Here is a 71,611-nt window from a genome sequence, read left to right as displayed (position 1 = left end):
TTGCCATGTCTGTGTGTCCCCCCTCTCGCTGTGTGTGCGTGCCCCTCTCAATTTCTGTGCACATGCCCTCCCCCTCGACATGTGTGTGCTTGTTCCTCCTTCGCGGTGTGTGCGTGTCCCTCCCTCGCTGTGTGTCCGTGTACATTCCTCTCACCATAAGTGTGTGTTTGTCCCTTCCTCACTGTGTGTGCCCGTCTCTCCCTTGTTGTGTGTGCATGTGTGTGTGTGCGTGTGTGTGTGTGTGTCCCTCCTTCGCTTTTCGTGTGTGTGTCTCCATCCCTCGCAGCATGTGTGTGTGTCCCTCCCTCACTTTGCGTGTGTGTGCCCCCTCTCAATTTCTGAGCACATGCTCTCCCCCTCGCGGTGTGTGTGCATGTCCCTCCCTTGCTGTGTGTGTGTGTGTGTCCCTCCCTCGCTGTGTGTGTGCGTGTCCCTCCCTCGCTGTGTGTGTGCGTGTCCCTCCCTCGCTGTGTGTGTGCGTGTCCCTCCCTCGCTGTGTGTGTGCGTGTCCCTCCCTCGCTGTGTGTGTGCGTGTCCCTCCCTCGCTGTGTGTGTGCGTGTCCCTCCCTCGCTGTGTGTGTGCGTGTCCCTCCCTCGCTGTGTGTGTGCGTGTCCCTCCCTCGCTGTGTGTGTGCGTGTCCCTCCCTCGCTGTGTGTGTGCGTGTCCCTCCCTCGCTGTGTGTGTGCGTGTCCCTCCCTCGCTGTGTGTGTGCGTGTCCCGCCCTCGCTGTGTGTGTGTGCGTGTCCCTCCCTCGCTGTGTGTGTGCGTGTCCCTCCCTCGCTGTGTGTGTGCGTGTCCCCCTCGCTGTATGTGTGTGTACCTCCCTCGCTGTGTGTGTGCGTGTCCCCCTCGCTGTGTGTGTGTGTCCCTCCCTCGCTGTATGTGTGTCCCTCTCTCGCTGTGTGCGTGTCCTTCCCTCGCTGTGTGTGCGTGTCCTTCCCTCGCTGTGTGTGTGTGTCCCTCTCTCGCTGTGAGCGTGTCCTTCCCTCGCTGTGTGTGTGTCCCTCTCTCGCTGTGAGCGTGTCCTTCCCTCGCTGTGTGTGTGTGTGTGTCCCTCTCTCGCTGTGAGCGTGTCCTTCCCTCGGTGTGTGTGTGTGTGTGTGTCACTCTCTCGCTGTGTGTGTGTGTGTGTCCCTCTCTCGCTGTGAGCGTGTCCTTCCCTCGCTGTGTGTGTGTGTGTGTGTGTGTGTGTGTGTCACTCTCTCGCTGTGTGTGTGTGTGTGTCCCTCTCTCGCTGTGAGCATGTCCTTCCCTCGCTGTGTGTGTGTGTGTCCCTCTCTCGCTGTGTGTGTGTGTCCCTCTCTCGCTGTGTGCGTGTCCTTCCCTCGCTGTGAGTGTGCATGTCCTCCCCTCACTGTGTGCGTGTCCTTCCCTCGCTGTGTCTGTGTGTGTGTGCAGATGTATGTCCCCCCCTTCGCTGTGTGAGTGTGTGTCCCTCCCTCGCTGCGTGTGTGCGTGTCCCTCCCTCGCTGCGTGTGTGCGTGTCCCTCCCTCGCTGTGTGTGTGCGTGTCCCTCCCTCGCTGTGTGTGTGCGTGTCCCTCCCTCGCTGCGTGTGTGTATCGCTTCCTCGCTGTGTGTGTCCCTCCCTCGATTTGTGTGTGTTTCCTTCCCTCGCTGTGTGTCTGCGGGTATCTCCATCACTGTGTGTGTGTTTGCGTGTCGCTCCCTCGCTGTGTGTTTGCCTGTATCCCCCTCACTGTGTGTGTATGTCCTTCCCTCGCTGTGTGTCTGCGGGTATCTCCATCACTGTGTGTGTGTTTGCGTGTCGCTCCCTCGCTGTGTGTTTGCCTGTATCCCCCTCACTGTGTGTGTGTGCATGTCCTTCTCTCGCTGTGTGTCTGCGGGTATCTCCCTCACTGTGTGTGTTTGCGTGTCGCTCCATTGCTGTGTGTGTATCTGTCCAATATTTGCACCATCAGTGAATTTGCCATCATAAATTGACTGTGGTATTCAGGAATGTGTGGTTTAAGTAAGTTCACCACGAGAAATGCAGGGTTTAATGTACAGGTAGAGGGGTGGGTCTGGGTCAGATGCTCTTCAGAGGTTTGGAATGGACTGGTTGGGCCGAATGGCCTGGTTCCACACTATGGCGATTCTATTCAGGTCATTGTCCAGCCCTGTCAACCATCCCCGTCTCCTACACCTGGCCTGATCCCCAATATTCTCCTTAACACTGTAATCCCCTCCAGACTCTAAAACACTCCTTGCCTATGTAAGAGTCTCCAGTCCTTACAAAGATCGATATGTCTGTCACCTCTTCCTGCTTTTAGAACCCTCCCTATAACTATTACCATTTGGTACAGCACTCCCAATCATTGTTCCCTCTTGAAACTCCCATAAACATTTGTATCTCTGAAAACTCATCTGGACTGTCTCAATTTCCCTTTGACAGTTACGTGCTGAGACCTGCTCTATATCAGTGAAGTAATTAAGTCTTGGCAACACTCACTGTTATAACCTCCCTCCAGCCTTACAGCACTGAGGATCTGTAGAAGCTCTTTTCAACCCGACAGCCATCTCTGTGTCTGTAATCTCCTCCACTCCCCATAATACATTCTCTCTGAGATCCTCTGTAGTCCAGTAAACACACCCTAACACTGTCTGTATCAGTGTAACCTTCTCCAAAAACACAACCTTCTCTATCTGTGTAAATCCCTACACCAGTCCCTATCCCTCTCAGCTCCGTCTAACAATACAACCCTCCATGTCTGTGTATTCACCTTCAGTCCCTACTCACCTCCCTATCTGTGTAACCTTCTCCATGCATTTTTGCTTCAATCTCTTCAACTGTCCCTGTCAGTGTAACCTCTTCCAGATGCGAAAACTCTCCTCTTTTTGACTTACTCAGACCACACAACCCTCACTATCTATAACCTATTCCTGTCTGAGAAACCTACCTCTGCAAATTGCTCCAACTCTTCCACTCTCCATAAGCTCTTACATCCCTCCCTATCTACCAAGTCTCTTCTATTCCCTAAACACCAACAGTCTGTGGAGACCCGACCACCATCCCTATCAGTGTAATCCTCTCAGGTCTCTGCAGTCATCCTGATCTGTCGAACTCACTCCATGCCTGTGCCTCTCCCAATCCAGTCTCTACAAAACCTACCATCTATTTAACACCCTCCTGTCACTATCACCCCCATGTCAATGTAAGCTCCTCCTGTGTCTCCACCATCTACCCATCTCCATAACCTTGTCCAGCTCTTACACCACTATCTATTTAAACATCACCCTCCCCTATAACTTCCTCCTGATTGTGCTATGCTCCCTTATCTGTGAAACTGTTTCTGACCAAAATTGTTATCTCAGTCTCTGAAAAGAAATCCAGATTCCACAGCCTCCATAATCCCCAGAATCCCCAGTTACTGCAGGTCTGCCTACCTCCCCAGACAACCTGTTCCATCCCCTACATCTCCCTCAATCACTGTTGCACCCTCTGCTCTGTCTAATCCTCCTCTTTCCCACTGTCCTCAGGCACAGCGGCGATCCTGTAAGAGAGCAGTGCAGAATGGGATGTTATAAATCTTAGCTGAGGCTTGAGGCCTACCATTACCTGGGAGTCACAAGGGGAGAGACCCTGAGAGAGAGCAGCACCAGAGCGGGAGAATATTAATCAGCAGTGAGGGTCAAGGCCGACTGGGACTTGGATTTGGATAAAAAGCAGAGCAGGAGGCTCGAAATCAGCACCGAGTCACAGAGGGAGTGACCGTGTGAGGGAGCAACTTGGAGCAGGAGCTTGAGGCTGACTCACACCTGGGAGAATATAAATCAGCACTGAGGATCGTGGCCTAGTTGTACCTGGGAGTCACAGAGACGGTGACCCTGTGAGGGAGCAGACTGGAGTGAGAGCTGTAAGATTACACGTCCGAGGAGACACATCACTGTGTGTGCACGTGTCCCTCCATTGTTCTGTGTTTGTGTGTGTGTGTGTGTGTCCCCTTCCTTGGCTGTGTGTGAGCATGTCCCTCCCTCACTGTGTGTGTGTGTGTTTGTGTGTGTGTATGTCTGCGTGTCACCCTCCCTCACTTTGTGTGTGTGTGTGTGTCCTCTCGCTTTCTGAGCACATGTCCCACCCTCGCTGTGTCTGCGTGTCACACCCTCGCTGTGTGTGTGTGTGTGTGTGTGTGCGCCCCTCTTGCTGTGTGTGTGTGTGGCCCTCTTGCAGTGTCTGATGGTGTTGTCTCCTCGTTCTGTATGTGTGTGTATGCGTATCACTCACTCACTGTCTGTCTGTGTGTCCCTCCCGCCTTCGCTGTGTGTGTGTGCGTGTCCCTCTCTCACTGTGTGCGTGTCGCCCTTGCTGTGTGAGTGTATGTGTGCGCATGTCCCTCCCTCGTGTTTGTGCATGTCCCTCCCTCGCTGTGAGTGTGTGTGTCCCTCCCTCGCTGTGTGCGTGTCCCTCCCTCGCTGTGTTTGTGCGTGTCCCTCCCTCACTGTGTTTGTGCGTGTCCCTCCCTCGCTGCGTGTCTCAGCAAGCCTCTTGCTCGCTGTATGTCCCTCGCTCGCTGTGTGTGCGTGTAAGCACGCGTGTCCCTTCCTCGTTGTGTGTGTGTGTGTCCCTCGCTCGCTCTGTGTGTGTCCCTCTTGCTGTGAGTATGTATGTCCCTCTTGCTGTGTATGTGAGTGTCCCTCCCTCGCTCTGTGTGTGTGTGTGTGTGTTACTCCCTCACTGTGGGTCTGTGTGTCCCTCTCACGCTGTGTGTGTGTGTGTGTGTGTGTGTGTCCCTCCCTCGCTGTGTGTCTGCATGTAGCCCCTTAACTGTGTGTAAGTGTGCGTGTCCATCCCTTGCTTTGTGTGTGTGACCAGGAGAAAGTGAGGTCTACAGACGCTGGAGATCAAAGCTGAAACTTTATTGCTGGAACAGCACAGCAGGTCAGGCAGCATCTAGGGAACAGAAGATTCGACGTTTCGGGCACATAAAGAAGGGCATGTGCCCGAAACGTCGAATCTTCTGTTCCCTAGATGCTGCCTGACCTGCTGTGCTGTTCCAGCAATAAAGTTTCAGCTTGTGTGTGTGACCCTCTTGCTGTTCGTGCGCGTCACTCCCTCGCTGTGTGTGTGTGTCCCTCCCTTGCTTTTTGTGTATATCCCACTCACTGTGTGTGCGCATCTCCCCTTGCTGTGAGTGCATGACCCCTTGCTGTGTGTGTCCCTACCTCGCCGTGTCTGTGTGTGTCCCCTTTCGCTGTGTGTGCGTGCCCCCTCTCAATTTCTGTGCACATGCCCTCCCCTTTGCCATGTGTGTGCTTGTCCCTCCTTCCCTGTGTCTGTGTGTGTGTGTGCGCCCTTCCCTCACTGTGTGTGTGTGTCCCTCCCTCCCTCACTGTGTGTGTGTACATTTCACTCCCTCGCTGTCTGTGTGTCTCTCGCTCACTGTGTGTGTGTGTGTCCCACCCTCGCTGTGTGTGTGTCCCTCGCTTGCTCTGTGTGTGTGTGTGCGCCGCTTGATCTGTGTGTATCCCTTCCTCGTTGTGTATGTGTCGTACCCTCACAGTATGTGTTTGTGTGTGTCCCCCTTTGCTGCGTGTCCCTCACTCGCTGGTTGCGTGTGTGTCTCTCCCTCACGTTGTGTGTATGCGCGTCTTCCTCCCTCGCTGTGAGTGTGCGTATCCCCCCTCACTGTGTATGTGTGTGCGTGTGTGTGTCTCCATCCCTCCCTCTCTCTCTCTGTGTATATGTGTGCGTGTTTTTCCCTTGCTGTGTATATGTGTGTGTCCCTCCCTCGCTGTGTGCGTGTGTGTGCATGTCCTTCACTCGCTGTGTGTGCATGTCCTTCACTCGCTGTGTGTGCATGTCCCTCTCTCGCTGTGTGTGCACGTGTCACTCCCTTGCTGTGTGTGTGTGTGTGTGTGTGTGTGTGCGCATGTCTCTCCTTCGCTGTGTATGTGCATGTCCTTCCCTCGCTGTGTGTGCATGTCCCTCTCTCACTGTGTCTGCACGTGTCACTCCCTTGCTGTGTGTGTGTCCCTCCCTTGTGTGTGTCCGTCCCTTGCTCTTTGTGTATATCCCCCTCACTGTGTGTGCGCATATCCCCTCGCTGTGTGAGTGCATGACCCCCCTTGCTGTGTGTGTGCGTATCCCTCCCTCGCTGTGTGTGTGTCCCTCCCACGCTGTGTGTGTGTGCGTGTCACATCCTCACTGTATGTGTTTGTGTCCCCCCTTCACTGCGTGTCCCTCACTCGCTGTTTGAGTGTGTGACACTCCATCGCGTTGTGTGTATGTTTTTCTCTCTCACTGTGTGTGCGTATCCCTCCCTCGCTCTGTGTGTGTGTTTGCGTGCGTGTCATTGTGTGTGTGTGTGTAAGTGTGTCTCCCTCCCACACTGAGAGTGTGTGGGCCCTCCCTCGCTGTGTGTGTGTGCGCGCGCGCCTGTCCCCCTCACTGTATCTGTGTGTGTGTGTCCATCCCTCCCTTGCTGTGGTGGGTGTGTGTGTGTGTGTCCCTCCTTTGCTGTGTGTGTGGTCCCACCCTCGCTGTCTGTCTGTGTGTGTGTGTGTGTGTGTGTGTGTGTGTGTCCCTCCCTCGCTGTGTATGTGTGATTTTCCCCTACTTGCTCTGTGTGTGTGTATCCCTCTCTTGCTCTGTGTATGTGTGTGTGTGATTCTCTCTTGCTGTGTGTGCATGTCCCTCCCTCGCTGTGTGTGTGTGTCTCAACCTCGCTGTGTGTGTGTGCGTGTCCCACCCTCGCTGTGTGTCTGTGTGTGAGTGTGTATGCCCCTCTTGCAGTGTGTGAGGGTGTCCTCCCCTCGCTCTGTATGTGTGCGTATGCTTATCACTCACTCACTGTCTGTCTGTGTGTCCCTCCCTCCCTCGCTGTGTGTGTGTGTGAGTGTGTGTGTGTGCGTGTCCCTCTCTCACTGTGTGCGTGTCGCTCTTACTGTGTGAGTGTGTGTGCGTGCATGTCCCTCCCTCGTGTTTGTTCTTGTCCCTCCCTCGCTGTGTGAGTGTGTCCCTCCCTCGCTGTGAGTGTCTGTGTTCCTCCTTCACTGTGTGCCTGTCCCTCCCTCGCTGTGTGTGTGTGTGTGTGTGTGTGTGTGTGTGCGCGTCTGTCCCCCTCACTGTACCCCTCGCTGTATCTGTGTGTGTGTCCATCCCTCCCTCGCTGTGCGTGCATGTGTGTGTGTGTCCCTCCTTTGCTGTGTGTGTGTGTGTGTGTGTGTGTGTGTGTGTGTGTGTGTGTGTGTGTGTGTGTGTGTGTGGTCCCTCCCTCGCTGTGTATGTGTGAGTTTCCCCTACTTGCTGTTTGTGTGTGTATCCTTCTCTTGCTCTGTGTATGTGTGTATGTGACTCTCTCTCGCTGTGTGTGCATGTCCCTCCCTGGCTGTGTGTGCGCGTGTCCCTCTCTTGGTGTGTGTGTGTGTGTGTGTGTGTGTGTGTGTGTGTGTGTGTGTCCCCTCTCGCTTTCTGAGCACATGTCCCACCCTCGCTGTGTCTGCGTATCTCAACCTTGCTGTGTGTGTGCGTGTCCCACCCTCGCTGTGTGTCTGTGTGTGAGTGTGTGTGCCCCTCTTGCAGTGTGTGAGGGTGTCCTCCCCTCGCTCTGTATGTGTGTGTATGGGGATCACTCACTCACTGTCTGTCTGTGTGTCCCTCCCTCCCGTGCTGTGTGAGTGTGTGTGTGTGTGCGTGTCCCTCTCTCACTGTGTGCGTGTCGCTCTTACTGTGTGTGTGCGTGCATATCCCTCCCTCGCTGTGAGTGTCTGTGTTCCTCCTTCGCTGTGTGCGTGTCCCTCCCTCGCTGTGTCTGTGTGTGTGTCCCTCCCTCGCTATGTCTGTGTGTGTGTCCCTCCCTCGCTGTGTCTGTGTGTGTGTCCCTCCCTCGCTGTGTCTGTGTGCGTGTCCCTCCCTCGCTGTGTCTGTGTGCGTGTCCCTCCCTCGCTGTGTGTGTGCGTCCCTCCCTCGCTGTGTGTGTGTGTGTGTGTCCCTCCCTCGATGTGTGTGTTTGTGTGCGTCCCTCCCTTGCTGTGTGAGCGTGTCCCTCCCTCGCTGTGTGTGTTTGTGTGTGTGTCCCTCCCTCGCTGTGTGAGCGTGTCCCTCCCTCGCTGTGTGTGTTTGTGTGTGTGTCCCTCCCTCGCTGTGTGTGAGCGTGTCCTTCCTTTGCTGTGTGTGTGTGTGTTTCCCTCCCTCGGGTGTGTGTGTCCCTCCCTCGTTGTGTTTGTGTGTGTCCCTCTCTCGCTGTGTGCATGTCTCTCACTCTTGCAGTGTGTACGTGTCCCCCTCGCTGTGTGTGAGCATGTCCCTCCCTCGCTGTGTGTGAATGTGTCTCCCCCTCGTTGGGTGTGCGCATGTCCCTCTCTTGCTCTGTGTGTTTGTTTGTGTTTGTGTGTGTCCCTCCCTCAATGTGTGTGCATGTCACTTCCTGGCTGTGTGTTCGTGTCCCTCTCTTGCTGTGTGTCTGTAATTTTGTGCTTGCGCATGCGCGTGTCCCACCCTCGCTGTGTGTGCATGTCCCCCTCTTGCTGTGAGTATCTGTGTCCCTGTTGCAGTGTATGTGTATCCCTCTTGCAGTGTATGTGAATGTCCTTCCCTCGCTGTGTGTTTGCGTGCATCCCCTTAACTGTGTGTATGTGTGCGTGTCCCTCCCTCGCTTTTTGTGTGTGTGTGTCCCTCCCTTGCTCTTTGTGTATATCCCCCTCACTGTGTGTGCTCATTTCCCCTTGCTGTGTGAGTGCATGACCCTCTTGCTGTGTGTGCGTGTGTCCCTCCCTCGCCATTTCTGTGCGTGTCCCCTCATCGCTGTGTGTGTTTGTGTCGCTCCCACGCTGTGTTTGTGCATGTCCTTCTCTCGCTGTGTGTGCGTGTGCGCGCGCGTGTCCCTTCCTCGTGTGTGTACGGGTCACACCATCACAGTATGTGTTTGTGTGTCCCCCCCTTCACTGCGTGTCCTTCACTCGCTGTTTGTGTGCGTGTCCCTCCCTCGCTCTGTGTGTGTGCGTGTCCCTCCCTCGCTCTGTGTGTGTGCGTGTCCCTCCCTCGCTCTGTGTGTGTGCGTGTCCCTCCCTCGCTCTGTGTGTGTGCGTGTCCCTCCCTCGCTCTGTGTGTGTGCGTGTCCCTCCCTCGCTCTGTGTGTGTGCGTGTCCCTCCCTCGCTCTGTGTGTGTGCGTGTCCCTCCCTCGCTCTGTGTGTGTGCGTGTCCCTCCCTCGCTCTGTGTGTGTGCGTGTCCCTCCCTCGCTCTGTGTGTGTGCGTGTCCCTCCCTCGCTCTGTGTGTGTGCGTGTCCCTCCCTCGCTCTGTGTGTGTGCGTGTCCCTCCCTCGCTCTGTGTGTGTGCGTGTCCCTCCCTCGCTCTGTGTGTGTGCGTGACCCCCCCTCACTGTGTGTGTCCTTCCCTTGCTGTGTCTGTATGTGTCCCTCTCTGTGTCTGTATGTGTCCCTCTCTCGCTGTGTGTGTGTGTATGTGTATGTCCCTCCCTTGCTCTGTGTGTGTATGTGTCCCTCCCTCGCTGTGTGTGTGTGCGTGTCCCTCGCTGTGTATGTGTCAGTTCCCCCCCCGTGTGTGTGTGTGTGTCCGTCCCTCTTGCTGTGAGTATGTGTCCCTCTTGATGTCTATGTGAGTGTCACTCCCTCAATGTGTGTCTGTGTATCCCTCCCTCGCTGTGTGTCTGTGTGTATCCCCTTAACTGTGTGTATGTGTGCGTGTCCCTCTTGCTGTGCGTGTGTGTGCGTGGCCCTCCCTCGCTGTGTGTGCATGTGTCTCTCCCTCGCTCTCTGTGTATGTGTGGTCCAACATTTGCTCTCTGTGTGTGTGCGTCCTTTGCTGTGTATTTGTGTGTCCCTCTCTCGATGTGTGCCTGTGTTTGTGTGCCTGCGCATGCGCGTGTCCCTCCCTCGCTGTGTGTGTGTGTCCCTCTTGCTGTGTATGTGAGTGTCCCACCCTCGCTGTGTCTGTGTGTGTGTGTCACTCCCTCACTGTGGGTCTGTGTGTCCCTATCACGCTGTGTGTGTGTCCCTCCCTCGCTGTGTGTGCGTGTCCCTCCCTTGCCATGTATTTGTGTGTCTCTCTCTCGCTGTGTGCCTGTGCCTGTGTTTGTGTGCTTGCGCATGTGCGTGTCCCTCCCTCGCTGTGTGTGCATGTCCCCCTCTTGCTGTGAGTACGTGTGTCCCTCTTGCTGTGTGTGTGTCTGTGTGTCACTCCCTCACTGTGGGTGTGTGTGTATCCCTCCCTCGCTGTGTGTCTGCGTGTATCCCCTTAACTGTGTGTAAGTGTGCGTGTCCCTCCCTCGCTTTTTGTGTGTGTGTGACCCTCTTGCTGTTTGTGCGCGTCACTCCCTCGCTGTGTGTGTGTGTCCGTCCCTTGTGTGTGTGTGTGTCCCTCCCTTGCTCTTTGTGTATATCCCCCTCACTGCGTGTGCGCATCTCCCCTTGCTGTGTGTCCCTACCTTGCCGTGTCTGAGCGTGTTCCCTTTCGCTGTGGGTGCGTGCCCCCTCTCAATTTCTGTGCACATTCCCTCCCCTTCGCCATGTGTGTGCTTGTCCCTCCTTCACTGTGTTTGTTTGTATATGACCCTCCCTCGCTGTGTGTGTGCATGTCCCTCCCTCCCTCCCTCACTGTGTGTGTACATTTCACTCCCTCGCTGTTTGTGTGTCTCTCGCTCACTGTGTGTGTGTGTGTCCCACCCTCGCTGTGTGTGTGTGTGTCCCACCCTCGCTGTGTGTGTGTGTGTCCCACCCTCGCTGTGTGTGTGTGTGTCCCACCCTCGCTGTGTGTGTGTGTGTCCCACCCTCGCTGTGTGTGTGTGTCCCACCCTCGCTGTGTGTGTGTGTCCCACCCTCGCTGTGTGTGTGTGTCCCACCCTCGCTGTGTGTGTGTGTGTCCCACCCTCGCTGTGTGTGTGTGTGTCCCACCCTCGCTGTGTGTGTGTGTGTGTCCCACCCTCGCTGTGTGTGTGTGTGTGTCCCTCCCTCGCTGTGTGTGTGTGTGTGTGTGTGTGTGTGTGTGTGTGTGTGTCCCTCCCTCGCTGTGTGTGTGTGTGTGTGTGTGTGTGTGTGTGTGTGTCCCTCCCTCGCTGTGTGTGTGTGTGTCCCTCCCTCGCTGTGTGTGTGTGTGTCCCTCCCTCGCTGTGTGTGTGTGTGTCCCTCCCTCGCTGTGTGTGTGTGTGTCCCTCCCTCGCTGTGTGTGTGTGTGTCCCTCCCTCGCTGTGTGTGTGTGTGTCCCTCCCTCGCTGTGTGTGTGTGTGTCCCTCCCTCGCTGTGTGTGTGTGTGTACCTCCCTCGCTGTGTGTGTGTGTGTCTCCCTCGCTGTGTGTGTGTGTGTCCGTCCCTCCCTCGCTGTGTGTGTGTGTGTCCCTCCCTCGCTGTGTGTGTGTGTGTCCCTCCCTCGCTGTGTGTGTGTGTGTCCCTCCCTCGCTGTGTGTGTGTGTGTCCCTCCCTCGCTGTGTGTGTGTGTGTCCCTCCCTCGCTGTGTGTGTGTGTGTGTGTGTGTGTCCCTCCCTCGCTGTGTGTGTGTGTGTGTCCCACCCTCGCTGTGTGTGCGTGTGTCCCACCCTCGCTGTGTGTGCGTGTGTCCCTCCCTCGCTGTGTGTGTGTGTGTCCCTCCCTCGCTGTGTGTGTGTGTGTCCCTCCCTCGCTGTGTGTGTGTGTGTGTCCCTCCCTCGCTGTGTGTGCGTGTGTCCTTCCCTCGCTGTGTGTGTGTGTCCCTCCCTCGCTGTGTGTGTGTGTGTGTCCCTCCCTCGCTGTGTGTGTGTGTGTGTGTCCCTCCCTCGCTGTGTGTGTGTGTGTGTCCCTCCCTCGCTGTGTGTGTGTGTGTGTGTCCTTCCCTCGCTGTGTGTGTCCCTCCCTCGCTGTGTGTGTCCCTCCCTCGCTGTGTGTGTGTGTCCCTCCCTCGCTGTGTGTGTGTGTGTGTCCCTCCCTCGCTGTGTGTGTGTGTGTCCCTCCCTCGCTGTGTGTGTGTGTGTCCCTCCCTCGCTGTGTGTGTGTGTGTCCCTCCCTCGCTGTGTGTGTGTGTGTCCCTCCCTCGCTGTGTGTGTGTGTGTCCCTCCCTCGCTGTGTGTGTGTGTGTCCCTCCCTCGCTGTGTGTGTGTGTGTGTGTCCCTCCCTCGCTGTGTGTGTGTGTGTGTCCCTCCCTCGCTGTGTGTGTGTGTGTGTCCCTCCCTCGCTGTGTGTGTGTGTGTGTCCCTCCCTCGCTGTGTGTGTGTGTGTGTCCCTCCCTCGCTGTGTGTGTGTGTGTGTCCCTCCCTCGCTGTGTGTGTGTGTGTGTCCCTCCCTCGCTGTGTGTGTGTGTCCCTCCCTCGCTGTGTGTGTGTGTGTGTGTCCCTCCCTCGCTGTGTGTGTGTGTGTGTCCCTCCCTCGCTGTGTGTGTGTGTGTGTGTCCCTCCCTCGCTGTGTGTGTGTGTGTGTCCCTCCCTCGCTGTGTGTGTGTGTCCCACCCTCGCTGTGTGTGTGTGTCCCACCCTCGCTGTGTGTGTGTGTCCCTCCCTCGCTGTGTGTGTGTGTGTCCCTCCCTCGCTGTGTGTGTGTGTGTCCCACCCTCGCTGTGTGTGTGTGTGTGTCCCTCCCTCGCTGTGTGTGTGTGTGTCCCTCCCTCGCTGTGTGTGTGTGTGTCCCTCCCTCGCTGTGTGTGTGTGTGTCCCACCCTCGCTGTGTGTGTGTCCCACCCTCGCTGTGTGTGTGTGTGTGTGTGTCCCACCCTCGCTGTGTGTGTGTGTGTCCCTCCCTCGCTGTGTGTGTGTGTGTGTGTGTGTCCCACCCTCGCTGTGTGTGTGTGTGTCCCTCCCTCGCTGTGTGTGTGTGTGTGTCCCTCCCTCGCTGTGTGTGTGTGTGTGTGTGTGTCCCTCCCTCGCTGTGTGTGTGTGTGTCCCTCCCTCGCTGTGTGTGTGTGTGTGTGTCCCTCCCTCGCTGTGTGTGTGTGTGTGTGTGTGTGTCCCTCCCTCGCTGTGTGTGTGTGTGTCCCTCCCTCGCTGTGTGTGTGTGTCCCTCCCTCGCTGTGTGTGTGTGTGTGTGTGTGTGTGTGTGTGTCCCTCCCTCGCTGTGTGTGTGTGTGTGTCCCTCCCTCACTGTGTGTGTGTGTGTGTGTGTGTCCCTCCCTCGCTGTGTGTGTCCCTCCCTCGCTGTGTGTGTCCCTCCCTCGCTGTGTGTGTGTGTCCCTCCCTCGCTGTGTGTGTGTGTGTGTGTGTGTGTGTGTCCCTCCCTCGCTGTGTGTGTGTGTGTGTCCCTCCCTCGCTGTGTGTTTGTGTCCCTCCCTCGCTGTGTGTGTGTGTCCCTCCCTCGCTGTGTGTGTGTGTGTGTGTGTGTGTGTCCCTCCCTCGCTGTGTGTGTGTGTCCCTCCCTCGCTGTGTGTGTGTGTCCCTCCCTCGCTGTGTGTGTCCCTCCCTCGCTGTGTGTGTCCCTCCCTCGCTGTTTGTGTCCCTCCCTCGCTGTGTGTGTCCCTCCCTCGCTGTGTGTGTCCCTCCCTCGCCGTGTGTGTGTGTGTCCCTCCCTCGCTGTGTGTGTGTGTCCCCCTCCCTCGCTGTGTGTGTGTGTCCCCCTCCCTCGCTGTGTGTGTGTGTCCCCCTCCCTCGCTGTGTGTGTGTGTCCCCCTCCCTCGCTGTGTGTGTGTGTCCCCCTCCCTCGCTGTGTGTGTGTGTGTCCCTCCCTCGCTGTGTGTGTGTGTGTCCCTCCCTCGCTGTGTGTGTGTGTGTCCCTCCCTCGCTGTGTGTGTGTGTGTCCCTCCCTCGCTGTGTGTGTGTGTGTGTCCCTCCCTCGCTGTGTGTGTGTGTGTGTCCCTCCCTCGCTGTGTGTGTGTGTGTGTCCCTCCCTCGCTGTGTGTGTGTGTGTCCCTCCCTCGCTGTGTGTGTGTGTGTCCCTCCCTCGCTGTGTGTGTGTGTGTCCCTCCCTCGCTGTGTGTGTGTGTGTCCCTCCCTCGCTGTGTGTGTGTGTGTCCCTCCCTCGCTGTGTGTGTGTGTGTCCCTCCCTCGCTGTGTGTGTGTGTGTCCCTCCCTCGCTGTGTGTGTGTGTGTCCCTCCCTCGCTGTGTGTGTGTGTGTCCCTCCCTCGCTGTGTGTGTGTGTCCCTCCCTCGCTGTGTGTGTGTGTGTCCCTCCCTCGCTGTGTGTGTGTGTGTCCCTCCCTCGCTGTGTGTGTGTCCCACCCTCGCTGTGTGTGTGTCCCACCCTCGCTGTGTGTGTGTCCCACCCTCGCTGTGTGTGTGTCCCACCCTCGCTGTGTGTGTGTCCCACCCTCGCTGTGTGTGTGTCCCACCCTCGCTGTGTGTGTGTCCCACCCTCGCTGTGTGTGTGTCCCACCCTCGCTGTGTGTGTGTCCCACCCTCGCTGTGTGTGTGTCCCACCCTCGCTGTGTGTGTGTCCCACCCTCGCTGTGTGTGTGTCCCACCCTCGCTGTGTGTGTGTCCCACCCTCGCTGTGTGTGTGTGTGTGTCCCTCCCTCGCTGTGTGTGTGTGTGTCCCTCCCTCGCTGTGTGTGTGTGTGTCCCTCCCTCGCTGTGTGTGTGTGTGTCCCTCCCTCGCTGTGTGTGTGTGTGTCCCTCCCTCGCTGTGTGTGTGTGTGTCCCTCCCTCGCTGTGTGTGTGTGTGTCCCTCCCTCGCTGTGTGTGTGTGTCCCTCCCTCGCTGTGTGTGTGTGTCCCTCCCTCGCTGTGTGTGTGTGTGTGTCCCTCCCTCGCTGTGTGTGTGTGTCCCTCCCTCGCTGTGTGTGTGTGTCCCACCCTCGCTGTGTGTGTGTGTGTCCCACCCTCGCTGTGTGTGTGTGTGTGTGTCCCACCCTCGCTGTGTGTGTGTGTGTGTGTCCCACCCTCGCTGTGTGTGTGTGTGTGTGTCCCACCCTCGCTGTGTGCATGTGTCTCTCTCTCGCTGTGTGCGCGTGTCCCTCCATCGCTGTGCGTGTGCGTGTTCCTCGCTCTCTGTGTGTCTCAGCAAGTCCCTCGCTCGCTGTGTGTGTCCCTCGCTCACTGTGTGTGTGTGTGTGTGTGCCGCTTGATCTGTGTGTATCCCTTCCTCGTTGTGTGTGTATGTGTGTTGCACCCTCACATGATATGTGTTTGTGTGTGTCCCCCTTCGCTGCGTGTCCCTCACTCGCTGGTTGCGTGTGTGTCTCTCCCTCACGTTGTGTGTATGCGCGTCTCCCTCCCTCGCTGTGAGTGTGCGTGTCCCCCCTCGCTGTGTATGTGTGTGTGTGTCTCCATCCCTCCCGCTCTGTGTGTATATGTGTGTGTGTCCTTCCCTCGCTGTGTGTGTGTGTGTGTGCATGTCTCTCCCTCACTGTGTATGTGCATGTCCTTCCCTCGCTGTGTGCGCATGTCCCTCTCTCATTGTGTGTGCACTTGTCACTCCCGTGTATGTGTGTGTGTGTGTCCCTCCCTTGCTCTTTGTGTATATCCCCCTCACTGTGTGTGCACATCTCCGCTCGGTGTGTGATTGCATGTCCCCCCTTGCTGTGCGTGCATGTGTCCCTCCCTTGCTGTGCCTGTGCGTGTCCCCTCTCGCTGTGTGTGCGTGAGTCCCTCTCAATTTCTGGGCACACGCCCTCCCCCTCGCCGTGTGTCTGCTTGTCCCTCCTTCCCTGTGTGTGTGTGTGTGTGTCCCTCCCTTGCTGTGTATGTGCGTATCCCTCCCTCGCTGTGTGTGTGTCCCTCCCTCACTTTGCGTGTGTGTGGCCATAACTTGTGTGCATGTCCCTCCCTTGCTCTGTGTTTGTGTGTATGTGTGCGTGTCCCTCCCTCGCTTTGCGTTTGTGTGTGTCCGTCCCTTGTGTGTGAGTGCATGACCACCTTGCTGTGTGTGTGTCCCACCCTTGCCATGTCTGTGTGTCCCCCCTCTCGCTGTGTGTGCGTGCCCCTCTCAATTTCTGTGCACATGCCCTCCCCCTCGACATGTGTGTGCTTGTTCCTCCTTCGCGGTGTGTGCGTGTCCCTCCCTCGCTGTGTGTCCGTGTACATTCCTCTCACCATAAGTGTGTGTTTGTCCCTTCCTCACTGTGTGTGCCCGTCTCTCCCTTGTTGTGTGTGCATGTGTGTGTGTGCGTGTGTGTGTGTGTGTCCCTCCTTCGCTTTTCGTGTGTGTGTCTCCATCCCTCGCAGCATGTGTGTGTGTCCCTCCCTCACTTTGCGTGTGTGTGCCCCCTCTCAATTTCTGAGCACATGCTCTCCCCCTCGCGGTGTGTGTGCATGTCCCTCCCTTGCTGTGTGTGTGTGTGTGTCCCTCCCTCGCTGTGTGTGTGCGTGTCCCTCCCTCGCTGTGTGTGTGCGTGTCCCTCCCTCGCTGTGTGTGTGCGTGTCCCTCCCTCGCTGTGTGTGTGCGTGTCCCTCCCTCGCTGTGTGTGTGCGTGTCCCTCCCTCGCTGTGTGTGTGCGTGTCCCTCCCTCGCTGTGTGTGTGCGTGTCCCTCCCTCGCTGTGTGTGTGCGTGTCCCTCCCTCGCTGTGTGTGTGCGTGTCCCTCCCTCGCTATGTGTGTGTGTGTGTCCCTCCCTCGCTATGTGTGTGTGTGTGTCCCTCCCTCGCTATGTGTGTGTGTGTGTCCCTCCCTCGCTATGTGTGTGCGTGTCACTCCCTCACTGTGTCTGTGTGTGTGTCCCTTCGCTGCGTGTCTGTGTGTGTCCCTCCCTCGCTGTGTGTGTGTCCCTCCCTTGCTGTGTGTGTGTGTGTCCCTTCCTCGCTGTGTGTGTGTGTGTCCCTTCCTCGCTGTTTGTGCTTTTCCCTCCCTCGCTGTGTGCGTGTCCCTCCCTCGCTGTGTGTGTGTGTGCGCGTGTCCCGCCCTCGCTGTGTGTGTGTGCGTGTCCCGCCCTCGCTGTGTGTGTGTGCGTGTCCCTCCCTCGCTGTGTGTGTGTGTGTACCTCCCTCGCTGTGTGTGTGCGTGTCCCCCTCGCTGTGTGTGTGTGTCCCTCCCTCGCTGTATGTGTGTCCCTCTCTCGCTGTGTGCGTGTCCTTCCCTCGCTGTGTGTGCGTGTCCTTCCCTCGCTGTGTGTGTGTGTCCCTCTCTCGCTGTGAGCGTGTCCTTCCCTCGCTGTGTGTGTGTCCCTCTCTCGCTGTGAGCGTGTCCTTCCCTCGCTGTGTGTGTGTGTGTGTCCCTCTCTCGCTGTGAGCGTGTCCTTCCCTCGCTGTGTGTGTGTGTGTGTGTGTGTGTGTGTGTGTGTGTGTGTGTGACTCTCTCGCTGTGTGTGTGTGTGTGTCCCTCTCTCGCTGTGAGCATGTCCTTCCCTCGCTGTGTGTGTGTGTGTCCCTCTCTCGCTGTGTGTGTGTGTCCCTCTCTCGCTGTGTGCGTGTCCTTCCCTCGCTGTGAGTGTGCATGTCCTCCCCTCACTGTGTGCGTGTCCTTCCCTCGCTGTGTCTGTGTGTGTGTGCAGATGTATGTCCCCCCCTTCGCTGTGTGAGTGTGTGTCCCTCCCTCGCTGCGTGTGTGCGTGTCCCTCCCTCGCTGCGTGTGTGCGTGTCCCTCCCTCGCTGTGTGTGTGCGTGTCCCTCCCTCGCTGCGTGTGTGTATCGCTTCCTCGCTGTGTGTGTCCCTCCCTCGATTTGTGTGTGTTTCCTTCCCTCGCTGTGTGTCTGCGGGTATCTCCATCACTGTGTGTGTGTTTGCGTGTCGCTCCCTCGCTGTGTGTTTGCCTGTATCCCCCTCACTGTGTGTGTGTGCATGTCCTTCTCTCGCTGTGTGTCTGCGGGTATCTCCCTCACTGTGTGTGTTTGCGTGTCGCTCCATTGCTGTGTGTGTATCTGTCCAATATTTGCACCATCAGTGAATTTGCCATCATAAATTGACTGTGGTATTCAGGAATGTGTGGTTTAAGTAAGTTCACCACGAGAAATGCAGGGTTTAATGTACAGGTAGAGGGGTGGGTCTGGGTCAGATGCTCTTCAGAGGTTTGGAATGGACTGGTTGGGCCGAATGGCCTGGTTCCACACTATGGCGATTCTATTCAGGTCATTGTCCAGCCCTGTCAACCATCCCCGTCTCCTACACCTGGCCTGATCCCCAATATTCTCCTTAACACTGTAATCCCCTCCAGACTCTAAAACACTCCTTGCCTATGTAAGAGTCTCCAGTCCTTACAAAGATCGATATGTCTGTCACCTCTTCCTGCTTTTAGAACCCTCCCTATAACTATTACCATTTGGTACAGCACTCCCAATCATTGTTCCCTCTTGAAACTCCCATAAACATTTGTATCTCTGAAAACTCATCTGGACTGTCTCAATTTCCCTTTGACAGTTACGTGCTGAGACCTGCTCTATATCAGTGAAGTAATTAAGTCTTGGCAACACTCACTGTTATAACCTCCCTCCAGCCTTACAGCACTGAGGATCTGTAGAAGCTCTTTTCAACCCGACAGCCATCTCTGTGTCTGTAATCTCCTCCACTCCCCATAATACATTCTCTCTGAGATCCTCTGTAGTCCAGTAAACACACCCTAACACTGTCTGTATCAGTGTAACCTTCTCCAAAAACACAACCTTCTCTATCTGTGTAAATCCCTACACCAGTCCCTATCCCTCTCAGCTCCGTCTAACAATACAACCCTCCATGTCTGTGTATTCACCTTCAGTCCCTACTCACCTCCCTATCTGTGTAACCTTCTCCATGCATTTTTGCTTCAATCTCTTCAACTGTCCCTGTCAGTGTAACCTCTTCCAGATGCGAAAACTCTCCTCTTTTTGACTTACTCAGACCACACAACCCTCACTATCTATAACCTATTCCTGTCTGAGAAACCTACCTCTGCAAATTGCTCCAACTCTTCCACTCTCCATAAGCTCTTACATCCCTCCCTATCTACCAAGTCTCTTCTATTCCCTAAACACCAACAGTCTGTGGAGACCCGACCACCATCCCTATCAGTGTAATCCTCTCAGGTCTCTGCAGTCATCCTGATCTGTCGAACTCACTCCATGCCTGTGCCTCTCCCAATCCAGTCTCTACAAAACCTACCATCTATTTAACACCCTCCTGTCACTATCACCCCCATGTCAATGTAAGCTCCTCCTGTGTCTCCACCATCTACCCATCTCCATAACCTTGTCCAGCTCTTACACCACTATCTATTTAAACATCACCCTCCCCTATAACTTCCTCCTGATTGTGCTATGCTCCCTTATCTGTGAAACTGTTTCTGACCAAAATTGTTATCTCAGTCTCTGAAAAGAAATCCAGATTCCACAGCCTCCATAATCCCCAGAACCTAAGCCTTCCTATGTCTATAAACATCTTCAGTCACGACTACCCTGCATACTTCTGTTTGTTCTTCCAGTCAATACAAACATCTTTATCTCTGTAATCTGCTCAGCTCCCTAAAACACTCCATGTCTGTGATCCAGCCCTGGCCTACAAACATCCTTATCCCTGTGCACATCTCCATCCCTCCCAACATTCCCAACTCCATGAACCCATCAGCCCTACAGCTCTCTACATTTCTGTAACCTCCTGTGGGTCTATAGTCCTCCCTCCCTGTGAAACCACCTCCACTCCCCACATCCCTCCCAATCTGGGTCCTCTGCTCCAGATCAGACTATTGCTGTCTCTGTAAACACCTCCACTCCTGACAACTCTCCCCATTTGTGTAACCTCGTTCAGACACCATACTCTCCAGCTTCCTGAATCCTCTTCCTGCATTGCAACCAAAACCACATGTTTATGTAATATCCGCCAGTGCTTACACCCTCCCCAACTCAGTAACCACTTGCAGCCCTAACAAAACACCTAAACTGTGAAACGTCTCATTTCCCTAGAATCCTCCCTCCCTCCTCAAATGCCTTCATCACCATGAAACCTCCCAATTACTGAAGCCTCCTTTTGGTACTGCAACCCTCCTAATGTCTGCAAAATCCTCCTGTCCTGATATCCCTCCCTGACTCTGTAATCCCCACCATCCTCCAGTGCCCTTCTGGGGAACATGGCAGAGGAGGGAAGATTTGTAAAGTCCGAGCCATGTTACGGAGGTAGAATTCTGGGAATTAAAGATTTGGTCTAATGTCTGTGGTGTGCAGATTATTGGCGAGGATTCTAAAGACAGGATTTATGACTACTTTGAAAACCATAGTTACATTAGCCACAGTCAGTATGGGTTTGTGTGGGGCAGGTCATGCCTCACAAACCTTATTGAATTCTTTGAGGATATGGCAGAATACGTTGATGGCTCATTCAGAATAGAATATGATTGGGATACAGGGAAATCTGTCTGTCTGGATACAGGATTGGATGGCCCAGAGAAGATAGAGGGTGGCACCAGATGGACAGTATTGAGCCTGGAGCTCAGTGACCAGTGGTGTTCTGTAACAATCGGCTCTGGGACTCTGCTCTTTGTGATTTTTGTAAATGACTTGGATGTGGATGTTGGAGAGTGGGTTAGTAAGTTTGCCAATCACCTGAAGGTTGGTGCAGTGGTGGGGAACGTGGAGGGCTGTTGTAGGTTGCAATGGGACATTGACAGGACGCAGAGCTGGGCTGGAAGTGGCAGATGGAGTCCAATCTGGAAAAGTGTGTAGTGATTCATCCTGGAAGGTCGAATTTGAATACAGAATACGGGGTGAAAGGCAGAATACTTGGCAGTGCGGAGGAACAGAGATCATGGGGTCTGTGTCCATAGATCCCTCAAAATTGCCACGCACATTGGTAGGGTTGTTAAGAAGGCATATGTTGTGTTGGCTTTCCTGAACAAGTGGATTGATTTTAAGAGCTGTGAGGTTTTACCGCATCTTTATAGCAGCCTGGTGAGACCACACTTGGATTATTGTGTTTAGTTCTGGTCCCTTGTTTACAGGAATGCTGTGCAAGTTTTAGAGAGCGTACACAGGAGATTTACCAAGATGCTGCCTGGAATGGAGGGTATTTCGTATGGAGAAAGGTTAAGGGAGCTAAGGCTTTTTCATTGGAGTGAAGAAGGGGGCGAGGCGACTTTGTGGATGTGAACAAGATGATGCGAGGCACAGAGTGAGTGAATAGTCAGAGACTTTTCGTCCTATGGAATAAATGGCTATTACAAGGGGGTGTAATTTTAAGGTGATTGGAGGATGGATAAGAGGATAGAGAATAGTAGGTCGTTGGATGCACTGACAATGGTGGTAGTAAAATTAGATACTTTCAGAACATTTAATAGACTCTTGGATAGACACATGGATAATAGTAAAATGAAGGGTATGTAGTATACTTTGATCTTACAGTTGGATAAAAGGTTGGCATGAAATCATGGCCGAAGGGCCTTGGGCTGAACTGTTCTGCGTTCTATGTTCTGTCTGGTAAACTGGGTAATAAGCTCAGATCAATGTAAAAGGATATGGCATTCAGGAGGAGCTAGTGAACTGGATACAAAATTTGCTTGATGGTTGTAGACAGAGAGTCATGGGAGACATGTTGTTTTTCTGACTGGAGGCATGTGACCAGCGGTGTAGTGGGCCCACTGGTGTTTGTTATTTGGATAAATGGTTTGGATGGGAATATTGGTTTCCTGGTAAGTAATTGTTTTGGCTGACACTGAAATTGGTGGCAATGTGGACAGTGAAGAAGGTTATCTGTGATACAACAGGATGAACAGTCCTGCTGGGATAGTGAGCCGAAGAATAGCAGTTGGAGTTTAATTGGATAAAGGTGAAGAGTTCCATTTTGGTGAAACAAACCAGGGTGGGACTTGTACAGTTAATGTTCGGGCCCTGGGTAGTGTTTTCAGTCAGAGATCCAGTGACCCAGGTACACAGTTCTTTGAATGTGGTGTCACAGGTAGACAGTGGGTGAAGCAGGCGGTTGGGGTGGTTACCTTCATTGGGGAGAGCATTAAGGGTAAGAGTTGGGATGTCATGTTGTGGCTGTAAAAGACATTGGTGGGGCCACCATTATAATATTGTTGATCAGTAAGAAGAACTCATCTAGTTCACTAACCTCCTTTAGGGAAGGACATCAAATATTCTAACCTGGTCTGGCCGACATGTGACTCCAGACCCACAGCAATATGGCTGACTCTGAGCTACCCTCTCAGTAATTAGCAGTGGGGTCAAAGAGCGTTGTTCCAGGCAGTGACACCAACATCCCATGAATGAACAAATAAAAATACCTCTGTCCCTCCCTACCTCTGCAAACCCCTCCAGCTGCAGCAATCCGTCCTGGCTTTGTAACACCCTGACCACTCTCTGTAACACTCTCACCACCTCCAGCACCTTCACCTCTCCCTGTTCCTATTGTGTCAATGAACCCTGACCGTGGCTCCCCTTCCCACAGCCCTCCTCCTGCGAGCAGACCCATTGCAATGCATTAACATTTACTCCTAAAACACTCTCTCACTTCAGGATTTTAAGTACTTTTTGGTGATCTTCTCAGCCTCATAATCTCGCATGATTCCTTTTGTCCTGAGTGAGGGATCAGTGGGAATTTCTTGCTGAGGTTTTTACTGTTTCAATTGATTGTCCTTTTGTTGAGTATTTTGCATTGTCCCTTCAAATGTTTTCCACTGTTCATTGACAGGCACATATTTCAGTCTGTTTAGCCTGTTTACCTTGGTCAGTTCTCCTCTCAAACTCATGTCATTGGCTACTTTTGTTTCTAGTTGTAGCTTGTCCTTTCTGTGATTCACTTTAAAACTTTATATTTATTTAAACTGCACTTTATCACAATTTCCCGAAGGATCTCTCCAGGTGACATTACTCATTCACTAAGTTTCATTACACGGTCGCTGTGCGATAGTTATGTCCCAAGCCAGTTGCATAATGTGTTTAAAGAAACACTGGAAAAAAAAATTAACCGAACTCCTCTTCCAATATCAATGTTGCCCGTGTGATTGTCCCATATTATTCAAATATTGAAATTTTCCAAAATTATCACAATGCCTTTGTTAAAAAATTCCAATGAGTTCCTGTGTAATGCAGTGATGAGCAATGAAATGCTGTTCGGTGGCTAAAACTATTCTGCTGCTTGTGTCCTTGGCAAGTAGTAGCCAGAATTTACATTCAGACTGACTCTACTTCATGATCTGAGGTCAAATGCTTTCTCTGTAATGCCTTTGATACCCATTATTGTTAGTGTTGCCCATTTTGCCTGAGTTTGCACAAGATTACGAATCACTGAATATTTTTGTTCACCCTGTATCCATGTCTCCCTGGTGTCTAAATCTCTTTTATCTCTGTGTCACAAATCCATCTACCGTATTGCAGCAACGTTGTCCATTCAAAAAATAAACATAATATACTCTCTTCCACAATGTCCTGTCACAAATCTATTTGCTGATGTACAATTTTAGTTAAACTCTGTCCCATCCTGTTCCTTTCTGCTTGTCTTCAGCCACATTCCCATGCTGTTCCATTGCTTGACCTTTTCCCTTTGGATTTGGAAAGCTCCTTTCACCTGCATCCTCTCTGTCAGTTTAATGCCCTGTCCATAAACCTACCGACATGATTGGCCAGGACCCTGGTCCCAGCACAGTTCCTAATAGATTTTTTTTAAAAATCAGGTCTGGGATGTGTGAGTCTCTGGCTGACCAGCCTTTCTTGCCCAGTCCTAGAAGCCCTTGAACTGAGTAACGTGCTCGGCCATTTCAGAGGGTAATTGAGAGGCAAACACTTTGCTGTGGGGATGTCGTGCAGACCACGTGAGGATGGGCAGATGTCCTTCTCTAAAGGACAAGTGTTTGGATTTGTTGTACATCAGTAATTGTTTCATACTTATTTGTGAATTATTAATTATTATTTTTAAAATTATTGATATCAAATGTCTCCTTTTCAGATGGTGGGATTCAAACCTGCCTCCCCTGAACATTAGCTGAGGTTTTGGATACATTCTCTCGCAATAATACCACTAGGCCATCACTTCACCTGCTCACTGGGTGCTCATCCCTGAGCACTGATACCAGGGCATCATGAAGCTAAACACATTCTTCCGACACAATTGTGTGATACTGACATCTTTCAGCAATCTGGGACTATTACTTAATATCGCTCCATTTTCCAGATCTCTGTGGAACTCAGTGCCATTCTCCATGTGTAACCCTCACAGCATCTGTTTAACTTCCCATTCTGTCTATTTCTCTGTCTCCTGTAGGTACTCAGGAAAGTCCTGACTCAGTAGCCTTCCCAGCTGCTGGGTGGATCGTCCATCACCTCATTGAACGCAGTTGGTCTGCCAGAGAGAGACAAAGGGAAAGGAGATCTGGAGCCTTCAATAAATCCTGTAGTGAAGTAAGGTCACCCACAGTGCACAGAGCAAAGAACAATGAGAGGGCCCCAAACATCTGTTAACACAACATGACATAGATACAGTGCTGGAGGGGAGCACAATACACACACACACACACACCCCAGGCTCAATCACCTCCCCAATGTAAGTTCTGTTATATTAAAACTCACTACTCTACAACAGTGTATCTATGGCATGTCTTGTGGTCCAGTGTCTTCAATAATTTTTAATTCCTATAACAGATCCTATCGCTGTAACCTCCTCCCTTCCCGATACTCCCTCCACATATTTGAAATGCACTGCATTCCAGACTACCATCCCTATCACTATAACTTGGTTCAGTGTCTACAACATGCCTTATCTCGGTAGTCTCCTCCTCCAATAAGGTAAAAACAAGGACTGCAGATGCTGGAAACCAGAGTCTAGATTAGTGTGGTGCTGGAAAAGCACAGCAGGTCAGGCAGCATCTGAGGAGCAGGAAAATTGATGTTTTGGGCAAAAGCCCTTCATCAGGAACAGAGGCCTGGATCCTGCAGAGTGGGGAGATAAGTGAGAGGGGGGTGGGGATGGGGAGAAAGTAGCATAGAGTACAATAGGTGAATGGGGTGGGGAAGAAGGTGAGAGGTCAGAGTGGAGGATGGGGAAGGTAGCAAAGTGTACAATGGGTGAATGGGTGTGGGGATGGGGGTGATAGGTCAGAGACGAGGGTGGAGTGGATAGGTGGGAAGGGAGATAGACCATTAGGACAGGTCATGAGGGCGGTGCTGAGCTGGAAGCCTGGAGGTGGGGTGAGATGGGGGAAGGGGAAATGAGGAAACTGGTGAAGTCCACATTGATGCCCTGGGGTTGAAGTGTTCCGAGGCGGAAGGTGAGGCGTTCTTCCTCCAGCCATCGGGTGGTGAGGAAGTGGCGGTGGAGGAAGCCCAGGACCTGCATGTCCTCGGCAGAGTGGGAGGGGGAGTTGAAATGTTGGGTCACAGGGCGGTGGGGTTGATTGGTGCGGGTGTACCAGAGATGTTCCCTAAAGTGCTCTGCTAGGAGGTCTCCAGTCTCCCCAATGTAGAGGAGACCACATCTGGAGCCACGGATACAATAAATGATATTGGTGGATGTGCAGGTAAAACTATTGATGTGGAAGGTTCCTTTGGGGCCTTGGATTGGTGGTGAGGGGAGAGGTGTGGGCGCAGGTTTTGGAATTCCTGCAGTAGCAGGAGAAGGTGCCAGGAAAGGAGGGTGGGTTTTTGGGGGGGTGTGGAACTAACCAGGTAGTCATGGAGGGAATGGTCTTTGCGGAAAGTGGAGAGGGGTGGGGACCGAAATATATCCCTGGTGGTGGGGTCCGTTTGGAGGTGGCGTAAATGTCGGCAAATGATTTGGTTTATGCGAAGGTTGGTAGAGTGGAAGGTGAGCACAAGGGGCGTTCTGTCCTTGTTACGGTTGGAGGGGTGGAGTTTGAAGGCGGAGGTGCGGGATGTGGACGAGATGCGTTGGAGGGCATCTTTGACCACGTGGGAAGGGAAAGTCCGATCTCTAAAGAAGGAGGCTATCTGGTGTGTTCTGTGGTGGAACTGACCCACCTGGGAGCAGGTACGGTGGAGGCGGAGGAATTGGGAATAGGGGTTGGGAATTTTGCAGGCGGTTGGGTGGGAAGATATATAATCTAGCTAGCTGTGGGAGTCGGTAGGTTTGTAAAAAAATGTCGGTGTCAAGTCGGTTGTCATTAATGAGGATGGAGAACGCCAGGAAGGGGAGGGAGGTATCAGAGATGGTCCAGGTAAATTTAAGGTCAGGGTGGAATGTGTTGGTGAAGTTGATGAATTGTTCAAACTCCTCGAGGGAACACGAGGTGGTGCCAATGCAGTCATCAATGTTGCGGAGGAAGACATGGGGAGTGGTGCCATTGTAACTACGGAAGATGGACTGTTCACCGTAGACAACAAAGAGACAGGCATAGCTTGGGCCCGTACGGGTGCCCATGACTACCCCTTTGATCTGCAGGGAGTGGGAGGATTTGAAGGAAAAATTGTTAAGGGTGAGGACCAGTTCAGCCAAACGAATGAGAGTATCGGTGGAAGGGTACTGTTGTGGACGTCGGGAGATGAAGAAACGGAGGGCCTTGAGGTCCTGGTCATTGTGGATGGATGTGTAGAGGGATTGGATATCCATTGTGAAGATGAGGCGTTGGGGGCCAGGGAACCGGAAGTCTTGGAGGGTGTGAGTGGTGTCTCGAACAAATGTGGGTAGTTTCTGGACTGGGGGATAGGACAATGTCGAGGTCGGCAGACATGAGTTCGGTGGGGTAAGAGAACGCTGTGACAATGGGTCGGCCAGGGTGGTCAGGCTTGTGGATCTTGGGAAGGAGGTAGAACCGGGCAGTGCAGGGTTCCTGGACTGTAAGGTTGGAATCTGTGGGTGGGAGATCTCCTCCTGAGGTGATGAGGTTCTGTATGCTCTGGGAGATGACGGTTTGGTGATGGGAGGTGGGTCATGGTAGAGGGGGTGGTAGGAGGAGGTGTCTTTGAGTTGGCATCATGGCTTCAGCGGTGTAGAGGTCAGTGCACCAGACTACCACTGCACCCCCTTTATCTGCTGGTTTGATGGTGAGTTCGGTATTGGAGCAGAGGAAGTGGAGGGCTGCACGTTGTGAGGGTGAGAGGTTGGAGTGGGGGGGGTAGATAGGTTGAGGCAGTTAATGTCTCGGGGAAAGTTGGAAATGAAGAAATCGAAGGCAGGTAGTAGGCCAGCGCGGGGTGTCCAGGTGGATGGAGTGTATTGGAGGCCGGCAAAGGGGTCCTCGGAAAATAGGCGGGAGTCTTCATTGTAAAAGTAAGCTCTGAGGCGGAGGTTGTGGAAGAAGTGTTTGATGTCATGGCGTGTATTAAATTAATTGATGTGTGGACGGAGGGGGATAAAGGTGAGGCCTTTGCTGACGACTGATCTATCGTCCTCAGTGAGGGGGAGGTCAGGGGGAATGGTGAAAACTCGGCAGGACTGGGAGCTGGGACCAGGCATAGGTGTGGAGCTGCGGGAGGCAACAGAGCCTGTAACTGGAGTGGGTGTGGTGTTAGGGGGGATGGGGATGGAGTCATGAGCAGGGGTGGTGTTCCCCTCAGGGTTCTGGGGGCAGGGATGGTGACGGTGGGACCTGGGGGTGGTGTCAGCAGAATGCAGGTGAGTGGCGTTGGTGGGGGCGGAAGTGGTGGCAAACACGGCAGTGGGGGGGGCGTGGAAGTCGCTGAGTGTGTGACATCAGCGATGATGTGAGGGGCGGAAGTGATGTCACTTGTCGTGTATGAGGAATTGTGAGGGGCGGAAGTGGCATTTACTTTATTTTAACCAATAATTTCCTGTCACAAATCTGTTTGACAATGTCGTATTTTAATTAAACTCAGTCCCTTACTGTTTCTTTCTTTTGGTCTTCATTCACATCTCCATGGTGTTCCAATATTTCAACCTTTCTCTTTGGACTTGGGAATTTCCATTCACCTGAGACCTGTCCCCCTCCTCATCTGTGTCCGTTTATAGACAGTGCATAATCTGGTACCAGAGGAGCCTATCCCAATAAAATAGCTCAGTCCTCCCTGAGTACTGGTAGCAGTGCTCACTGGTCAGAACCACTTCTGATGATACCATTGTGTGATCCTGATACATTCCTGCACACCGCTGATATCACTGTCTCTCTCCATGTGATATCCCTCACTGTGTGGTTCTAATTGCTGCCTCTGTCAGTGTCTCTCGCTCTTGCAGCTACTCCAGATCCTGAGTCAACAGCATTCTCCACTCCAGAGGGAAGCAACTGCACAGGCCATGGATGGAGACTGGGAATTTCCAGATCTCTGTGGGACTCAGTGCCATTCTCCATGTGTAACCTTCATTGCATCAGTCTAATTTCCCATTCTGTCTACTTCTCTGTCGCCTGTAGGTATTCCTGATGTCCCTGACTCAGCAGAATTCCCAATTCCTGTCTCGTCCATCACCACATTGAAGACAGTTGGTCAGCCAGAGAGAGATGGAGAGTGAGGTCTGGAGCCTTCAGTAAATCCTGCAGCCGGTAAGATCACTCACAGTAAACAGCACAGGGAGGAGTTAGTGGACTTTAAATCAGACCCTGAGGGCATGATGTAGAAACAATGCTGGGCAAGGACAATGAGAAAATTCTCAGGTTTCATTATCACCATCTTATCTGTAAATTCATCTGTTCCACAGAACCCTCCCTATGTCTGTCAGTTACTCCATTGTCTGTTTCATCGATACCACTTCCCCTATCTCTATCAGCCCCTACAATCCTGCTTATCCCTGTAAACTCCTCATATCAGTAAAACTCTCCAAGTTTCTGCCTTTGCCTTTTATCCCAGGTTCTGTCACATCTCTCCTTAACTGAAGAAAAACAACTCTTCAGGTCCTTAAGCTATCCGTGTCGGTGTAGTCCTTTCCAGACCTGAAAAACCTCCCTGTCTTTGTGACTTTGTTGAACTCCTACTACCTTCATGATCTCTGTAACCTTCCCGTCACGACTACACAAAGCTCTGTACCTTAGTAACCTCCTCCAACTGTTAGACTCCTCCTTGTCTCTGGGCACAAAGCAGAGTGACCCTGCTTCTCTCATAAATTAGTTTCTGCATTTCTAATGATGACTATGAACTCTTCCTGTCTCTAAAACGCACTCCGTCTCTGTAAACTCTGCTGGTCCCGATTGATGTAATTTCCTTCGGTAACTACAAACCTTTATACCTTTAATCTCCTCCAGACGCGACCACACAGTATGTTTCTATAATCTCTATGAGTGATAGAGTCATAGAGATGTACAGCACAGAAACAGACCCTTCGGTCCAACCCGTCCATGCCAACCAGATATCCCAACCCAATCTAGTCCCACCTGCCAGCACCCGGCCCATATTCCTCCAAACCCTTCCCATTCATCTACCCATCCAAATGCCTCTTAAATGTTGCAATTGTACCATCCTCCAGCACATCCTCTGGCAGCTCGTTCCATACTCGTACCACCCTCTGCGTGAAAAAGTTGCCCCTTAGGTCTCTTTTATATCTTTCCCCTCTCACCCTAAACCTATGCCTTCGAGTTCTGGACTCCCTGACCCCAGGGAAAATACTTTGTCTATTTATCCTATCCTATCCATGCCCCTCATAATTTTGTAAACCTCTGTAAGGTCACCCCTCAGCCTCCGAAGCTCCAGGGAAAACCGCCCCACCTGTTCAGCCTCTCCTTGTAGCTCAAATCCTCCAATCCTGGCAACCTCCTTGTAAATCTTTTCTGAACCCTTTCAAGTTTCACAACAATTCTTCCAATAGGAAGGAGACTGGAATTGCAACAAAATATTCCAACAGTGGCCAAACCAATGTCCTGTACAGCCGCGACACGACCACCCATCTCCTGTACTGAATACTCTGACCAAGAAAGGAAAGCATACCAAATGCCGCCTTCTCTATCCTATCTACCTGCGACTCTACTTTCAAGGAGCTAGGAACTTGCACTCCGAGGTCTCTTTGGTCAGCAACACTCCCTAGGACCTTACCATTACGTGTATAAGTCCTGCTAAGATTTGCTTTCCCATTGGCCCATCTGGTCCAGATCCAGTTGTAACCTTCTTCGCTCTCCACTACACCTCCAATTTTGTTGTAATCTGTAAACTTATTAACTATACCTCTTATGCTCGCATCCAAATCATTTATGTAAATGACAAAAAGTAGAGGGCCCAGCACTGATCCTTGTGGCACTGCACTCGTCACAGGCCTCTAGTCTGAAAAACAACCCTCCACCACCACCCTCCGTCTTCTACATTTGAGCCAGTTCTATATCCAAATGGCTACTTCTCCCTGTATTCCATGAGATCTAACCTTGCTAATCAGTCTCCCATGGGGAACCTTGTCGAATGCCTTACTGAAGTCCATATGGATCACATCTATCACTCTGCCCTCCTCAATCTTCTTTGTTACTTCAAAAAACTCAATCAAGTTTATGAGACATGATTTCCTATGCACAAAGCCATGTCCACTATTTCTAATCAATCCTTGCCTTTCCAAATACATGTGCATCTTGTCCCTCAGGATTCCCTCCAACAACTTGCCCACCACTGAGTTCAGGCTCACTGGTCTATAGTTCCCTGGCTTGTCTTTACCACTCTTCTTAAACAGTTGCACCACTTTTGCCAAACTCCAGTCTTGTGGCACCTCACCTGCGACTATTGATGATACAAATATCTCAGCAAGAGGCCCAGCAATCACTTCTCTAGCTTCCCACAGACTTCTCTGGTACACCTGATCAGTTCCTGGGGATTTATCCACCTTTAACCGTTTCAAGACATCCAGCACTTCCTCCTCTGTAATCTGGACATTTTGCAAGATGTCACCATCTATTTCCCTACAGTCTATATCTTCCATATGCTTTTCCACAGTAAATATTGATGGAAAATATTCATTTAGTATCTCCCCCATTTTCTGCAGCTCCACACAAAGGCGGCCGCCTTGCTGATCTTAGAGGGGCCCTATTCTCTCCCCAGTTACCTTTTTTTCCTTAATATATTTGTAAAAACCCTTTGCATTCTCCTTAATTCTATTTGTCAGACCTATCTCATGTCCACGTTTTGCCCTCCTGATTTCCCTCTTAAGTATACTCCTACATCCTTTATACTCTTCTAAGGATTCACTCAATCTATCCTGTCTATACCTGACATATGCTTCCTTCTTTTTCTGAACCAAACACTCAATTTCTTTAGTCATCCAGAATTCCCAATACTAACCAGCCTTCCCTTTCACCCTGACAGGAACATACTTTCTCTGGACGCTTGTTATCTCATTTCTGAAGGCTTCCCATTTTCCAGCCATCCCTTTAGCTGCGAACATCTGCCTCCAATCAGCTTTCAAAAGTTCTTGCCTAATACCGTCAAAATTGGCCTTTCTCCAATTTAGAACATCAACTTTTAGATCTGGTCTATCCTTTTCCATCACTATTTTAAAACAAATCGAATTATGGTCGCTGGCCCCAAAGTGCTCCCCCACTAACACCTCACTCACCTGCCCTGCCTTATTTCCCAAGAGTAGGTCAAGTTTTGCACCTTCTCTAGTAGGTACATCCACATACTGAATCAGAAAATTGTCTTGTACACACTTAAGAAATTCCTCTCCATCTTGAACACTATGGCAGTCCTAGTCGATGTTTGGAAAGTTAAAATCCCCTACTATGACTACCCTATTATTCTTACAGATAGCTGAGATCTCCTTACAAGTTTGTTTGGCAATTTCCCTTTGACTATTGGGGGGTCTGTAATATAATCCTAATAAGGTGATCATCCCTTTCTTATTTCTCAGTTCCACCCAAATAACTTCCCTGGATGTATTTCTGGGAATATCCTCCCTCAGCACCGCTGTAATGCTATCCCTTATCAAAAATGTCACTCTCCCTCCTCTCTTGCCTCCCTTGCTATCCTTCCTGTAGCATTTGTCTCCTGGACCATTAAGCTGCCAGTCCTGCCCATCCCTGAGCCATGTTTCTGTAATTGCTATGAGATCCAAGTCCCATGTTCCTAACCATGCCCTGAGTTCATCTGCCTTCCCTGTTAGGCCCCTTGCATTGAAATAAATGCAGTATAATTTATTAGCCCTACCTTTTCCCTGCTTGCCCTGACTGTTTGACTCACTTCTGTTCTCGGCTGTACCCGTCTCAGATCGAGCTCCCAAAATCCTCCCTGTGATTTTTATCACGTCCCATCCCTGCATTCCTCCAAATCCATGTAAAGTCCTTCCATTCCTAAAACCTTCCCTGCACCTGTCACCTGTTCCAGCTTCCACAACCCTCCCTATCTCTGTAAGATACCACCCCCACCCCACCCTGTCCCAGTGGTGTATCACTAAATGCCAGTAGTCACTATAATATCAGGGTAAGGTGTGAAAGCAGGAATACTGTACTGGGTTAGATGATCAGTCGTGATCATATTGAATGGTGGGACCGACTCTGTGGTCAAATGGCCGATACCTGCTCTTCTTTCCTGTGCTTCTCTATAAGCTTACTATTTATATAACCTCCTTCATGTCCCCACAGCCCTCCCTATCTCCATAAACTCCTTCAGTCCCCACGACTCTTCCTTTCCATGTAACCTGAATCATTCCCCACAAACCTCCCTAACTCCATATCCTCTAAAAGGCCCTATGACCCTCCCTATCTCCATAATCTCATCCTGACCTAACGACCCTCCCATTCAATGTAACCTCCTTCAATCCCCACGATCCTCCTGATCTGTGCAACCTCCTTTAGGCCCAACAGCCCTGCAGATCTCTTTGGCCCCTTTCAGGCCACACAGCACTCCCTATCTCCATAATGTCCTTCAGTCCCCACGACCCTACTTATTTCCAAAACATCTATTGCCTGTTGAACCTGTAAGCTACCTTTTTGAGATGGATAAACACGAACTCCCATCACCCTTTCTCCTGCCAGTCTGAAACCAAACAGTGTTAACCTGATAGTAGGTCAGGATCTGAAATATCTTTGAAAGGATATGTCAATGAACAATAACTGGACCCTTAGAAACGCTTTTAATAAAAAGAGAATGTGTTTTTGAGCCTGTTGGATTTTGTTTTTATTGGTGAGAATATAAATGTCAGTATAGATACGGGTGTAGGAATGGTTGTACCGAGGATGCGGTTTATTTGAATTTTCAGAAACCTTTACTCAAGTTTCAATAAGGGCTAAAGAGTAACTTGGTAGAGAATAGGGCACCTTAACTGTCAGGAGGTGGGTGAGATATTAGACAAAATAGTGTTGTCAGAATTTACTGTGGAGAAAGACATGGAAGCTCAAGAAGTTGGGGAAATAAATAGCGATGTCTTGGAAAGAATCCTCAACAGAGAAGAAAAAGTGCTGGAATCTTAAAACAAATAAAGGTAGATCAATCCCCAGTCGCTTATTAGGTCAATCCGAGAATTTTGTGGGAATCTGGGGAAGTGATTGCAGTATCCCTTACAGAGATATTTATGTTCTTAACAGACACAATGAGTTACTGGAAGACTGGAGGGTGGCTAATGCTGTTCCATCACTTGAGGTCTGCAGGGAGCAGCCAGAAAATCACAGCCCAGTGAGCCAGTTACATGGAGCAGCACGGTGGCTCAGTGGTTAGCACTGCTGCCTCACAGAACGAGGGACGCAATTTCAATTCCAGCCCTAGGCGACTGTCTGCGTGGAGTTTGCATATTCTCTCCAAGTCTGCGTGGGTTTCCGACAGATGCGCCGGTTTCCACCCACAGCCCAAAGATGTGCAGGTTAGGTGAATCAGCCATACGTTGTTCAAGAAAGGGAATAGAGATAATCCTGGGAATCACAGACCTGTCAGTCTTCTGTCTGTGATGTGCAGATTATTGGAGAGGACTCTGAGATCAAGGATTTATGATTCCTTGGAAAACCATAGTTTGATTAGCGGAAGTCGTCATGGCTTTGTAAGGGACAGGTCATGCCTCACAAATCTTATTGAATCCTTTGAGAATGTGACAAAACACATTTATGGCTCATTGAGAAAGTACAGAACATGGGATACAGGGAAACCTGTCTGTCTGGATACAGAATTCCAGGACCATAGAAGACAGAGGGTGATGACAGATGGAAATCATTCAGCCTGGAGCTCAGTGACCAGTGATTTCTGCAGGGAGAGGTCAAAAAATCTCTGCTCTTTGTGATTTCTGGATGACTTGGATGTGTGAGTGGAAGAGTGGGTACGTAAGTTTGCCAATGACACGAAGGTTGGTGGAGTGGTGAATAGTGTGGATGTCTGCTGGAGGTTGCAATGGGACATTGACAGGGTGTAGAGCTGGGCTGAGAAGTGGCAGATGAAGTCAAATCTGGAAAAGTGTGAAGTGCTGCATTTTGGAAGGTGAGACTTGAATGCAGAATACAGGGGTAAAGGCAGAATACTGAATAGTGTGGAGGAACAGATGGATCTTGGATTTCATGACCAAAGATCCGTCAAATTTACCGCCAAGCTGATAGTGTTGTTAAGAAAGAATATGTTGTATTGGCTTTCATTAGCTGGGGGATTGAGTTTTAAAGCCATGAGGTCATGCTGCAGCTCTATACAGCCCTGTTTAGACCCTGATTAGAATACTGTGTTCAGTTTTGATCCCTTCATTACAGGAAGTATGTGGAAGCTTTAGAGAGGGTAAAGAGGAGGTTTACTCGGATGCTACCTGGACTGGAGAGCATGTCTTATGAAGAAAGGTTGAGGGAGCTAAGGCTTTTCTCATTGGAGTGAAGAAGAGTGCGCTGTGACTAGGTAGAGGTGAACAAGATGGTGTGAGGCAAAGATAGAGTGAACAGTGAGACACCTCTTTATCCCATGGCATACATGGTACAAGGGGGCATAATTGTAAGGTGATTGGAGGATGGATAAGGGGAGATTTCAGATGTAGGTTCTTTACACAGAGAGTGGTGGGTGGGTGTAACAGGACATTTTAACAGACTCGTGGATAGGCACATGGATGATAGCAAAATGAAGGGTATCTAAGTTAGTTTGATCTTACAGTCGGGTAAAAGATGGCCATGGCATCATGGCCGAAGGGTCTTGTGCTGTACTGTTATGTGTTCTACGTTCTGTATGGTAAACTGGGTAATAAGCTCAGATCCATGTAAAAGGATATGGCATTCAGGAGGAGCTAGTCAACTGGATACAAAATTGGGCTTGATGGTCGGAGACAGAGGGTGATGGGAGTCATTTGCCTTTCTGACTGGAGACATGTGCCCAGCAATGAAGTGGGTCCCCTGTTGGTTGTCATTTGGATAAATGGTTTGGATTGGAATATTGGTTTTGTGGTATGTAAGGTTTTTGAGTGACACTGTAATTGTTGGTTAAGTGGACAGTGAAGAAAGTTATCTGTGATACAACAGAATGAACAGTACACTGGGATAGTGGGCTGAAGAATAGCAGATGGAGTTTAATTAGATAAATGTGAGGTGTGCCATTTTGGTGAAACAATCCTGGGTGGGACCTGTACAGTTAATGTTCGGGTCCTGGGTAGTGTTGTCAGTCAGTGACCCAGGGATGCAGGTACACAGTTCTTGTAAGTAGTGTCACAGGTAGACAGGCTGGTGAAGCAGGCATTTGGGATGGTTACCTTCTTTGGGCAGAGCATTGAGAGTAGAAGTTGGGATGTCATGTTGTGGCTGTACAGGACATTGGTGAGGCCACCATAAAAGCATTGTTGATCAGTAAGAATTACTCATCTGGTTCACTTATGTCCTTTAGCGAAGAACATCTGACATTCTAACCTGGTCTGGCCTGCACGTGACACCAGGCCCACAGCAATATGGCTGACTCTGTGCTATACTCTGGGTCATTAGCAGTGGGGCAAAGAATATTGGTCCAATCAGTGACATCCTTATCCCATGAATGAATAAATAAAAATACATATGTCCCTCCCTACCTCTGCAAACCCCTCCAGCTGCAGCAATCCGTACTGGCTTTGTAACACCGTTCAGACCCTGACCACTCTCTGTAACACTCTCACCACCTCCAGCACCTTCATCTCTCCCTGTTCCTTTTGTGACATAAAACCTTGACAATTATTCCCTCTTCCATCTGACCTTCTCCTACGAGCAGACCCTTTGCAATCCCTTTAAAACTTATTCCTAAAACATTCTCTCACTTCAGGATTTTAAGTACTTTTTGGTGATCCTCTAAGCCTGATAATCTAATATGATCCTTTTTACTTGAGTGTGGGACCGATGGAGATTTCTTGCTGAGGATTTGTCTGTTTCAATGGAACATCCTTTTGTTGAGTGTTTTACACAGCTCCTTAAAATGTTTTCCACTGTTCATTGACAGGCACATATTTCAGTCTGTTTAGCCTGTTTGTCTTGGTCAGTTCTCCTCTCAAACTCATGTTATTGGTTATTTTTGTTTCTAGTTGTAGCTTGTCCTTTCTGTGATTCACTTTAGAACTTTATATTTCTTTAAACTGCACTTTATCACAATTTCCCAGAGGATCTCTCCAGGTGACATTACTCATTCACTAAGTTTCATCACACAACGGTCGCTCTGAGATAGTTCCGTCCCTAGCCAGTTGCACAATTTATTATTCAAAGAAACACTGAAAACTAATTCTCTGAACTCCTCTTCCAATATCACTCTTTCCAGTGTGACTATCCCACATTATGAGAATATTGACTTTTCCCAAAATTATCACAATGTGTTTGTTAAAAATTCAAATGAGTTCCTGTGTAATGCAGTGATGAGCAATGAAATGCTGTTCGGTGGCTAAAACTGTTCTGCTGCTTGTGTCCTCGGCAAGTAGTAGCCAGAATTTACATTCAGACTGACTCTACTTCATAACCTGAGACCAAATGCTTTCTCTGTAATGCCTTTCTTATCCATTATTGTTCGTGTTACCCATTTTGCCTGAGTTTCCGCAAGGTTGTGATCCATTGAATATTTATGTCCACCTTTTGTTCACCCTGTAACCATATCTCTCTGGTGTCTAAACCGCTTTTATCTCAGTGTCACAAATCCATCTGCCTTATTGATAAGACTTCGTCATTCAAAAAAAACATGATTTACTCTTTCCCACAATTTCCTGTCACAAACCTGTTCACTGATGTACAGTTTTAGTTAATCGCTGTCCCATCCTGTTCCTTTCTGATTGCCTTCAGTCACATCCCCATACTGTTCCGATGCTTCACCTTTTCTCTTTGGATTTGGAAAGTTCCTTCCACCTGGACCCTGTTCCTGCATCCTCTTTGTCAGTTTAAAGCCCTGTCCTTAAACCTACTGACATGATTGGCCATGACACTGGTCCCAGCACGGTTCCAGTGGGATCATTCTATTGGATTTGTTTATAAATCAGGTGGGGGATGTGGGTGTCTCTGGCTGACCAGCCTTTATTGCCCAGCCCTAGCTACCCTTGAGCTGAGTAGCTTGCTTGGCCATTTCAGAGGGTAATTGAGATGCAAACACTTTGCTGTGGGTATGTCGTGCAGACCACGTGAGGATGATCGGATCTCGTTGTCGAAAGGACAAGTGGGCAGCACGGTGACTCAGTGATTAGCCTTCCTGCCTCACAACACCAGGGTCCCAGGTTCGATTCCAGCCGCGGGCGACTGTGTGGAGTTTGCACATTCTCCCCGTGTCTGCATGAATTGACTCCAGGTGCTCCGGTTTCCTCCCACAGTCCAAAGATGTGCAGGTCAGGCGAATTGGCCATGCTAAATTGCCCATAATGTTAGGTGTATTAGGCTGAGGGAGATGGGTCTGAGTGGGTTACTCTTCGGAGGGATGGCGTGGACTGGTTGGGCCGAAAGGCCTGTGTCCACACTGTATGGAATCTAATCTGTGGGGTTGTGATTTTTGTACATCAGCTATGGTTTCATATTTGTTTATGGACTGTTAATTGCTATTTTTAAAATTATTGATTTTAAATTCCACCATATCTTATGTTGGGATTCAAACCTGCCTCCGCTGAACATTATTGTTAGGGCATTTGTCCAAAACCTCAGCTAATGTTACTGGGCCATCACTTCACCTGCTCACTGGTTGCTCATCCCTGAGCACTAATACATGAAGCTAAACCCATTCTTCCAACATGATTGTGTGATCCTGAAGTCTTCCAGCACTCTGGTGATATCACTCAGTCTCTCTCCATGTGGTATCCCTCACTGTGTGGGTCTAATTGCTGCCTCTGTCTGTGTCTCTCGCTCTTGCAGCTGCTCCAGATCCTGAGCCAACAGAATTCTCTACTCCAGAGAGACGCAACAGCACAGGCCAGGGATGGAGTTTGGGATTTTCCAGATATCTGTGGGGCTCATTTCCATTCTCCTTTTGTAACCCTCACTGCATCAGTCTAATTTCCCATTCCGTCTATCTCTCTGTCTCCTGCAGATACTCAGGAAGTTCCTGACCTAATAGACTCCCCAACTGCCGGATGTCTCATCCATCACCCCATTAAAGATGATTGGTCAGCCAGAGAGACAAAGGGCAGGGAGGTCTGAAGCCTTCAATAAATCCTGCAGCAAGGTAAGATCACTTACAGTACACAGAGCAGAGAGCAATGAGCGGGTTCCAAGCATCGGCTAACAAGACATGATATAGATACAGTGCTGGAGGGGGAGCACAGTATAGGCACACCCCAGACTCAATCACCACATCTACTTTAACCTATGTTGCACTGAGACAGCACCGAGATTTCAGAGTTATCAATCCAGGCCTGCGCTGTCTTAGTGAGCATCAGGACAACAGAGGTTAAAGTAGGCCTCCGACAAGAGGTTGGGAATGCTGCCTGGGATCTTTCTGTTCTGCGTTCTCCCTCCAACACTGTACTAAGACTCACTACTCTGCAACGCTGTATCTGTGGCATGGCTTGTGCACCAGTGTCTTCAGTCATGTTTAACTCCTATAACAGTAGTTGTCCCTGTATCCTACTCCATTCCCGATAGTCCCTCTAAATATTTGAGATGTACTGCAATCCAGATTGCCATCCCTATCACTGTAACTTGCTGCAGTGTCTACAACATGCCTTATTTCGGTACTGTAATCCTCTTTAACTGGATACAGAGTGATACAGCACGGAAACAGAACCTGTGGTCCAACTCCTCAATGCTGCCCATGTTACCTAAACTGAACGAGTCTCATTTCCCTGCATTTGGCCTTTATCTCTTCAAACCTTCTCCTCTCAATGTATCTGCCCAAATGTCTTTTCCATGCTGTAATTGTTCTTGTTTCTCCCATGTCGCCCTGGCAGTCCGTTCTGTCTGTGCACAATCCCCTGTGTATAATGTTCCCCCTCAGCTCCCTCTTTAAATCCTTGCTCTCTCATCTCCCGTTTATACCCTCTAGCTTTGGACTCACCTACCCTTGGATATTCACCATTCTTAGGCCCCGCATGGTTTTGTAAAACTTTATAAGGTCACCCCGTGGCCTCCTCTGCCCAAGGGAAATATTGAGGACAATGTTACAAATATATCTAATGTATGTAACAAAGTGCCGGCCAATGTTGGCAAATGTGCCAAATGCCGCTTTCCCCACCCTGTCCATCTGGTATATCACTTCCAAGGAACAATGTAACTGCACCCCTTGCTCTCTCTCTCTCTCTCTCTCTCTCTCTCTCTCTCTCTCTCTCTCTCTGTCTCTGTCTCTCTCTCTCTCTTTCTCTCTCTGTCTCTTTCTGTTGGACAACACTGCCCAGAGCCCTTCCATTAACTGTATTAGTCCTCCATGGTTTGTCTTAACAAACTCCAACAGCTGAATTAAACTCCATCTTTCATTCCTTGGTCCACTGGCCCAGTTGGTCAAGATCCCCTTTGATAACCGTATTTACTGCCCACGACACCATTCATTTGATCATCAACAAACTTTCGCACAATCACTCCTATATTTTGAACCAAATCGTTTCTGTAGATGATGCACATCAGTGGATCCAGGCCTGATCCTTTCTTCAATAATGGAATAAAACCATATTCTTGTCATAGAGCCATACAGCATGGAAACTGACCCTTCAGTTGATATTCACCATAATCTAAAACTAAACTCTTCCCAGCTGTCTGAAGATGGCCCATATCACTCCAACCCTTCCCTATTCACCTGTTTATCCAAATATCTTTTAAATGTTGCAATTGTACCCACATCAATCCCTTTCTCAGGAAGTCCATTCCACACTCAAACCACTCTGTGTAGTAAGTTGTCCCATATATTTTTTTGAACATCTCTCTCCTCTAACCTTAAAAATGTGACCCCTCCTCTTGAGACTCCCCCATCCTGGGGAAAAGGCAACTACCATGAAGTCGACCTATATATCTTATTTTTTTTCATAAACCTTTATAGCATCATGTCTCAACCTCCAGGCTCCAGTGAAAAAAGACTCAGCCTATCCAGCCATTTTGCAGAACTCAAAAGCCTTCCATACCCAGCAATATCCTGGTAAATCTCTTCTGAACGCCCTGCAGCTTAATAATATCCTCTCTGTCAACTGGGCGACCAGAACTGGACAGAGTATTGCAGAACAGGCCTCACAAATGTCTATTTCCTCATTCCTGAAGAAGGGCTTATGCACGAAACGTCGATTCTCCTGTTCCCTGGATGCTGCCTGACCTGCTGCACTGTTCCAGCAACACATTTTCAGCTCTGATCTCCAGCATCTGCAGACCTCACTTTCTCCTCACAAATGTCTGTCCAATCTCAACATGACGTCCCAAATCCTATACTCAATGGACTGAGCAATAGTCAGGCATGCAAAGCACTGTCTTATCCATTCTGTGATGCAAGCTTCAAGAATGATGTACCTGAACCCGGAGATCCCTCTGCTCTAAAACACTAACCGAAGCCTTAACATTAATTGTATAAGCTCTACCCTTGTTTGTTTTACAAAATACATTACCTCGTATTTATTCAGAATGAATTCCATCTCTAGTTTTTCAGCCCATTCACTCCCTTCATCAAGATCCCTTTGTAATCTCAGAAAACCTCCTTCACTGTCCATGATGCCACCCTCCAGCCTGCCAGCCCATCACACATGGCTGTCAGTAGTACACATACCTTTGCTCGGGGCTCCACAATTTCTTCCCGAACATCCCACAGTGTCCTGTGATACACTCAATCAGGTTCTGGGACTTGGCATAGCTTTGTGTTTTAAAACCTCCAGCACCACCTCTTTTATAACATGCACTCTTTTCAAGTCATAGAGATATACAGCATAGAAACAGACCCTTCGGTCCCCAACTCGTCCAGGCTTACCAGAAGATCTAAATAAATCCATTTCCTTTTCCAGCATTTGGCCCATATACGTTTACACCATTACTATTCAGATGCCCATCCAGATACCTTTTAAATGTTGTAATTGTATCAGTCTCCATTACTTTCTCTCTCAGCTCATTCCATACACACATCACCATGTGTGTAAAGAAGCTGTCCCTTCAGTCCCTCTGTAAACCATTCACCTTAAACCTATGCCCTCTAGTTTTGGACTCCCCAACCTCTGGGAAAAGGCCTTGAATGCTTACCCTATCCATACCGCTCATGTTCATATAAACCTCTGTAAGGACATCCCTCAGTCTCCGATTCTCCAGTGACAGTTACCCCAGCTTATTCACCAACAACCCGGGCAATATCTTGTTAATCTTTTCTGAGCCCTTTCAAGTTTCACAACATCCTTCCTGTAGCAGAGAGACTGGAATTGCAGAGAACTCCAATTGTGGTCTAATGTATTACTCTTGTTCCCTGAGTTCCCCAGTCTTTCTCCACAGTAAGTTCTGGAGTGAAAAAATAGTTCACGATCTCAGCAAATATCCTGCAGTTCCACAGATCGATGGCCTCATTGATCTTTAATGGACACTATTTGTCCTGAGTTACTTGTGCACTCTTAATATACTGATACAATCACTTTTGGATTCCCCTTCCCTTCTCTGCTGAGGCTATTTCATTTAGCCTTTCTCCATTCCTGTTTTCTACTCAAAGTGTATTCCTACAGCCCCTGTATATCCTCAGGGATTCCCTTGATGCAGCTGGCTATACCTGACATGTGCCCCCTTTTCCTTGACCAGACCCTCAATAGACAGCCAGTGTTTCCGAATGTTGTCAGCACTGACCTGCACACAAACAGGAACATGCTGGTGGTGATCGATCAGTTTATCTCTCTTTTAAAATATTCTCACTTGCCAAACTCCCCTTTTCCTGTAAATAATTCCCTTCCCCAATCACATTTTGAAAGTTCCTGGCTAATACGATCAAGATTGGTCAGGCCCCATTTTATAATTTGAACCTGTGGACCAGGCCTGTCCTTTTCCAAAGCTATTTACAAACTACTACAACTGTGGTCACTTTGGCAAAATGCTTTCCCACTAACACCTCAGTCCCTTTCCCTACCTTAATTCCCAAGTGGACGTCAGGTTTTGCCCCTTTCTCTTTTCAGGCCATTTACATATTGATTGGGAGTTTTCTGGAATAAAATTACCAATTTTCTCCCTTACAAACCCTGAACACTGGCTGTCCCAGTCTAGTTTTGGAAAGTTCAAAATCCGTACCATAACAGCCTTATTATTATGGTTGATATTTAAGATGTCCTGACATATTTGTTCCTCAGTCTGCCACAGATTATTCGGGGTCAGCAGTTGATCGTATCAAAATGATGACCCATTCTTATTTCTCAGTTCCACTAACATAGCTTCACTGGGCGATCCCACAGGAATATCCTCTCTAAGTACTGCTGTGATGATCCATGCAATCAAAACCCACCACCACACGTCCTCTCTTGCCTCCCCTTCCTGTAGCATCTCTACCTTGAAACAATGAGCTGCCAGTCCTGCCCCTACCTCAGCTGTGTTTCTGTAATAACTATAATATCCCAGTCCCATGTTCCAATCCATGCCTTGAGTTAATCTTCCTTAGCTGTCAGGCCCCTTGCATTGAAATAAATGCAGTTTAATCATCACTTTTCCTCCATTCCCTGCTATGTTCTTGCCTGCCTTGTCTGCTGAAATTGCTGTCTTTAACTCATGTACCAGCCTCAATATTCTTTCTGGCCTTATGTTTATTTAAGGTCCAACACCCTGCCAGACTAGGTTATATCCTCTCAAGCATCTCTCGCAATTCACCCCACCAGGATATGGGTCCCTCTCCCGCTCTCAGTTGAGGTGCCTTTCCCACCCTGTCTCCCTGTGCTGACACCTTCAGGGATCTATGGACTTGTCCACCAAGGTTCCTGTATACCTCAGTACTCTGCAAGGTCCTACCATTCATTATGTCTGTCTTTCGCTTATCGTACCTCCCACAGAGTGTTACCTCACTTCGATCAGACCTAAACGTTGCTTAGATTATCATCCAATCGACATCAGACTGTAGCCTGAGACCATCCCCCTCACTGTGAACAACACCCTCACCTTTCATGTCATCCGCAAACCGACTAACGATACCTTCTGCTTTCACATCCGAGTTATTAATGTTCAATGGTTCCTGCACAGATCCCTGTGGTACACCCGGTGGTGAAAGTATGCTATCCACCAATTTTGCATCCAATTTGCCAACTTGCCTTGTAATCCAGTCCTTTTGGACCAGCCTTCCATGTTGGATCTTGTTTAAGGACTTAGTCAAGCCCATGTAAACCACATCATCTGCACTGCCCTCATCAATATACTTAAGCACCATTTCAAAAAAAACTGAACTGAATTCCTCAGACAGTATCTTCCTCTGCCAAATCCGTGATGACTAAACCGAGTTGATCCTTACCTTTAAGTGTCGTTTTATCCTCACAATTGTTTCCAATAATTTCCCTCCCCCTGCTGTTAGACTATCTGCTCTGTAATTACCTGGCCTATCCCTGCTGCCCTTCTTGAACAAAGGAACCACATTAGCGATCCTCCAGTCATTCAGCATTTCACCTGTGTCCAGCAAAGTATTAAATATATCCACCAGGGCCCCAGCAATCTCTGGGTAATTAGCATGGGGTCAAAAAATACATATGTCCCTCCCTACCTCTGCAAACCCCTCCAACTGCAGCAATTCATACTGGCTTTGTAACACCGTTCAGACCCTGACCCCTCTCTGTAACTCTCTCACTACCTCCAGCACCTTCACCTCTCCATGTTCGTATCGTGTCAATAAACCTTGACAACGATTTCCCTTCCCATTGCCCTCCTCCTGCTAGCAGACCCATTGCAATCCCTTTAAAACTTACTCTAAAACTCTCTCTTACTTCAGGATTTTAAGTACTTTGTGGTGATCTTCTCAGCCTAATAATCTAATATGATCCATTTTGTCCTGAGTGAGGGACCGGTGGGGATTTCTTGCTGAGTTTTTGTCTGTTTCAGTGGAATGTCCTTTTGTTGAGTATTTTACACAGCTTCTTCAAATGTTTTCCACTGTTCATTTACAGGCACATATTTCAGTCTGTTCAGCCTGTTTACCTTGGTCAGTCCTCCTCTCCAACTCATGTAATTGGCTATTTTTGTTTCTAGTTGTAGCTTGTCCTTTCTGTGTTTCACTTTAAAACTTTATAGTTCTTTAAAATGAACTTTATCACAATTTCCCAGAGGATCTCTCCAGGTGACATTACTCATTCACTAAGTTTTATCACACAACAATCGCTCTGAGACAGTTCCGTCCCTCGCCAGTTGCACAATGTGTTATTCTAAGAAACACTGAAAAAAAATTTCTGAACTCCTCTTCCAATATCACTGTTGTCAGTGTGATTGTCCCAGACTTTGTGAATATTGACGTTTCACTAAATGTTCACCATGCCTTTATTAAAAATTCCAAGGAATTCCTATTTATTGCAGTGACGAGCCATGAAATGCTGTTCGGTGGCCTAAAACTGTTCTGCTGCTTGTGTCCTTGGCAAGTAGTAGCCAGAATTTACATTCAGACTGACTCTACTCCATGATCTAATGCCAAATGCTTTCTCTGTAATACCTTTCTTACCCATTATTGTTCGCGTTGCCCATTTTGCCTGAGTTTGCACAAGGTTGTGAACCATTGAATATTTATGTTCCACCTTTTGTTCAGCCTGTAACCACATCTCCCTGGTGTCTAAATCCCTTTTATCTCTGTGTCACAAATCCATCTACCTTGTTGCAGAGACTTTGTCCATTAATAAAAAAAACATAATTTACTCGTTCCCACAATTTCCTGTCACAAATGGATTTGCTGATCTACAGTTTTAGTTAAACTTTGTCCCATCCTGTTCCTTTCTGTTGTCTTCGGTCACATTCCCCATGCTGCTCTGATGCTTCACGTTTTCTCTTTGGATTTGGAAAGCTCCTTTCACCTGAAGCCTGTCCCTGCATCCTCTCTGTCAGTTTAAAGCCCTGTCCATAAATCTTCTAACGTGATTGGTCAGACATTGTTCCACTGGAACTGTGCTGGGACCAATCTGAATGGATTTTTTTAAAAATCAGGTATGGGATGTGGGTGTCTCTGGCTGACCAGCCTTTATTGCCCATCCCTTGCTGCCCTTGAGCTAAGCAGCTGGCTCGCCCATTTCACAGGGTAATTGAGAGACAAACACTTTGCTGTGGGTATGTCGTGCAGAGCACATGAGAGTGAACTGTTGTCTTTCTCTGAAGGTCAAGTGTTTGGATTTTTATCAATACTTATTTATGGATTGTTAATTCCAATTTTTAAAACATATATTCATTTAAAATTCCACATGGTTAGAAGTTAGAAAAAAGAGAGGGGTGGTCACTTTGTTGGGACTGTATTGTAGACTGTTGTAGACCCAACAGATACCAGAGGAGCAGATGTGTAGAGAGATTGCAGATAACTATAGGAATAATAGAGGAGTGCAGGCTGGAGATTTTAATATTCCCTGTATTGACTGGGCCACCTCGAGTCTAAAAAGACCTGGACGGAGGGCAATTTTTCAAATGTGTCCAAGGAAGGTTCCGAAATCAATATGCAGAGGGCCCTACTCTACTCAGGCAGGTGAAACACTGGACCTCCCCTCAGAAAACGAGGTCGGGCAAGTGACTATTTTAATTCGGAGAGCACTGTTGGTCCAGTGCCCACAACTGTCTTCATTTTAACATAGTTATGGAAAAAGATCAGCAGGTCCACAGATTGAAGAGGAAAACTGGAACAGGGCCAGGTTTGGGGCCATTCTGCAGGATCTGGCCAGCGTCAATGAAGTGAATTTAAAATTGCACAACGCCCAGCTATAATCCAACTTGCTTTGGAAGCGCTGGTCATCACTGTAACAGATGAAAGGCTTAAACTAAATTTGTTTGATATTCTATTCCATGACACTGCCATCCTGTTGCTATAAATTCTGTACCTTAGGATTGTGCTCCACAACCACCTGATGAAGAAGCAGTGCTCTGACAGCTAGTGCTTTCAAATAAACCGGTTGGACTGGAACAGAGTGTTGGGTGATTTTTAACTTTGTCCACCCCCTGTCCGACACCAGCACCTCCATATTATGATTCCAATCGATTGGGTGAGTCTGTTTGAAGTAAAAGGAACAACTGGCAAATGGGAGGCTTTTCAAAGTGTGATATCAAGAATCCAGGACAGTATGCCCCATTGGGATAAAGGGAAAAGCTGGCAAGGTTAGGGATCCTTGGCTGATGAGGGATAATAAGGTTCTGGTCTTGAAATGAAGACTGCATGCATTGGGTTTAAGATTTCCGTATCTACATATTCTTAAAGACATGATCAATCTGTGGAGACCCTACGATCCTCTCAGTCCCTGTAACACTCCCAATCTGCAGAAGTCATTCCAATGCCTGTGACTCTTTCAATACATTTCTACAAGACCCACTATCTATGTGATATCTTTTCATTGCCAGCACCCACCCTGTCAATGTAAGCTCCTCCAGTGTCTCCATCCATCTACTCATTTCCATAATATTCTCCAGCTCTTACATGTGTAAACATCACCCTCCCCTACAACCCTTCCCACTCTGACCAAACTGGAGGAGGTTACTAATGCTCCCTAATCTGTGAAACTGTCTCCAACCAAAGTTGCTGTCTTTATCACTTGGAGAATCTGTCTGTTTCCACAGCCCCTTTATCTAAATAACCTGCAGAACCTAAGCCTTCCTGTGTCTATAAACATCTTCAGTCACGACTACCCTCCATACGTCTATTTGTTTTTCCAATCTGTACAACCCACTTTATCTCTGTACTCAGCTCCATTCACCTGAAACATTCCTGTCTGTGTAAAACACCCCATCCTACCAACATCCTTATCCCTGTAAACTGCTCCATTCCTCCCAACCTCCCCATCTCCTGTCGGCCTGACAGCTCTCCACATTTCTGTAACCTCCTGTGGCTCTATGCTCCTCCCTCCCTGTGAAAGCACCTCCAGTCCCCACAATTCTTGCACTCTGGTCATCTGCCTCCTGTTTGTGTCACTTCATTCAGATCGCATCCTCTCCCGCTTCCCGAAACCTCTTGCTGCCACCATAACCCTTGCTATTAGAACATGGAATAGCACATTCCAGTACAAGCCCTTCAGCCGTCAATATTGTGCTGACCTATTATCCTACTCTGAAGATGAAACGAACCTACATATCTTACATATTACTATCATTGATGTGCCTATCCAAGAGTTGCTTAGATGTCTGTAACGTGTCTGAATCTACTACCATGGCTGGCAGTCCATTCCAAGCACGCACCACACTCTGTGTAAATAACGTACCAGTCCCTTCCATGCCGACAGGATATCCCAACCCAATCTAGTCCTACCTGCCAGCACCTGGCCCATATCCCTCTGATATCTAAGCTAAACCTTCCGCCAATTACCTTAAACCTATGTCCCCTTGTGATAGCCATTTTGCCATGGGAAGTAGTCTCTGGTTATCCACTCTATCTATGCCTCTCATTCCCTTGTACACCTCTATCATGTCACCATTCTTCCTCCTTCGCTGTGATCAGAAAAGCCCTAGCTTCCTCAAACTACCTTCTATGGGCATGCCATCCAGTCCAGGCAGCATCCTGCTAAATCTCCTCTGCACTGTCTTTAAAACTTCCACGTCCTCCCTATAATGAAGCGAACAGAACTGTTCACAATATTCGAAGTGTGGTCTAACTGGGGTTCTGTACAGCTACAGCAAAATCTCACATCTCTTAAACTCAATCCCCCTGTTAATGAAAGCCAACACACCCCATCCGCCTTCTTAACAGCCTGTCACCTTGGGTGGTAACCTGAGGGATACGGAATCCCTTTGTTCCTGCACGCTGCTAGGAATTCTGCCTTTAACCACGTAAATGTTTTCTGCAGAATCCTCCAAACTAAAACTATCCCTATCTCTGTAAGTTCCTCCAGTCCCTACAACACTCATAAACTGTGAAACCTCCTCAAGTCCATATATTCCTAATGTCTGCAAAATCCTCCCATCCTGATGTCCCTCCATATCTCTGTAACCCCCACCATCCTCCAGTGCCCTTCTGGGGAACATTGCAGAGGAAGGAGGAGTTGGAGAGTCTGGGTCATGTTACAAGGTATGAAGGGCTGCAGAACCTGGAGGATGGTACAAATTTCGGAAGGGACGTGGGATTGCAGAAGGTTAGAGGTTCCGGGATTCATAGAACCTGCAGGATGGGACAGGGGATGGCTGGTGGAACCTGGAGGATATTATGATTTGAACCACAGGTAATTTTTGATTGGACAATTCAGCCGATCTTACAGTCATAGAGATGTACAACATGGAAACAGACCCTTCATTCCAACTGAACCATGCCGACAGGATATTCCAACCCAATCTAGTCCAACCTGCCAGTACCTGGTCTATATCCCTCCAAATCCTTTCTATTCATATATCCATCCAAATGCTTCTTGAGTGTTGCAATTGGACCATCTGTAAGATTGGCTGAAAGATCCAATCAAACATTACCTGTGGTTCAAATCATAACATCCTCCAGGTTCCACAACCCATTCATGGTCACATTCTGCAGATCAGTCCCACCTGCTAGCATCCGGCCCATCTCCCTCTAAACCCTTCCTATTCATATACCTATCCAGATGCCTTTTAACGGTTGCAGTTGTACTAGCCTCCACCACTTCCTCTGGCAGCTCATTCCATACACATACTATCCTCTGTGTGAAAAAGTTGCCCCTTTTTATCTTTTATATTTTCTACTCTCACCCCAAACCTCACCCTATTATTCTGGACTCGCACACCCCAGGAGAAAGACTTTGTCTATTTACCCTTTCCATGCCCCTCTTGATTTTATAAACCTCTATGAGGTCACCCTCAGCCTCTGACTCTCCAGGAAAAACAAACATCACCTGTTCAAACTCTCCCTATAGCTCATCCCTGGCAACATTGATGTAAATCTTTTCTGATCCCTTTCAAGTTTCACAAAATCCATCCGATCGGAAGTAGAGCAGAGTTGCATGCAGCATTCCAAAAGTAGCCTAACCACTGTCTTGTACTGCCGCAACATGACCTCCCAACTTCTGTATTCAATACTCTGACCAATAAAGGAATGCACACCAAGCGCCTTCTTCGCTATCCTAACTACCTGTGACTCTACTGTCAAGGAACTCTGTATTTCATTTGAAAAATTGCATAGACAGGTAGAGTGGCCCGAGGTCTTCTGGGTAATGCTAGTTCAGTCTAAGCTGGTAGGCAGAGCCAGTGAAATATTTGCAGCGCTGTCTGATAAATGGTCGAGAGATAATGCACATGTCAAATAGGCTATTGTAAGTGCTTATGGATTGCTTATGAAACAGAAGCCACTACAATTCTTTTTACTGTACCATCGCTATCTGTCAAAGCTCCTTCAGGTCTATATCCTCCGAATTGTTGAAACCTGCTATCACCATTGGAACTCCCATTATTTCCTAACATTGTTGAGTGTCTAAAACTTTCCTTTCAGGTTAATCTCCTCCACTGCATACAACACTCCTAGCCTGTGTAATCTCTTCATTTCCTTCAGTTCCTATTTACCTATCTATAGGTATGACTGCTTTGTGGCCATTGCATCCTCATTTATATCTGCAAAAGGCTCTGCTCACTGTAGCACATCCTATGCTCATAAGCGAATCTGGTCTCTCACAAGACTCTCTATCACTCTCTCCTCTAGTCTCTGCAAGCTTCCCTACCCCTGTTGTATCTTGCAGCATGCACACCACTCACTCTCTCTGACATACCTTCCAGTGCATAAATTTATCTCTCCTTCTAACTGTAGCCAGTCTACAACTTCATCCCTGTCCGTGCAACATCCTCCAGTCCATATACTCCTCTCTATTGCTGCAGTATTCTCCAGCTTATATCATCTTCCATGTGCTTGCAACATTCTCCAGTCCATACCACCCTCCCTTTCCCTGTAATATTCTCCAGTCCATACCATCCTCCCTATCACTGTGATATTCTCCAGATCCCATAACTGTTGTTAAATGTACGACATCCTGGAATGCTGTGAATGTTTCTATGCCCTGCTCAACATAGTCCATGTAACGAGCCACAACCCTACATACATCCCTATCTCTGGAATCTAATCAAAGACGCTTTATCTCTCTAACTTCCTCCAAACAATAAAATGTTTTCTCCTGTGGACATTCTGTAGCAACTGTAACTATGTTTAACCCTGCAACATTGTCGCGTCCCCAAACATCTCTCCCACTCTGTGACCTCTATCCATCCCTCAAAGGCCCTCTCTCGGTGACATGTGCCATGTATTTGCTACAAGGCAGATGGAATGACAGTATTAACTGAAGGGAACAGATATGATCAAACTGTTATTGTGGAGAGGTGGCTGCAGAATGATCATTACAGCAATGTGATTATTGAGGGAGTGTAGGGATTTAGGCAGGATCAGCAAACAACCAAACAAGGTCCCGTTTTGTTGTGAAGAAAGGATGCAGTCAGTGCATTAGTGAGACAGCCAATTTAATCTGGGAATCAAAATATAGAGTCATTTTGAATGGACAGCTTCCAAATAGCAAGGGGGGTCTGGAAGATCAAATCACAATCCATGGAATCCATGCCCGTTGGTAAGTTGGATACAATATTTTCTTGGTGATAGTAGACAGAGGCGTGTGGAGTGGTCAGTTTCTGATTGGACGTCTGTGGGCAATGCTGTTTCACAAGGATCAGTGCTGCGATGTCTGTGTGTAATTTATATCTGTGATTCAGATGGAAAGGTCAGCAGTTTGATTAGTATTTTGCAGACGACATTTGGAAAGTCATGGAATGATTAGGGATAGTTAGGGGAATTGTGGATAATGAGGAAGAGTGTTAAAGGTTGCAACAGTGTGTAGATCAGCTGGAACATTGGGCAGAGATGTGGCAAATTGAATTTCATCGGGATAAGTGTGAACTGATGCATTTATGAAATCAAATGGAAGAGAGAAGTACACTAATTGACGAGTTGGAAACATTGATAAACAGAGAGACATTGGAAGCAAATTCATAGCTCCCTGAAAATAGCAACACATCAGGATGTGGTGGTAGAGGGGGAGTATGCTTTGCTTACCTTTAATGGGCACAGTATTGAGTACAGACGTTTGCATGTCATGTTGTGACTGAATGAAACTTCAGTCGGTCATGTTTGGAAGGTTGCGTGTCGTTCTCATCGACACACCACAGGAAGGATGTGGGGAGGTTGCAACAGAGGGTTGGCAGAATATTGCCTGGCTGAGAATGTGTTTACTGTAAGAAGGTTGGACGCAGTTGGGTTGTTTTGCGTGAGCATCGGAGACTGAGGGGTGACCTGGTAAAGGTATATAGCATTAGGAGAGGCATGGATAATGTGGATAGTTGGAATCCTCCTTCCAATGTAGACATATCAAATAGTAGGGCGCATCGGTTTAAGGTGAGAGTGAGAAGTTTTAAGTGAGATGAATGAGGCTAGTTGTCTTTACCCAGAGGGTAGAAGCTGCTCAGGAGGTGCGAGAGGTGGCAACGAGAGCAAACATTTGAAAGGCATTTCAACAGACATGAACAGGCAGAGAATAGAGGGATATCGCCCACGTTCAGGCAGATGGGATTAGTTTAGAATAGCATCAGGGTCAGCACAGCAATGGTGGGCCGAAGGGCCTATTACTCTGCTGTACTGTTCAATTTTCTAACTTAACGACATCTAACCTGTCAAAGCCCCTCTGAATCCTGGATGTTTCATTCAATTTCTCTCCCATTCTTCAAAACCCCAATAGGTTCAAGGGCAATCTACTCCACCTCTTCTTATTGGAAAATCCCGCCATCTCCAGGATCAACCGAGTGAACCTTCCCTGCCCTGCCTCCAACACAAGAATGTCTTTCCTTAGGGCACGCATACTATTCATTGTAATCTAGGTGTGGTCTGACTTGTATCTTGCATCGTTTTAGCAAGACCTCTATATTTAGAGTCCATTCCCTCTGTAATAAATGCAAGCATTTGATTTGCCTTCTCTATGACCTGCTGATCCTGTAAGTTACCTGTTTCAGATTGATCCACAAGGATTCCCAAAATCCTTTGTGCAATCAGTCTGAAACCAAATGGTTTTAGCCTGACAGTAAGTCGGGAACGTGCTGGAATGTGTTATAAAGGATATGACAATAAATGATAACTGGATGCTTAGAAACAATGGGAGACGCATGATTTTATAAAAGGGGAATATTTTAAAATCTGTTGGATTCTATATTTTGGTGTGACCTTAAATGGCAGAATAGATGAGGGTGGGGGAGGCTAGTTGCGGTAGAGGGATATTTGACATTTCAGAAGCATTTTGACAAGTTTCAACAAGGGCTAAAAATTAGCTCGGGAGAGAATAGGGCCCCTAAAAGGTCAATGAGGCTGTCTGTGTGGAATCACTGCTGATGGGGGAGACACTGAACAAATATTTTGTGTTCGGATTTACTACGGAGAAAGACATGGAAGCTCTGGAACTTGGGAAAAGACATAGGGATGTCTTGAAAATAATTCACATTGGAGAACAGGAGATGCTGGATATCTTAAAATGCAAGAAGTTAGATAAAACCTTGGGACATGATCAGATGTATCCCAGCGCCTTGTGAGAAGCGAGGGAGAAAATTGCAGGGCCCCTCCCAGAGATATTTGCATCATCAACAGCCACTACAGCCCAGTGAGACTGATGCAGGGGTAGTAAGTTGTTGGAGGAGATTCTGAGGGAAACGATCATCATGCCTTTGGAAAGGTAAGGACAGATTAACGATCGTCAGCATGCCTTTGTGCATGGGAAATCATGCCTCAAATGTGAGTGTGGAGATAGACAAGTGAGAGGTCAAAGCAGAGCAGGACATGATGTCCACGTGAACTTTATCAAGGCCTTTGACAAGGGTCTGCATGGCAGACTGGATAGTAAGTTTAGATCACACATAACCAGGGAGCGCTCACTAACTAGATACTAAACAGATTGACGGTAGGTGACAGAGCATGTTCATAGAGGGTTGCCGCTCAAACTGCAGGCCTGTGACCAACGGTGTGCCATGAGGTTCAGTGCTGGGTCACTGTTGTGCATCCTTTATATAAACAGTTTGGATGATAATACAGGAGCCATGGTTAGCAAGTTTGTGAATGAGACTGAAATTGGTGATAATGTGGACAATGAAGAGGGTTATCGAAGAGTACAATGGAATCAACAGTACTGCTGGTCCAGTGAGGTTACAAGATGTTGTATTGTGGTAAAGCAGACCAGGCTGGACTTGTACAATTAATGTTTGGGCCCTGGGTAGTGTTGTCAATCAATGACCCAGGGACGCAGGTACACAGTTTTTTGAAAGTAGCGTCACAGCTAGACAGGCTGGTGAAGCAGGCGTTTGAGTTGGTTACCCTTCATTGGGCAGAGCATTGAGAGTAGGAGTTGGGATGTCATGGTGTATCTGTACAGGATATTAGTGAGGCCACCGTATAAGCATTGTTGATTATCTGGTAAAAACCAACTTGTTCACGTATGTCCATTAGAGAGGCACATCTGGCATTCTTGCCTGGTCTGGCTTATATGTGACTCCAGACCCACAGCAATATGGCTGACTCTGAGCTGCCTCTGGGCAATTAGCACTGGGGTAATGTATGCTGGTCCATCCGCTGACATCCTCAGGCCATGAATGAATCAATGAAAATACAGATGTCCATCCCGACCTCAGCAAGCAGCTCTAGTTGCAGCAATTCGTACTGGCTTTGTAAAATTGTTCAGGCCTTTGCCCTCACCACCTCCAGCGCCTTCAATTCTCCCTGTTCTGATCATCTGATTAAACGCTGACGTTTCCTCTTCCTACTGCACTCCTCCTCCTCGGAGACTACCTCGCGATTTCTTTAACAAATGTGTCCACATTTCTAAATGTTGGCTTCTTCAGAATTGATAGTTTTTTTTTCATCTTTTAATCAAATCCGTTAAGTCCTGGGCCAAGACTGTCTGAAGTGGGGAAGGAACATTGGGAAGGTGTTGAGCACCTTGACTTGCTGTGGGGAAAAATAGGAATCCAGGAGAAAACAGCAAAGGAGCGTGCTGCCACACCAACACCCCACCCACCCGCTTCCCATGGCCACCTTCTGCCCCAAGTTTAACAGAATCTGTGAAAGGTAACATCGGTCTGTACAGCCAACTCAGGACCCGCACCGCCCAAGAGTGGGAGAGAGTCAGCCTCGTCTGTGACCCACCGCCAAAGAGATGATGAGATAGGAAGGTTGAATCCCCTCACAATTATCCCAGTGCCTTTCTTACAAATTCAAACAATTCCCTGTTAATGCAGTATCTAATAATGTGCTATCACTCAGTATCTATCCATGTGGTATCCCTCACTGTGTCAGTCTATTTGCTGCCTTTGTCAGCATTTCTCCCACTTACAGATGGTCTGAGATCCTGAGTCAACAGAATTCTCCACTCCAGAGAGATACAGCAGCACAGGCAAGGGATGGAGACTGGGATTGTCGAGATCTCTGCTGGACTCAGTGCCACGCTGCATGTGTTATCCTCATTGCATCAGTTTAATTTCCCATTCTGTCTCATACAGGTAATCAGGATGTTCCTAACTCCTGTCTCATCCATCACCTCATTGAAGTTGGTTGGTCAGCCAGAGAGAGGGAGATCAGGAGCCTTCAGTAAATCCTGCAGCCGGTAAGATCACTCACAGTAAATAGCACAGGGTGGAGGTAGTAGACTTCTATATTCAGCCCTGGAAGACCTGACATAGATACAGAGCTGGGCAAGGAACAGCAACATTCTAGGTTTCATTCCCACAATCTTGTGAGGGTCCTGCCTTCACCTCTGCTGTACTGGTCCTCAATTCGACAGCACAGGGGATCACAGGCATCAATCCTGGCCCATGCTGTGTTATTGATCTCTGTAATATCCTCCAGTCCCGATAATCCTACCTGTGTCTGGAATCTCCTCTAGTCCACACCATTCTCCCTGTCTCTGTCTCTGTCAGGTTTCCAGTCCCTAACACACTTAATTCCTAAGCTTCTTCAGTAGATACTAAATTCCTGCATCCCTGTAAACCCTGACAGTCCTGTCTATCCTTGTAAGCTCCTCCCACCAATACCCCACTCCATGTCAATGTATTTGCCTTTAACCTTCCATCCGTCCCTACCTAGGTAATCTTCTCCAGCTCCTACAACCCTTCCTTAGCTGTGAAAAATTTGTAATCTCCTTATCCTTCTCCAATTCTTTGATCTTTGTCTTGTTAAATTTCACACTCATTCCTGACACCATACCCCTCGTGACCACAGGAACCTCCTTCAGTTTGTGCATCCCTCCCCATTTGTGTAACTGTCTCCAACCCAGCAACCTGGCATTCTCCATTGCCTTCCTATCTATGTAGCCTCCAGAGCCTAGAAGCCTTCTTATATCTGTAAATGTCTTCAGTCACGACAACCTTCCATATCTCTGTTAGTATACACAATACTCTCCTAGATGAAACAGCCCCCTCTCTGTGCCTCTTCCTTTCTTCATCCCTATCCCTATCTCTAGAATCTAATCCAGCTCCCTCTATCTCTGTAAATTCCTCCAATCCTCAAACCCCTTTGTCCCACTGTCATTCTTGACCAGATGTAACTCTGTTTATCTCTAACATCCTCGAGCCCCTGTAGCCTCCCTATCTCTGTAACCTGTACCCATCTGTTCAATCCCCCACTACTGAGGAGTGACTCCCTGCATTTGCCATAAGGCAGATGGAATGACAGCGAATAGATATGATGGAACTGTTATTCCGGAGATGTAGATGCTGAATGACCATCACTGGGAGGTGAATACTGAAGGCTTGTTGGGACAGAGTAATAGAGTCAGAGAGATATACAGCATGGAAACTGACCCTTCAGTCCAACCCATCCATGCTGAGCAGATATCCCAACCCAATCTAGTCCCAGTAGGCAGACTAGGCAAAAAACCAACAAGTTGTGAAGGAAGGATGAGGTTAATGCATTAATGAGACAGTCATGTGGATCTGAATATCAAAAGTGGAGCTGAGAATAAGCAAGCAGCAGCAACCGTTAGCAGGAATTCTTTGTGAGCACCAGACAATGATGGTAATGTCAATATGGTTACAGTCAGGACACTGAATATACTTATGGCAAGGGCAGTCCAGTAACTGTGTGTGACAGTGGTCTCCATGCAAGGAGGCTTTGGAGAGGGTGCAACAGGGATTTATCAGCACGTTGACTGTGTTAGGGTTTTTAAGGGTGTGTTAGGTGTAAGAGGAAATTAAACAAAGTTGGATTGTTTTGTGAGAGTATCAGAGACTGACAGGTGACCAGGCACAGGAATATAACATTTGGAACAAGGATAAATAATGTAGATAGATAGTCAGAATCTCTTTTCCAATGTGTAAGTTTCAAATACTGGAGCGCATAGGTTTAAGGTGAGAAAGAGGAAGTTTAAATGAGATGTGTGAGGCAAGTTTTTTTTTTACGTAGAGTGGATGTTACAGAGGGAGGTCGTAGAAGCAGAAATGTGAGTAAAGTTTTGAAGTGGGATTTAGACAGAAACATGAACAGGCAGAGAATAGAGGGATATGGACCATGTGCAAGCAGATGGTATGAGTTAGAATAGTATCTTGGACAGCATAGATGTGGTGGGCCGAAGGGCCTGCTGCTGTGCTCTTCTGTTCTATTTTCTAACTTCCCAGCATCTGCCCGATCAGACCCCCTCAGAAACTTGGATGTTTCATTCCATTTCTCTCTCATTTTCTAAACTTCAATGAGTTCAACCTCAACCTACTCCACCTCTTCTCATTAGAAAATCCCTCCATTCCCAGGATCAGCCGAGTGACCCTTCTCTGGACTGCCTCCAATGCGACAATATCTTTCTTTTGGGCATTCACACTGTTCATAGTATTCTAGATGTGGTCTGACTTGTACCTTGCATAGTTTTAGCTAGACCTGCCTATTTTTAGACTCCATTCCCTCTGTAATAAATGCCAGCATTTGATTTGCCTTCTCTATTACCTGCTGACCCTGTGAGCTACCTTTTTCAGATTGATAAACAAGAACTCCAACAACCCTTTCTGCTGTCAGTCTGAAACCAAATAGTGTTAGCCTGACAGTTGAGGTATTAGATAAAATAATCTTTTCAGTATTTACTGTGGCGAAAGACATGGAAGCTCGGGAACTTGGGGAAATAAATAGTGATGTCTTGGAAAGTATCCTCAACAAAGAAGAGAAAGTGCTGGAATCTGAAAACAAATGAAGGTAGATCAATTCTCAGTAGCTCATTGGGTCAATCCTAGAATATTGTGGGAAGCTAGGGAAGAGATTGCAGTGTCCCTTACAGAGATATTGATATTATCAACACACACAGTGAGATGTTGGAAGACTGGAGGGCAGCTAATGCTGTTCCATCACTTAAGGGCTGCAGGGAAAAGGCAGGAAATTACAGCCCCGTGAGCCCAGTGATGGGGAAGTTGTTTAGATTAGATTAGATTACAGTGTGGAAACAGGCCCTTCAGCCCCACAAGTCCACACCGACCCGCCGAAGCGAAACCCGCCCACACCCCTACATTTACCCCTTACCTAACACTCTGGGCAATTTAGTATGGCCAATTCACCTGACCCTGCACATCTTTGGACTGTGGGAGGAAACCGGAGCACCCGGAGGAAACCCACGCAGACACGGGGAGAACGTGCAAACTCAACACAGTCAGTCGCCTGAGGCGGGAATTGAACCCGGGTCTCTGGCGCTGTGAGGCAGCAGTGCTAACCACTATGCCACCGTGCCGCCCACGTTGGAGAAGATTCTGAGAGAAAGGAGCTCCTTACATTTACAAAGGCAAGGGCTGATTCGAGATGGTCAGCAGGGCTTTGTGAGTGGGAAACCGTGTTTCACAAACCGGATTGACTCTTCGAGGAGGTGGCCAAGAGATAGATGAAGGCAGAGCAGTAAATGTTGTCCACATGGACTTTACCATCTAGTCAAGAGGAAGAAGGAAACTTACTTAAGGTTGAGGAAGCAAGGATCAGACAGGGCTCCAGAGGAGGAACAAGAGGATGTTCAGAGTGAGGATAAGGCCAATCTGGGATAGTGGAAGGAACTTGTGCCTGGAGTCACATGAGGTAGGGGAGGCCCTTAATGAATACTATGCCTCAGGATTCCAGGCTGAGAAGGGTCTTGTCGTTTGTGAGGACAGCGTGAAACAGGCTGATGTACGTGAACAGGCGGATGTTACGAAGGAGGATGTGCTGCAAATTTTGTAAAAGATAAGGATAGATAAGTCGTTGAACCAGACTGGATGTGTCCAAAATTACTACAGGAACCGAGGGAATGGATTGCTGAGCACCTGGTGATGACCTTTGCATCCTCACTGTCCACTGGAGTCGGACCAGATGATTGGAGGCAGGAAAATATTATTCCCTTGTTCAGGAAAGGGAATAGAGATAATCCTGGGAATTGCACACCTGTCAGTCTTATGTCTGTGGTGTGCAGATTATTGGAGAGAACTCTGGGAGACAGGATTTATTATTCATTAGGAAACCATAGTTTGATTAGAGATAGTCAGCATGGCTTTGTAAGGGGCAGGTCATGCCTCACAAGTCTTATGGCTCATTCAGAAAGTACGGAGGCATGGGGTACAGGGAAACCTGTCTGTCTGGATACACGATTACTGGCCCACAGAAGATAGTGGGTGATGATAGATGGAAATAATTCATCCTGGCGCTTAGTGACCAGTGGTTTTCTGCAGGGAGAGGTTCCAGGACCTCTGCTGTTTGTGAGCTTATGAATGACTTGGATGTGTGAGTGGAAGAGTCCGTTAGTAAGTTTCCCAATGACACAACGGTTGGTGGAGTGGCTGATAGTGTGGAGGGCTGGTGTAGGCTGCAACAGGACATTGACAGGATGCAGAGCTGGGCTGAGAAATGGCAGATGGAGTTCAATCTGGGAAAAATGTGAAGTCATTCATTTTGAAGATTGAATTTGAATACAGAATTCAGGGTTAAAGGTAGGATCCTTGGCAGTGTGGAGGAACAGAAGGATCTTGGGTTCCAAGTCCTTAGATCCCTCAAAGTTGCCACCCAAGCTGATAGGCTTGTTAAGCAGGAATATATTGTGTGGAATGTCATTAGTTTGGGGATTGAATTTTAAAGCCGTGAGGTTATGCTGCAGCTCTATAGAGCCCTGGTTAGACCCCACTTGGAATATTGTGTTCAGTTCTGGTCCCTTCATTACAGGAAGGATGTGGAAGCTTTAGAGAGGGTAAAGAGCAGATTTACCAGGATGCTACCTGTACTGGATAGCATGTCTTATGAAGAAAGGTTGAGGGAGCTAAGGCTTTTCTCATTGGAATGAAGAAGGGTGAGGGACGACTTGGCAGAGGTGAACAAGGTGATGACAGTCATAGATAGAGTGAATAGAGAGATTTTCTTTACCCTGACATAAATAGCTATTACAAGGGGTTATAATTTTCGGGTGATTAGCGGATGGTTAAGGGGAGATTTCAGAGGTAGATTCGTTACATACAGAGTGGTGACTGAGTGGAATGCACTGCCAGTGGTGGAGGTAAAATTAGATGCATTAGGCACATGGATGATAATAAAATGAAGGGAATGGAAGTTAGAGTCATAGAGATGTACAACATGGAAACAGACCCTTCGGTCCAACCTGTCCATGCCGACCAGATATCCCAACCCAATCTAGTCTCACCTGCCAGCACCCGGTCCATATCCCTTCAAACCCTTCCTATTCATATATCCATCCAAATGCCTCTTAAATGTTGCAATTGTACCAGCCTCCACCACATCTTCATGGCAGCTCATTCCATACACGTTCCATCCTCTGCGTGAAAAAGTTGCCCCTTAGGTCTCTTTCATATCTTTCCCCTCTCATCCTAAACCTATGCCCTCTAGTTCTGGACCTCCTAGCCCCAGGGAAAAGACTTTGTCTATTTACCCTATCCATGCCCCTCATAATTTTGCAAACCTCTATAAGGTCACCCTTCAGTCTCTGATGTTCCAGGGAAAACAGCCCCAGACTGTTCAGCCTCTCCCTTTAGCTCAAATTCTCCAACCCTGGCAACATCCTTGTAAATTTTTTCTGAACCCTTTCAAGTTTCGCAACATCTTTCCGATAGTAAGGAGACCAAAACTGCATGCAGAATTGCAACATTGGCCTAACCAATATGCTGTACAGTCGCAACATGACCTCCCAACTCCTGTACTCAATACTCAGACCAATAAAGGAAAGCATACCAAACGCCATCTTCACTATCCTATCTACCTGCGACTCCACTTTCAAGGTGCTATGAACCTGCACGCCAAGGTCTCTTGGTTCAGCAACACTCCCTAGGACCTTACCATTAAGTGTATAAGTCCTGCTAAGATTTACTTTCCCAAAATGCAGCACCTCCCATTTATCTGAATTAAACTCTATTTGCCACTTTTTTTATTGTACGGTCGGATAAAAGATTGGCATATCATCGCGGCCGAAGGGTCTTGTGCTGTACTGTTCTGTGTTTTACGTTCTATATGGCAAACTGGGTAATAAGCTCAGATCTGTGTAAAAGGATATGGAGGAGCGAATCAACTGGACAGAAAATTGGGCTTGATGGTAGGAGACAGAGGGTGATGGGAGACATGTTGTTTTTCTGACTGGAGGCATGTGACCACCAGTGCAGTGGGCCCACTGTTGTTTGTCATTTGGATAAATGGTTTGGATGGGAATATTGGTTTCCTGATAAGTAAGTTTTTTGGGTGACACTGAAATTGTTGGTAATGTGGACAGTGAAAAAGGTTATATAAGATACAACAGGATGAACGTACTGCTGGGATAGTGGGCTGAAGAATAGCAGATGGAGTTTAATTAGATAAATGTGAAGTGTGCCATTTTGGTGATACAAACCAGGGTGGGATTTGTACAGTTAATATTCAGGCCCTGGGTAGTGTTGTCAGTCAGTGACCCAGGGATACAGGTACACAGTTCTTTGAAAGTGGTGTCACAGGCTGGTGAAGCCGGCGTTTGGGATGGTTACCTTCATTGGTTAGAACACTGAGAGTAGGAGTTGGGATGTCATGTTGTGGCTGTAAAAGACATTGGTGAGGCCACCATAAAAGCATTGTTGATCAGTGGGAAGAACTCATTTGGTTCACTGACCTCCTCTTGTGTAGAACATCTGACATTCTAACCTGGTCTGGCTAACATGTGACTCCAGACCCATTGCTGGCCTCTGGGTAATTAGCAGTGACACCCACATCCCATGAATGAATAAATAAAAGTACATATGTCCCTCCCCACCTCTGCAAACCCCTCCAGCTGCAGCAATTCATACTGACTTTGTAACATCGTTCAGGCCCTGACCACTCTCTGTAACACTCTCACCACCTCCGGCACCTTCACCTCTCCCTGTTCCTATTGTGACATTAAACCTTGACACTGATTCCCCTTCCCACTGCCCAACTCCTGCTAGCAGACCCTTTGCAATCCCTTTAACACTTACTCCTAAAACACTCTCTCACTTCAGGATTTTAAGTACTTTTTGGTAATCTTCTAAGCCTCATAATCTAGTATGATACATTTTGTCCTGAGTGAGGGGCCAGTGGGAATTTCTTGCTGAGGTTTGACCTGTTTCAGTGGAATGTCCTTTTGTTGAGTGTTTTACACTGTTCCTTCAAATGTTTTCCACTGTTCATTTACAGGCACATGTTTCAGTCTGTTTAGCCTGTTTACCTTGGTCAGTTCTCCTCTCAAACCCATGTAATTCGCTGTTTTTCTTTCTAGTTGTAGCTTGTCCTCTCTATAATTCACTTTAAAACTTTATATTTCTTTAAACTGCACTTTATCACAATTTCCCGGAGGATCTCTCCAGGTGACATTACTCAGTCACTAAGTTTCATCACACAATGGTCGCTCTGAGATAGTTATGTCCCGAGCCAGTTGCACAATCTGTTATTCAAAAAAAACCGAAAAATATTCTCTGGACTCATCTTCCAATATCGCTCTTGCCAGTATGATTCTCCCACATTTTGTGAATATTGATGTTTCCCAAAATTATCACAGTATTTGTTAAAAAATTCTAATGAGTTCCTGTTTAATGCAGTGATGAGCAATGAAGTGTTGTTCGGTGGCTAAAACTGTTCTGCTGCTTGTGTCCTTGGCAAGTAGTAGCCAGAATTTACATTCAGACTGACTCTACTTCATGATCTGCAGCCAAATGCTTTCTCTGTAATGCCTTTGTTATCCATTATTGTTAGTGTTACCCATTTTATCTGAGTTTCTGCAAGGTTGTGATCCATTGAATATTTCTGTCCACCTTTTTATCGCCCTGTAGCCACGTCTCTCTGGTGTCTATATCCTTTATCTCTTCGTCACAAATCCATCTATCTTATTGAAGAGACATTATCCATTCCTTAAAAAAACCATAATTTACTCTTTCCCACAATTTCCTGTCACAAGCCGATTTCCTGATGTATAGTTTTAATTAAACTCTGTCCCATCCTGTTCCTTTCTGCTTGTCTTCAGTCACATTCCCATGCTGCTCCCATACTTCACATTTTCTCTTTGCATTTGGAAAGCTCCTTTCACCTGAACCCTATCCCTGCATCCTCTCTGTCAGTTTAAAACCTTGTCCATAAACCTACTGACATGATTGGCCAGGACACTGCTCCCAGCAGGGTTCCAGCGGGACCATCCTAATGGATTAATTTTTAAATCGGGTATGGGATGTGGGTGTTTCTGGCTGACCAGCCTTTCTTGCCCAGCCGTAGCTGCCCTCGAGCTGAGTAACTTGCTCGGCCATTTGAGAGAGTAATTGAGAGGCAAAAACTTTGCTTGTGGGTATGTCGTGCAGACCACGTGAGGATGAGCAGATGTCGTTATATAAAGGAGAAGTGTTTGGGTTTTTTATACATCAACAATGGTTTCATATTTATTTATGGATTGTTATTTACTATTTTTTAAATTATTGATTTCAAATTCCACCATTTCTGATGGTGGGATTCAAACTCACTTCCCCTGAACATTAGCTGAGTTTTTGGACACATGCTCTAGCAATAATACCACTCGGCCATCACTTTGCCTGCTCAGTGGTTACTCATCCCTGAGCACTGATACCAGGGCATCATGAAGCTAAACCCATTCTTCCAACATGACTGTATGATCCTGACATCTCCCTGCACGCTGCTGATATCACTCAGTGTCTCTCCACGTGGTATCCCCCACTGCGTGGGTATAATTGCTGCCTCTGTCAGTGCCTCCCACTCTTGCAGTTACTCCAGATCCTGAGCCAACAGAATTCTCAACCCCAGAGAGACGCAACAGCACAGGCCAGGGATGAAATGGGATTTTCCAGATAACTGTGGGGCTCATTTCCACTCTCCATGTGTAACCCTCACTGCATCAGTCTAATGTTCCATTCTGTCTATTTCTCTGTCTCCTGTAGGTACTCAGGAAGTTCCTGATTCAATAGACTTCCCAATTGCTGGGAGTCTCATCCAACACCACTGAACTCTCACCACCTCAATGTGCAAATGGTGTATGACCCTGCACTGAGCGTCACATTGTTCACAACTCTGTCAGCAGCTACAATGCCTTACTTCTGAAAGAGTTAGCCATTCCCAATAGCTTCTGCCCTCCATAGAGAACACAAGTCTACCTTCTCAGAGATGAAAGATGCTTCCTTGAGACTTCACATCAAACATTTGTCTTCTCTCGTCAGCGTCACCAAACGTATCAATTGTGTACTATTAGCAATGGAGCCAGGAGGAACAACATGGAGCAGTGTATCCGTGTAGTCTCTCCTCTTCATTGGTTTATCATGTTGCGGCGTCTATAACATCCTCCTATTTCTGTACAAGCGGCTTGAGGGGCAGAATGGCCACCTCCTGGTATCAGTGTAGAAGCTCAATGGCCTGATTAGGCAATCCCTTGTTCCTGTTTAACAGCTCAATGTGTTTGACTGGGCTCCTTCTCTTCCTATGTAATAGGCAGGAGGGATTAAATGGGCTATTCTTATCCAGTAGTATTCATGGACTGAATGACCTCCTCACATTTCTGTAAAGCGAGCTTGAGGTGCTGAATGAGCTCTTCCCTCCACTGTCGTAATACATAGTGTCCAGCAGTTCTGTTACATGAATGTTACCGACTTTTTAACAGCACAAGCCTGAATAATGCCCGGGTCTTGCTGAATATGGACACAGGTGCTGAGGGAGGACACATAATTCTGAACATTGTGTGATCTCCATTGACTTTCCCCACTTCTGAGCTTATGATGAGGGGGGGGGCGGAAGACATTGAGGAGAAACTGAGAAAGCTTGGGCTGTGGATTTCCCGCAGAGATGTCCCGGGACTGAGGTGGTGGATGTCCAAGAACCACAGCCATCTTCTTTGTGCTGAATCACTCCAACTGGTGGGGAGATTCCTCCTAATATCCATTAAGTTCCATTTTCTTCCAGTTCCTTGATACCATCATCAGTCAAATACTGCCTTGTTATCAGGGCCAGTCATTCTTTCCTAGTGTTCATATATTTAGTTGATGTCAAAAGGTCACGCTGTATGTGTGTGATGTGTTTTCTTTTCACAGAGGGGAGTGACCGTCGGCACGTCTCTATTCCAAAGAGGTAGGGGAGATAGATTACTGAGATATTTGAAAGACAGGGATGGATGGATGTTTGACACGTTAGGCCCTGCGGGATTTGGGGCCGAGAGCAGATCAGCCATGACCCTACTAAAGGGAAAGGCAGGCTGTAGGAGCTGAATGACCTATCCTGCTACTAATGTTCTTGCATTCTGTTATTGGAAGTTTCATCGTTGTTATTTTTCTGGAAGGGATGTGAAGGATTGTTGAAGTCAAAGAGACCAGAGGATTTTGTGATCACTATCTGGATACGGTTTGGGGGCATTATTCACTTGAATCTAGGTCTACAACATGACCAATAAATTGAACCAGGGGAACTTCTGTAAAGAGAGAGAAGGGGACTGTTCCACAGTAACACCCACTCTTTTTGCAGGAACGTTTTCCAATGCACACCAAATCATGTCTGACTGTATTCAGGGGCTGAATGGTCACCTCGGTTTCTGTGCACTAGGTAGTAGGAGCAAGTGCTCTCCAACTGCTCTTGAGTAGCAGGTTGAGGGATTGAATGGAATGGGGCAAAGTCGAACTGAGAAACAGGTGTGGGTCCCTGCCCCACCAGGAACTAAGATTGTGACTGATCAGGTTGCGGTTCCAATCCCACATTCCCAACCGCAGATCATTATCTTTGAGTCACTTTTCTGTCAAATATTTAACTAACACATCTTTGAGTAAATGCAAACACACAGGTACCACAAACCTGTGGGACCGAGAATTCCCACTCAAATGGCCTTTTGAGTATTCGTCCTTATCCCTGTAACTACCAAGGTTAGAGAGTCATTGTTTCTGTTTCTAGTCCCAGTCCTCCAGACGTCATGACAAATTACCAGTGTAACTAAGTGTGTGATATTGAAAATGATATCCATCTCAGACTGGGTCAGGTTCAGCGTTAGAAACAAGTCAGATAGGTTTCCTCAATTTTTAAAAAATGTCTAATCTAAAACCAAAGCATCATTACTCGAATTGCGATGGATACATAAATGATATACAATTTTGACATTGACAATATGTACATCAACATATATTTTCTATAAATCTGAGACATAGAAACACACACACACACACGTCTGAAGGCAGAAGAGAAAAAAATGCAACTGTACAGAATATTAGTTCGGAAGAGCTTTGTCCAAACAACACTTAATTTCATGACAAAAGCAAAACTGAAAATGTTTCAATTGTTATTCTGCGTCTGAAGTTATTCTTCCTTACAGAAGCTGCTAGCACTGGGGTTTCTTCCTGGAACAGTTGGATTTGGCTGAATTCCCTTTGCTCCAGGCAGTGGAGAGATCCCAATGAATCCTCAGCAGGAACCCTCAAAGAGCGTAGAAGATGGCTGATTGGTTTTCAGCTCTCATATGTTGCTGTAGAGAAGTACAAGTAGAGATGGAGCAATGGCTGTTTGCTTCTTCGACAGGTTACATTTTCTCTCTCTCTGATCTGGAACATGCAATAATGTGACCCGAACACCAACCTGGTCTATATCAGGTCTGGTTGAACATTTCCCTGATTGCATGACTCCATCCCTGTTATCTGCTCCATTTTGAAATGATTTGTAATTTATAATTTGAAGGCATGTTTATATGTGTCTGCCTAATTTCTGTATAAGGCAATGATCAGACTACATCGGATATCTTGTGTGTGGTAATGAAACCCTAAACTGAAAGAAAAAACATGCAACTGGTTTAGAAGCTTTTTACAAATGTTTCACTTTACTCTTTGCTAGAATGAAGGCCAGATGGAATCATAGCGTCATACAGCACGGAAACAGACCTTTCAGTCCAGCTAATCTGCACCGACTAGATATTCAATCTGATGTAGTACCATCCATACAGTAAAACATACCGATGATCATACCCAATTGTCTTTGCATGAAACAGCATCATTCGCTACACTTTCCTAATCACTTGCTGAATCTGCTGACTAGCTTTATGTGGCTCATGCACCAGGATGTCCAGATCTCTCTATACCAATGAGTTCATTGATGTTTCTCCATTTAAGTAGGTTACTGTTATTTTATCTTTTCAACACAACACTGACTTCCCTTTACCCACATTATACTGTTTTCTGCCAAAGATCTCACTAACGTCCCGTGTCTGTAACCCATTGCAGAGACTCCATGTCCAGTTAAATGACTATCTTGGTGAATGAGCTAATTGAGCTCCAAGCCAATCAGTCCTCTCATCCAAGTCATTGGTTTAGATTGTAAATAGTTGATCATCTCACTCTGATCCCTGAGACACTCCACCAAGTTACAACTTTACAAGCTGAAAATGATCATCTATCCCGAATGTTTATTCCCAGATAGTTAACTGGGTTTCCCTTGTTGCTGGGCAGAAGGCTGGAAAGGTTGGATGGCCTCATCTTACACTGTGTAATGTACCTAGCGGGCTAAATGACTTCAATCTATTCCTGCAAAAATCCTTAGAGGGCAGAATGGTCTCCTCCTGTCTCATTATAATTATGCTGACTGGCTGAATGAGATCTTTCTTTACCCCTGTAAGATTACGGAGCGCTTGAGAGAACAACAGATGGGTTAGAAGCAACAGCTGGCCATTCAGCCCCTCGCACCTGCTGCACCATTCAGAATGTGTATTATTGATGTGATTGTAACTAAACATCCCCTTCCTGTCTGTTCATAATAAATATGGATTATCTTGTTCATCAAAGATCTATGGAACTCGACCTTGAGTTTTTTCAGTAACCCAGTCTTCACTGCTCCTTGGGCACGAGAACACCACAGATCACACAACCCGAAAGAGAAACAAACATCTCTGTCTCAGTCAGAAATGGGAATGCCCTTATTCTAAACATGTGTTCCCTTCAAACCAATCACCACTCTTTTGATATATGAGGAGTCGACAATTAGGAACAGATATCAACCACACAGCCCCTCAAACCTGTCCACATTCCCATTTACTCTCCTAAATCAAATACGTAGCCAATTCAGCCTCCATTGGCCTCGTGGAAAGACAATCCCAGGCACCACAATATCAAATGAGCAATGAACCCTGCAGCAGAATTAGACCATTCAGCCCATCTTGTCGGCCACGGCATTTGATCGCTGCTAAATTATTTCTGAATCCCATTCCCCTGCCTTCTCCGACTGACCATTGATAATTTATTAATTAAAAAAAAACATGTCTCTGTATTAAACTCAGTGTGTGCCTGTATGTCGGGTTATGTCCATCTGTTTGTATGTAAATATCCATATCTACGTGTGTATCTCTGTGTGCATGTGTTATCTGTGTTAGCGTCAGTATCACAGTTTGTCTGTATGCATCGCTATGCAGTGTTGTTTTTGAAGTAAATAGATTGAAATTGGAATCAAAGCCTCCCTCCCCCTCTTTCTCTGTCTGTCCATGTTGTTCATAAAGTTCACAGAATCGCTACAGTGTGGAAACAGGCCCTTTGGCCCAGCGCATCCACACAGACCCGTCGAAGAGTAACCCACCCAGACCCAATTCCCTACTATCCTACGTTTACCCCTGATTAACACCCCTAACTAACACATCCCTGGGCACTATGGACAATTTAGCATGGTCAATTCACCTAATATCCACATCGTTGGACTGTGGGTGGAAACCAGAGCACCCGGTGGAAACCCAGGCAAACACGGCAAGAATGTGAAACTCCACACAGTCGCCCGAGGGTGGAATCGAGCCTGGGTGCCTGGCACCGTGAGGCACCAGTGCAAACCACTGAGTTTTATGATTAGATTCTTATAATACCTCCCTCTGCTGGCCTGCCCACACAACTGCATCAGTGACACAGTTTTTAACTCTCTGAGAAGATAAAATTCCTTTGCTGTGAACCTCTCAAATTGCACGGCCGTTTGATTTTTCAAATAATATCTTTGGAAGCACAGAACAGTTTTGTCTAATACTAAGCAATGTTGTTTCTGCGTCATTACCAACACCCCTGGGCCTTTTTCGGGACTTTTCAATAATTTCTCGCGTAAATTTTAAGCATTTTGAAAGGTAACGACTGATTAGAGATAGCCAACATAACTTTGTGCAAGGAATATGGTGTCTCACTGTCTTGACAGATTTTTTTCAAGAAGCGATTTAAAAGTTTAATTAAGAGAGAGTGGTGTACATTGTCGATATGGACTTCAGTAAGGCGCTGAATAACATTGTGCATGGTCATCTGTTTAACAAGGTTGGTTCATTTGGATGCAAAACTAGTTCAAAGGTAGGAGGCAGAGGGTGGTGGTAGAGAATAACAATATCCTGGAAAAGGTTTGCATTACTCCCCATGTTGTGCAGATAGGCCTGTTTATGGAATATTCCTCTAGCACGGCCTGCACAGCTCTCCATCCCAGCCGTTACCTTACCACAGTTTATGGTGTCTGGGCTGGTTCTCTGAAGCAGATTCAGGATTTGAGGCAATGGACCATTCCAGCATATCTGGAAATGTCTTTATTCTTTGTTTGTATTCTTGTGAATTGACCAACTGTTATCTCATTTATCCAAGTATTCCAATCGCTCCATCTCCTTATCCATATTTTCAGCAAGTTATCAGTTAATTAATTATTTGTTCTTTTTATCTGTACCTTTCCCTGGCCTTAGTTTTTGACTCCCTCCTGAATCGATTTCTGGCATTGTGAAGCTCAGAAACAGTGAAAAGGTGTGTTTCAGGCTGTTGTTCTCTTCCCGATGTGTCCCTTGTGGTTCTCCATGGACGGGGTGTTCCAGCAGCTTTGACTCGCGTGTTTGAAACTTGATATGCGCCTGGTCACGGAACACCTGTTTGTCTCTCTCAGTTGATCGTGCAGTCAGTAACACGAGGAAAATTCTGGAGAATAATTGTAAAGAAACAGGCATCTAACTTGGAGCTGAGGGGCTTCTGATTGACTCCTGTTATTGAAAAGCTAGTGGGGTGGCTGGGGATGGTTTGCTGGAGGTTGTGCTGTGAGCTGCCTCAGTCATTCAGGGAGACCTTAGGATTTGCTGACCCAACTCTGGATGGAGCATGGGGACTGTAGTTACTGCATCTGGGTGTGTAACATGAACAACAAATGGAGCAGAGGCTGCAGAGAAGTGAAGCTCTGAAACCACGCAATCAGTGTGTGTGGAGAAAGGGATTTGCTGTATCTGTCTGTGTTTTCGCTTGGACAAGCACATACTCTCACTCTCCCCGTTACATATACTGATGCACACTCTCCCTATCTGCTCCACACACACTCTCCCTCTCCCTCTCTCACATGCACACACGTGCACTCCATTCTGTCACACGCAAGCACTCTCTCCCTCCCACACTCACACACACACACTCCTCCTCACTCTCTCTCACGTACATAGAGTGTCTCTCTCCCCCCTTCACACAAACACACCCCTCTCTCCTACATACGCACACACACATGTATGCACATATTAATCTGCGGGGTGAATTTGCATTTGTCATTTGTATTTGCAGATGCATTTTATTTTATTCCAAAATCATACAATTTGTAGACAGTCAGTCAATGTGATATTTTACAAACTCCTACTTTGTAAATAAAACCAGTCTGACTCCAGATGAAGACACAGACAGCGTCCAAACAAGGTCTCACGCTTAGAATACATTCTCTGACCGCAAGTGTTACTTCATTTACTTGAAGGTATTTTCAGGAGTGACTTGAAATAAATTCTGCGATTTGCATATTAATTAATCAAATTTGCATCTCTATTCTAACTGATTAAGTATTTAAGAGCCATCTTAGGTGTGTACAATTCATGTACATAAGTTGTACAACCCTTTAATCTTCTTTTATAACTTCTGTGTTTAAGGTCTTCCTCTCTCTTACACCTGATAAAGGAGCAGCGCAAGGAAACCTTGTGTTTCCAAATAAACCCATTGGACTCTAACCTGGTGTCGTTTGATTTTTGACCTTGTCCAAACCAGTCCAAAACCAGCGACTCCATATCATGGTTTTTACTGGTTAGCTAATCCTCTCCCCTGGCAAGTAAATTGTTCCTAACCCCATGTGGCCTTGTCTTCCATATTAATATTTTGCGAGGCTCGTTATGCTCTAATGTCTGGAAGTCCAGATATAATACATCTATATGATCCCCATTATCCAACTAGCTTGTTATGTTTTATTTAAAGAAAGTTAGTCAAATCATTCAAGCATGATTTCTCCTTCGTATAACTATGTTGACTCTGCTGGATTGTATCTTGATTTTGGAAATCTCCTGTTATTAATTCCTTCATAACGGTTTCTAACAATTTGTCTTCAATCCCAATAGTTTTCTCACTACTTTTCATTCCCCAGTGAAGCGGATTATTCGAAGTCCTTCCCTTTCTATAACCTCTATGTTCACTTTCACAATTCCTGTGTAACAGGCATAAGGCTGTAAACGATCTGCTCGAATTGCTCTGTAAGAGGCATGAGTGGCTGATTGGACTCATTCTGTTTCTGCTTTACACACCCGCTTTGCTGAATGTCCTCCTGCTGTTCCGACATTATAGTCTCAATGGACTTGCATGTCCTGCTCCTGTTTCTTATCAAGCCGCTCAAGATCTCAATGTCCACCTCCTGTTGATCAATGACAGGTTTAGGGTCTTATGGAATATCCCTGGTCAAATGTCACTTTTCAAGGGCTGAAATATTGAGGAAAGTTGTGTTGCCCACACTGGCTAGCTCAGTGGTTAGCACTGCTGCCTGACTGTACCAGAGATCTCAGTTCAATTTCAGTCTCCAGTTTCCTCTCACTGCTCCCAAGATGCGCATGTTAGGTGGATTGGCCAAGCTAAATTACCCATAATGTCCAGGGATGTGGAGGCTAGGGGCATCAGTCTTGGAAAATGCCAGATTATAAAGACTGGGTGGGGATTGGATGGGATGGTCTTCGGAGAATCAGTGTGGAGTCGATGGGCCAAATGGCCTGCTTCCACACTGCAGGAATTTTATGATTAACACCTTTGTTGCAGAAATCAGTTGTGGGAACAATCTTTGATTTTAATTCAATTATCCTTTCCTCAGTGAGGAGATTAAATCTGTTTGCACTACTCCAGATGTGATCTCACTAAGACACTGTACAGCAGCAGCAACACTTTACCAGCCTGCTGTAAGATTCCCACAAAGGTTAGAGCAGTCTCAGCTCTCTGGGAATTACACAGCATTGTTGAAAGGTCGTTGTCCT

The 71,611-nt window shown here is 47.8% G+C and overlaps 1 long non-coding RNA gene across 1 annotated transcript; it reads left to right on the top strand.

The window, feature by feature from the left end:
- The first annotated feature begins 23,807 nt into the window (after positions 1-23,807).
- On the top strand, positions 23,808-67,761 carry LOC148142323 (uncharacterized). Its single transcript, XR_015752070.1, has 5 exons — positions 23,808-24,078; positions 27,999-28,127; positions 37,945-38,079; positions 54,447-54,550; positions 65,699-67,761. It is a non-coding gene; the product is annotated as an uncharacterized LOC148142323 (long non-coding RNA).
- Positions 67,762-71,611: the final 3,850 nt, after the last annotated feature.

The sequence above is a fragment of the Chiloscyllium plagiosum genome, unplaced genomic scaffold, assembly GCF_037043375.1.
Source record: "Chiloscyllium plagiosum isolate Xiang-an unplaced genomic scaffold, Cpla_swu_hap1 HiC_scaffold_29, whole genome shotgun sequence".
Lineage (NCBI taxonomy): Eukaryota > Metazoa > Chordata > Chondrichthyes > Orectolobiformes > Hemiscylliidae > Chiloscyllium > Chiloscyllium plagiosum.
Note: the sequence above shows the minus strand (reverse complement) of the source record. Positions and strands in the feature narration are given on the sequence as shown.